The following is a 72,089-nucleotide window of genomic DNA, read 5'->3' as shown; positions in this document are numbered from 1 at the left end:
AGTGTGCAAAGCCATCATCAAGACAAAGGGTGGCTACTTTGAAGAATCTAAAATATATATATATAAATATTTTTTTCTTCACTATTATTCTACAATGTAGAAAATATTAAAAGAAAAATCCTTGAAAAAAAAAAATATATATATACATATACACACACACACACACACACATATACACAGGGGCAAGAAAGTATTTAGTCAGCCACCAATTGTGCAAGTTCTCCCACTTAAAAAGATGAGGCCTGTAATTTTCTCAAACCTTCTAGAATGAATGGGGCCATGTATCGTGAGATTTTGAGTGAAAACCTCCTTCCATCAGTAAGGGCATTGAAGATGAAACGTGGCTGGGTCTTTCAGCATGACAATGATCCCAAACACATCGCCCTGGCAACGAAGGAGTGGCTTCATAAGAAGCATTTCAAGGTCCTGGAGTGGCCTAGCCAGTCTCCAGATCTCAACTCCATTGAACATCTTTGGAGGGAGTTGAAAGTCCGTGTTGCCCAGCAACAGCCCCAAAACATCACTGTTCTAGAGGAGATCTGCATGGAGGAATGGGCCAAAATACCAGCAACAGTGTGTGAAAACCTTGAAGACTTACAGAAAACGTTTGACCTCTGTCATTGCCAACAAAAGGTATATAACAAAGTATTGAGATAAACTTTTGTTATTGACCAAATACAAATTTTCCACAATCATTTGCAAATAAATTCATAAAAAATCCTACAATGTGATTTTCTGGGAAAAAAAATCTAATTTTGTCTGTCATAGTTGAAGTGTACCTATGATGAAAATTACAGGCCTCATCTTTTTAAGTGGCAGAACGTGCACAATTGGTGGCTGACTAAATACTTTTTTTGCCCCACTGTACACACACACATACACTACATTACCAAAAGTATGTGAACACCTGCTCGTCGAACATCTCATTCCAAAATCATGGACATTAATGTAGTTGGTCCCCACTTGGCTGCTACAACAGCCTCCACCCTTCTGGTTTTACATAGTAAAGGAACATCCGGGACATACAAATAACTGATATACACTACATGATCAAAAGTTCAACAAGCAGGTGTCCACATACATCTCATTCCAAAATCATGGGAATTTGTATGGAGTTGGTCCCCACTTTGCTGCTACAACAGCCTCCACCCTTCTGGGAAGGCTTTCCACTCGATGTTGGAACACTGCGGCAGGGAAATTCTTCCATTCAGCCACAAGAGCATTAGTGAGGTCGGGCACTGATGTTGGGCGATTAGGCCTGGCTCGCAGTCGATGTTCCAATTTATCCCGAAGGTGTTCGATAGGGTTGAGGTCAGGGCTCTGTGCAGGCCAGTCGAGTTCTTCCACACCATTCTTGACAAACCATTTCTTTATGGACCTTGCTTTGTGCACTGGGGCATTGACGTGCTGAAACAGGAAATCCCTTGCTTGGAACTAGTTAGTCCCTGACTATTATACCTCCTCCACCAAACTTTATAGACATCCGCCAAACCCAGATTCATCCCTAGGACTGAAAGATGGGGAAGCGTGATGCATCACTCCAGAGAACGCGTTTCCACTGTTCCAGGGTCCAATAGCGGCCACCTTTTACACCCCTCCAGCCGACACTTGGGCGCAGCTGCTCGGACATGGAGACCCATTTCGTGAAGCTCCCAACTAGGCAGTTCTTGTGCTGATGTTGCATCCAGATACAGTCTGGAACTCAGTAGTGATTGCTGCAACCAACCGAGCTTCAGTACTTGGTGGTCCCGTTCTGTAACCGTGTTGCTCCTAGACATTTCCACTTCACAATAACAGAGATTACAGTTGACCAGGGTCAACTGTAGCAGGGCAGAAATTTTACAAATTTGACTTGTTGGAAAGGCGGCATCCTATGACGGTACCACGTTGAATGTCACTGACCTCTTCAGTAAGGCCCTTCTACTGCCAATGTTTGTCTATGGAGATTATGAAATAGCCAAATCCACTCATTTATCCACGTAGTTTTGTACAAATAGTGTATCAACACACACCGTGGGAGGGTTATGGGCCCAGCAAGTGCAATCTATAAGAGTGTCCGGTCTGTCTGCCATGGAGGGAAGAAAAAACAGTCAGCTTCACCTCCCCCACTCTCTCTCTCTCTTTCTCTCTCTCTCTCTCTCTAGTCTCCTCGGGCCCTCAATTACGTTTTACGGGGGCCCGGCGAGTGGCTGTGTGTGCCGAGGAAATGGAATGGGCATCGGCGGCAGGTACTCACGGGGCTCCCGGTGTGTGACTCTTTCTCTGTCAGGGGCCAATGGACAAGTGGGACAAAAACAAGGACTTTGGTTTTTTAAAATCGCTGGCACACAGGGACCCGCACTGCACAATGCCCCACGAATACGCCTACAGTACTTGTACAGTAGCTGTGAAACGGACATTCTATTATGCGTTCGTATTGTTCCACTAGGCTGTATGAGAGAATGGCTGGTGTGTCAGCTGTTGTCGTGTGCGGTCACAGTGCGAGTCCTCAGAAGAAGCGGTGTATTCAATTCATATAATAAACCTGGCATGCTCGTACTGTAGAGGTCAGAGTAATGCTGCCTCGTACTGTAGAGGTCAGAGTGACGCTGCCTCGTACTGTAGAGGTCAGAGTGACGCTGCCTCGTACTGTAGAGGTCAGAGTGACGCTGCCTCGTACTGTAGAGGTCAGAGTGATGCTGCCTCGTACTGTAGAGGTCAGAGTGATGCTGCCTCGTACTGTAGAGGCCAGAGTGATGCTGCCTCGTACTGTAGAGGCCAGAGAGATGCTGCCTCGTACTGTAGAGGTCAGAGAGATGCTGCCTCCATTGTCATTCAGGTCAGTGTTTGCATCCCGGAAGGAAATGAGCAGCGGCCTCCTCCACCATTCAGTAGATCTTGACATGTAGGTATGATGACTTCATAGACTTGATTACTGTAAGGCTGCTACTCTACTTCCTAAGTTAAAACACACGAGTTACACCAAGTGTCATTATTCCGTGCCATCGATGGAAGCATACACCCAAGCAAGGGCACTGCGTTCATCCACCTCTGGCCTGCTCGCCTCCCTACCACTGAGGAAGTACAGTTCCCGCTCAGCCCAGTCAAAACTGTTCGCTGCTCTGGCCCCCCAATGGTGGAACAAACTCCCTCACGACGCCAGGACAGCGGAGTCAATCACCACCTTCCGGAGACACCTGAAACCCCACCTCTTCAAGGAATACCTAGGATAGGATAAGTAATCCTTCTCACCCCCCCCCCCTTAATGATTTAGATGCACTATTGTAAAGTGGCTGTTCCACTGGATGTCAGAAGGTGAATTCACCAATTTGTAAGTCGCTCTGGATAAGAGCGTCTGCTAAATGACTTAAATGTAAATGTTATAGGCCGTCTCATAGTACAATGAAAAATGGTTGCTTTTCTTGACATGCTTGCCGATCTCAAAAGCAGAAGAGTAATGAATAGGAGACCACAGAATCATCCCTTCACCACGAAGACTGAACGACAGTCGACACGTCCCCTGTTCTCCCTTCAGGAAGACTTGTTGATAATGAGCATTGGAATAGCCCTCACAGTAGCCTCCCCCCTGGCTTAAAACATCTGGGATGATGACTGATGGGCAGCAGTCAGAGGAATGTATTTCTTCTCTATTTCCTAACAACCGATATTGCGAGAGAGGAGGAGAGGAAAGGGCTGTTTTGTTGATGCTGTCCTTGCGCCAGCGGTCTTCCACCACAGAATGTTTCTTCTCTGGGCTTGTTTTTTTTTGCGTGGGGGGGGGGTTGAGGGGAGGATTTTTCAGTCACACTGCGAAATGGAAAATGACATGCTTTCCCCCACGCGCGCCGCCTCATCGGCCTGATATGGATTAGTTAAGGATGTTATTCTAATCTTACCCTCTTTTCTTCATAGCCTCATTATGAAATGGAGGTGCCAAGACCTCAGAGAGAGTTACAGTACAGAGCACAGCTCGAGTGCTTTCTAAAAACACATGCTTCTTCCTCACTGAAGGCAATCGCTACATCCGAAGGCCGGGGCGCTACATCCGAAGGCCGGGGCGCTACATCCGAAGGCCGGGCGCTACATCCGAGGGCCGGGGCGCTACATCCGAAGGCCGGTCGCTACATCCCATGCCGGGCGCTACATCCGAAGGCCGGGGCGCTACATCCGAAGGCCGGGGCGCTACATCCGAAGGACGGGGCGCTACATCCGAAGGCCGGGCGCTACATCCGAAGGACGGGGCGCTACATCCGAAGGCCGGGCGCTACATCCGAAGGCCGGGCGCTACATCCGAAGGACGGGCGCTACATCCGAAGGACGGGGCGCTACATCCGAAGGCCGGGGCGCTACATCCGAAGGCCGGGGCGCTACATCCGAAGGCCGGGGCGCTACATCCGTAGGCCGGGTCGCTACATCCGTAGGCCGGGGCGCTACATCCGTAGGCCGGGTCGCTACATCCGTAGGCCGTGGCGCTACATCCGTAGGCCGGGGCGCTACATCCGTAGGCCGGGGCGCTACATCCGTAGGCCGGGGCGCTACATCCGTAGGCCGGGCGCTACATTCCCTAGGCCGGGCGCTACATCCGTAGGCCGGGCGCTACATCCGAAGGCCGGGCGCTACATCCGTAGGCCGGGCGCTACATCCGTAGGCCGGGCGCTACATCCGTAGGCCGGGCGCTACATCCGTAGGCCGGGCGCTACATCCGTAGGCCGGGGCGCTACATCCGTAGGCCGGGGCGCTACATCCGAAGGCCGGTCGCTACATCCGTAGGCTGGGGCGCTACATCCGAAGGCCGGTCGCTACATCCGTAGGCCGGGGCGCTACATCCGAAGGCCGGTCGCTACATCCGTAGGCTGGGGCGCTACATCCGAAGGCCGGTCGCTACATCCGTAGGCCGGGCGCTACATCCGTAGGCCGGGGCGCTACATCCGTAGGCCGGGGCGCTACATCCGAAGGCCGGGGCGCTACATCCGAAGGCCGGTCGCTACATCCGAAGGCCGGTCGCTACATCCGTAGGCCGGGGCGCTACATCCGAAGGCCGGTCGCTACATCCGTAGGCCGGGCGCTACATCCGTAGGCCGGGGCGCTACATCCGTAGGCCGGGCGCTACATCCGAAGGCCGGTCGCTACATCCGTAGGCCGGGGCGCTACATCCGTAGGCCGGTCGCTACATCCGAAGGCCGGTCGCTACATTCCATGCCGGTCGCTACATCCGTAGGCCGGGTCGCTACATCCATAGGCCGGGGCGCTACATCCGTAGGCCGGTCGCTTCAACCGAAGGCCGGTCGCTACATCCGAAGATCGGTCGCTACATTCCATGCCGGGCGCTACATTCCATTCCGGGCGCTACATCCGAAGGCCGGTCGCTACATTCCATGCCGGGCACTACATTCCATGCCGGGCGCTACATCCGAAGGCCGGTCGCTACATTCCATGCCGGGCACTACATCCGAAGACCGGGGAGCTACATCCGAAGGCCGGTCGCTACATTCCATGCAGGTCGCTACATCTGAAGGCGGGGCGCTACATCCGAAGGCCGGGGCGCTACATGCGAAGGCCGGGGCGCTACATTCCATGCGGGGCGCTACATTCCATGCCGGTCGCTACATCCGAAGGCGACCGCTACTTCTGACAGTAGGTGCAAACCAAAGTGGAGGTAATGGCTCCGCAACATATTACTCCAACTGTTGGCCAGTCGGATCCTTCATCACTTGGACTACGGAGGGCTATAGGACGGAGACAGTGCCACTGACTGGCATGAATACAGTATGTGCCTTGTGAATGTGAATTCTGTAGTTCTGTAAGGAACAAATTAATCATTTCAGTCAATAGAGCAAAAAGGTTGTTCCACAGAACTGTGACCATCCTATCCATCATTTTACTATGGCCTGCATGGTGTACACGTTTTAGCTCTATGATACGTTTTAAACTGTCACCTCTCATTTTGATTGGCCTAAAATTGACAACAACCATAGAGTGTGAACCCAAAGTATTAGGCAATTATCCTTTTTAAACCTGCATGAAAATGTCTAAACCTCCGTCGTTAATTACTTCAAAAAGGATGTTTCAGAAGGTGCTTGTTGAAAAATCACTGCAGAGAGGGCCCTTGTGAATGTATCGTTGAAGTATCTGTGATACTTTGCCATTAAAAAGGACCACTCAACGTCATCCACTTAAGGCCTTTTCATTTAATACGTTCAAGTGTTAAACTGGCAGATGAAAGACATTCGTATTAGGCCACATTTTTTAATGAACAGCAGTTTCGTGAGCGACTTTTTTTGTAGAGCTCTGGTCAACAGTAGTGCACTACAGTATATAGTGAATAGGTTCCATTAGACCCTCTGGGAATAGGGTTTCATCCTCTGCTTTTTTTAAATGTATTTATTTAACTAGGCAAGTTTGTTAAGAATTTTGTTCTTATTTACAATGATGGCCTACCGGGGAACAGTGGGTTAACTGCCTTGTTCAGGTGCAGAATGACAGGGATTCGATCCAGCAACCTTTCGGTTACTTGCCCAAAGCTCTAACCACTAGGCTCGCCTGCCGCCCTGCTACAAATGAAAATCCATTGATTTATTTTATCAATACAAATAGCCAATGCAACCGATTATGTATTCAAGCATGAACCCTTTCAACGAAAGGAATTACGTTTTGTTTAGCTCTTGAAACAACCACTTTATTTTTTTTATTATTGAATAACGGGCCCCTTGCTTTTGGGATTCCATGCCGAATTATCTCTTGTTCACCGGACAAAATAAGATTGTCAAGCTTTGTGGTAGCTGTATCCATGGGGTACGATTACATTTGCACTGAAACAGTGACACCTTTAAAAACAAATCAAATGTTACAAGTGTATTAATAACTTCAGGATGAACCTGAGTGAGGGAAAGCAATAAACCTAGGGAGTCAAGGAAATAGATTGGTCTGTCCATTCTTTCCCCATTGGATGAATTCATACAGATATAGTTTTGGACAAGGTGGTGGCTGGTATCATGTGTATTTTTATTTTTTTACCTTAATTTTACTAGGCAAGTCAGTTAAGAACAAATTCTTATTTTCAATGATGGCCTAGGAATGGTGGGGTAACTGCCTGTTCAGGGACAGAATGACAGATTTGTTAGCTTGATGATTTGAACTTACAACCTTTTGATTAGGGGCGGCAGGATAGCCTAGTGGTTTGAGCTTTGTACTAGTAACCGAAAGGTTGCAAGTTCAAATCCCTGAGCTGACAAGGTACAAATCTGTCGTTCTGCCCTTGAACAGGCAGTTAACCCACTGTTCCTGAAAATAAGAATTTGTTCTTAGTTGCCTAGTTTGTAAGTCGCTCTGGATAAGAGCGTCTGCTAAATAACTTAAATGTAATGATTACTAGTCCAACACTCTAACCACTAGGCTACCCTGCCGCCCCAGGGGCTGTGTAAAAATGTTTACATTTGATCCTTTTTCCTATATCCAAATAGGATACATAAATTCTATGGCAACTTCACCATGCTCAAAGGGATATTCAATGTCTGTTTAAAAATAAAAACAATTTTTAAACCATCTACCCATAGGTGCCCTCCTTTGCGAGGCATTGGAAGAACCTCACTGGTCTTAATGGTCGAATCTGGGTTTGAAATGTACTGCTTGACCGAGGTACCTTACAGATAACTGTACGTGTGGGGTACAGAGATGAGGTAGTCATTAAAACTAATGTTAAACACTTATTGTACACACAAAAGTCCATGCAACTTATGTGACTTGTTAAGGAGTAAAAATCTGCTTAACTTATTTAGGCTTACCATAATAAATAGGAGTTGAATACAGCTTTTTTCCCCCAGCTTTTCATTTTTAATTAATTAGTAGAAATTTCATAAACAAATTCCACTTTGACATTACGGGGTATTGTGTGTAAGCCAGTGAAAAAAGGGGCCATGGGATGGGACTACTTTCTGAAGGCACTGTAGTAACACCCACCCGTAGAGAAAAGAGGAGACGAAAATGGCTTCATTGTCGTTCGCCTGCCGAGCAGTGTTGTTGACAGGAAGATAGGTGCTATAAATGAGTGTAATAGAAAATCCGGCGTACCATATATCACGTCGACAGACAGCCGCATGTAAATGTGTTTACGGCGTCTTGCTGACAGCGGTGCCAGACCGAATTTACTGACATGTCCCATTCCACCCCCCCCCCGACTGTGATTTGAGCTAGGGGAGAGGGGGGGGGAGTAGGGATAAAAAGGGATGGGAGAGGAGCTAAGGGGAAGTAAGAGATGGGAGGACAGCTAGGGGAGGGGGGAGGAGGGTTAGTAAGGGTTGGGATGGGAGATAGGAGGGGTAGTAAAGGATGGGAGGAGTGCTAGGGGCAGGAGAGCTGGGGGAGGGGGGAGGAGGGTTAGTACGGGTTGGGAGGGGAGCTAGGGGAGTGGGAGAAGGGGTAGTAAGAGATGGGAGCTCGGAGGGGAGCAAGAGATGGGAGGAGCGCTAGGAGGAGGGGTAGTAGTAAGGGATGGGAGGAGAGCTAGGAGGAGGGATAGAAGGGATGGGAGGAGAGCTAGGAGGGATAGAAGGGATGAGAGGAGAGCTAGGAGGGATAGAAGGGATGAGAGGAGAGCTAGGAGGAGGGATAGAAGGGATGAGAGGAGAGCTAGGAGGAGGGATAGAAGGGATGAGAGGAGAGCTAGGAGGAGGGATAGAAGGGATGAGAGGAGAGCTAGGAGGAGGGATAGAAGGGATGGGAGGAGAGCTAGGAGGAGGGGTAGAAGGGATGGGAGGAGAGCTAGGAGGAGGGGTAGAAGGGATGGAAGGGGAGCTAGGAGGAGGGGTAGAAGGGATGGGAGGGGAGCTAGGAGGAGGGGTAGAAGGGATGGGAGGGGAGCTAGGAGGAGGGATAGAAGGGATGGGAGGAGAGCTAGGAGGGGGAGGGGTAGAAGGGATCGGAGTTAGGGGAGGGACAGACGGGATGGGAGGAGAGCTAGGAGGAGAGGTAGAAGGGATGGGAGGAGAGCTAGGAGGGATAGAAGGGATGAGAGGAGAGCTAGGAGGAGGGATAGAAGGGATGAGAGGAGAGCTAGGAGGAGGGATAGAAGGGATGAGAGGAGAGCTAGGAGGAGGGATAGAAGGGATGGGAGGAGAGCTAGGAGGAGGGATAGAAGGGATGGGAGGAGAGCTAGGAGGAGGGGTAGAAGGGATGGAAGGGGAGCTAGGAGGAGAGGTAGAAGGGATGGGAGGGGAGCTAGGAGGAGGGGTAGAAGGGATGGGAGGGGAGCTAGGAGGAGGGATAGAAGGGATGGGAGGAGAGCTAGGAGGAGAGGTAGAAGGGATGGAAGGGGAGCTAGGAGGAGAGGTAGAAGGGATGGGAGGGGAGCTAGGAGGAGGGGTAGAAGGGATGAGAGGAGAGCTAGGAGGAGGGGTAGAAGGGATGAGAGGGGAGCTAGGAGGGGGAGGGGTAGAAGGGATCGAGTTAGGGGAGGGACCGACGGGATGGGAGGAGAGCTAGAAGGGATGGGAGGGGAGTTAGGGGGAGGGATAGAAGGATAGGGATGGGAGCTAGGAGGAGAGCTAGGGGAGTGGGAGAAGGGGTAGTAAGAGATGGGAGCTAGGAGAGTGGGAGAAGGGGTAGTAAGAGATGGGAGCCAGGAGGAAGGATAGAAGGGATGGGAGGGGAGCTAGGAGGAGGGGTAGAAGGGATGGTAGGAGAGCTTGGAGGAGGGGTAGAAGGGAGGGAGGAGAGCTAGGAGGAGGGGTAGAAGGGATGGGAGGAGAGCTAGGAGGAGAGGTAGAAGGGATGGGAGGGAAGTTAGGGGGAGGGATAGAAAGGATGGGAGCTAGGAGGAGAGGTAGAAGGGATGGGAGGAGAGCTAGGGGAGTGGGAGAGTGGGTAGTAAGAGATGGGAGCCAGGAGGAAGGGTAGAAGGGATGGGAGGAGAGCTCGGGGAGTGGGAGAGTGGGTAGTAAGAGATGGGAGCCAGGAGGAAGGATAGAAGGGATGGGAGCTAGGAGGAGGGGTAGAAGGGATGGGAGGGGTTGACAATGGATAAAACATCTGTGACCCTTATCGTCCTCCATTATCACTGAATCTTAAATATGGCTATGAGGAGAGAGAGAACGACAGAGAACGACAGAGAACGAAAGAGAACGACAGAGAACGAGAGAGAGACACTAGTGAGGTCACCTTTGGGAACCACATGCCTCACCCATATGGGTGCCGTGATCTAGAGACAAGCTTTATGTTAGTATTATTTCTATCAAGGATATTTAAGTCATTAGATAGCCTAGCTGCATTTATAAACTTTAACGTGGGTAAACTATGTACTGTATTTCTAGTCCATTCTACATGACCCTGATGATTAATCAAAATGCTCCGGACCCACAGATACAGTACATGCACAGTCGAATACAACATTTGTCCCATGAAGATAGTGCCTTCAGAAAGTATTGATACCCCCTTAACTATTTCAGTATTTTGTTGTGTTATAGCCTGAATACAACATTAAAAGAGTACTTCATCACTCATCTACACACAGTACCTCATAATGACAGTGAAAACATGTTTTTAGAAATGTTTGCAAATGTATTGACAATGAAATACAGAATTATATAATATACATAAGTATTCACACCCCTGTACATTAGCCTGTATTTAACCCCCCCCCCCAAAAAAATAAAAATGCAATGCCAATTAGCTGCTAAAGTGGCTATCATAAAGAACTACAAATACCAATACCATCATGATCTGGACGAGACTGCCGAATCGAGGCAACGGTAAAAATCTCTGGATTAACTACAGCAGCTAACGTTACCTAAATGTAGTAATGAATACATTCTTTAAAAAAATGGACAAGTCTGTGAACTGTCTTGCGCAAGTTTTCAATTTACACAATATCTGTTAGCAAAGGTGTCAGCAAGAGATGACGTGTAGGAGCTTGCAGGGATTTGTAGTTTTGCATGATGTCTACTTTGACACTAGTCACCAAATTTTAGAATCTGAGAGGAAATAGAGCCAAATACATTGATAAAAACCTTGTCCTAGAGAGATTTCCACGGTTATCAAAACATCACTCCAGCGTAAAGCCTACACGAAACACAGCCCTTATTTTTAGTTTTTCTAAAATCCCCTATGGAAAAAAATGAATGGTGGAAAATACTGTTTAGAACCATTTCCTTGTTTAACAACTAGGTATTTATGGGGTTTATGACACGCCCACAGTGGGGCTCTATACTTTCTAGAGAAGCATCTTTGGCAGCGATTACAGCTGTGAGTCTTTCTGGTTAAGTCTAAGAGCTTTCCACACCTAGATTGTGCAACATTTTCCCATTATTATTTTCAAAAAATGTTCAAGCGCTGTCAAATGGGTTGATGAGCATTGCAAGACAACCATTATGTCTTGCCATAGATTTTTGCCATAGATTTTCAAGTAGATTCAAGTCAAAACAGTAACTCGGCCACTCAGGAACGTGCCGTTCACTGTCTTCTTGGTACGCAACTCTAGTGTCGATTTGGCCTCATTGTCCTGCTGAAAGGTGAATTCATATCCCACTGTCTGGTGGAAAGCAGACAACCAGGTTTTCCTCTTGGGTTTTGCCTGTTCTTAGGGCCATTCAGTCATTCAAAAATAAATGTTAAACAATATTGCACACAGAGTCCATGCAATTTGTGACTTAAGTACATTTTTACTCCTGAACTTATTTAAAGCCCTAACAAAAGGGGTTGAATACTTAATGACAAGACATTTCAGCATCTTATTTTAAATTAATTTACAAAAATGTCTCAAAACATTTCAACTTTGTCATTGGGTTTTGGAGTGTAATTTTTTTTTTTTTTAATTCAGGCTGTATCACAACAAAATGTGGGAAAAAGTCAAGGTGCGCGAAGTTTCTGAAGGCACATGTAGTAGAAAATAAATAAGATATTGAACGCAGTTTAGCCCAATGTACTTGGCTAGTTTTAAACCATGGCTTTCAATCCAAACGCAAAGTCATATTTTGGCCCCTGCTGCGTGCGCTGAAGAAGGGTCACAGAAAATAAATTGGCGAGCTCTTACATTTTTAAAACCCATTCTAGCCCTTACACTTACTCATCATGCACTTCTGTGGCTAGCAACACCATCTGAATGGCTACTCGCTGAAAGAAAATTACATTTAAAAAATCTCTTTATAGAGTACAGGTAGAGAAATCACTCTCTCAATATATTACCAAACGTCAAAAGGATATCAACTTAAAACTAACCCTGTGAGCTGCTGTTTAGCCTCTGTAGTGGTATTCGTAAAATCCTGTCACCGTGTAAATCAAGACATAGCTATCCTGTAGTACCTCAATCACGTTGTTTTCCGCCAGTTTGGTCATGGTAAGGAGAGTCTACAGCTGGGAACAACCGTCGCAGGCGCATTGGAATAAGGATACACACGGAGTAAGTCGAAGACGTCAGATATGATCACTTCTGTTGCCACAAGCGGACTTCAAATGGACCAGTGTGTTGAAGGATGCTCCCTAAAAGCACACACATTAGATCCCTTATCCTTTGCCAGCTATGCAGAAACACTAAGATGACTTCATGATTGAGCACAAGGTAAATAGTGGTTTGGCTCTTTCAACACCCCCACCCGACAGAACCTTTGCTTAAGGGGCAATCTGGGTTTCAGAACACAAAATAATTCACCCCAACTTGTTCTATTTTTCAAAGAATCAATGGCTATATTTAAACAAGTCCCCCCCCTTAAATCAAAATAACTGTTTACAAGAGCTGTTGTATCCCTGCATCCGTCCAATGCCACTTAAATGACAGACGGGCAGGGCGAGGTGTCTCCGCAGCGGGGAAGCGCACTTCAAAGCAGGTCATTTCATTGCAGAAGCGGTTGGCCCTCAAGTGGAGCGTGAGGTAAGGAAAATCAATGCTCTATATCAAGCTTTCCTACAGCCCTTTTTTGCCTGGCTCGGTGACAGCAGCAGTGCATTCTGGTGCCTGAACTGTACTTCAATTAACTGTTGGGGGCAGCTCGTAAAACAGTTGGACTTTTCTAGGACTGCGTTCCAAATGGAACCCCACTCCATGTATAGTCCACTACTTTTGACCATGACCCATAGGGTGCCGTCTCAGGATGATAAGTTGGTGGTTGAAGATATCCCTCTAGTGGTGTGGGGGCTTGTGATTTGGCACATTGGGTTGGGTTATATCCTGCCCGTTTGGCCCTGTCCGGGGGTATCATCGGATGGGGCCACAGTGTCTCCTGACCCCTCCTGTCTCAGCCTCCAGTATTTATGCTGCAGTAGTTTGTGTCGGGGGGCTAGGGTCAGTCTGTTATATCTGGAGTACTTCTCCTGTCTTATCCGGGGACCTGTGTGAATTTAAGTATGCTCTCTCTAATTCTCTTTCTTTCTCTCACTCGGAGGACCTGGGCCCTAGGACCATGCCGCAGGACTACCTGGCATGATGACCCCTGCTGTCCCCAGTCCACCTGGCCGTGCTGCTGCTCCAGTTTCAACTGTTCTGCCTGCGGCTATGGAACCCTGACCTGTTCACCGGACGTGCTACCTGTCCCAGACCTGCTGTTTTCAACTCTCTAGAGACAGCAGGAGCGGTAGAGATACTCTTAATGATCGGCTATAAAAAGCCAACTGACATTTACTCCTGAGGTGCTGACTTGTTGCACCCTCCACAACTACTGTGATTATTATTATTTGACCGTGCAGGGCATTTATGAACATTTGAACATCTTGGCCATGTTCTGTTATAATCTCCACCCGGCACAGCCAGAAGAGGACTGGCCACCCCTCAGTTTTTCCTAGCCACCATGCTTCTACACCTGCATTGCTTGCTGTTTGGGGTTTCAGGCTGGGTTTCTGTACAGCACTTTGAGATATCAGCTGATGTAAGAAGGGCTATATAAATAAAGTTGGGATGTTCACAGACATCCAAGTTGAAGTCAAAGCAGCCCTCGAATCAAAGCAGAGCAATGATTGGCATTCTTTAACATCCACCATTCACAGTGCAGACAAAATGACAAATCAACCGGAGCAACAGTGTTCACAAGATAAAACGTTCCACTATGGGAGATTACATTTCTAAAATTGTTGCAAATGTCCATCATGCACCTCTAGTCAGAGTGAAACTTAGTGGTTTTTAGTGATTACCTCACCACAATGACCACCAGTGAAAGAGACCTGTCATAACAGCGGAGCCTCGATAGGTGAATGACCTGAGAAACTTAAAGCTACAGTCTTGCCATTTGAAAAGCAACAAAATAAAAACGGTGTTCCCCACTTGTTTTGGTATACAGCTGGGTATTAGGGGGTAGTGGAAATGTGAACCCACACAAATTCAGACAACGCTCACAAGCATTAACATCTGCTAACCATGTGTATGTGTGACAAATAAAAATTTGATTTAGATGCAAGGATTGACAACTCATCACATCGGAGAGATCGTTTTAACCCTATTTTGAAACTACACAGTTTTAAAAAAAAATTTTGGGGGGGGGAGAAACAATGGATTTATAAAAGTTTATATTTTGGGTGATTTTGAAGACCGTTGTGTTCCGCTCATGATGCATGTATTCGTTTTTTCATCAAGAATCAATGGGAAAATAACACGAACAGACATGACCAACGGACAGCTTGCCAAATCCAAGACTGTCGCTCTAAACACAGCAAATGGGAGTGATCACCAATTACTTAAAAAAGTTGTCACAGGAACTATAGTAGCCAGGCGCAATAGGGGGGGGCTACAGTAACCTGCTGATACAGTGGGGGACCTACAGTAACCCGATACAGGGGAGGGGGGGACCTACAGTAACCTGCTACAGGGGGCGACCTACAGTAACCTGCTGATACAGTGGGGGACCTACAGTAACCCGCTACAGGGGTGGGGGACGACACACAGTAACCTGCTACGGGGGGGGGGGGGGACATACAGTAACCTGCTACAGGGGGGGGCGACCTACAGTAACCTGCTACAGGGGGGGACCTACAGTAACCTGCTACAGGGGGGGACATACAGTAACCTGCTACAGGGGGGGGCGACCTACAGTAACCTGACACGGGGAGACAAGTAAAGTGGACTGACCTGATGGAGTAGGGACAAGTAAAGTGGTCTGACCTGATGAAGTAGGGACATGTAAAGTGGACTGACCTGATGGAGTAGGGACAAGTAAAGTGGTCTGACCTGATGGAGTAGGGACAAGTAAAGTGGACTGACCTGATGGAGTAGGGACAAGTAAAGTGGTCTGACCTGATGAAGTAGGGACATGTAAAGTGGACTGACCTGATGGAGTAGGGACATGTCAAGTGGACTGACCTGATGGAGTAGGGACATGTCAAGTGGACTGACCTGGTGGAGTAGGGACATGTAAAGTGGACTGACCTGATGGAGTAGGGACAAGTAAAGTGGACTGACCTGATGGAGTAGGGACATGTGAGGTGGACTGACCTGGTGGAGTAGGGACATGTCAAGTGGACTGACCTGGGGGGGGGGGCAACAGTAACCTGCTGATACAGGGGGAGGGCCCTACAGTAACCTGGGGGGGGGCCCTACAGTAACCTGATACAGGGGGGGGCCCTACAGTAACCTGATACAGGGGGGCCCTACAGTAACCTGATACAGGGGGAGGGCCCTACAGTAACCTGATACAGGGGGGCCCTACAGTAACCTGATACAGGGGGGCCCTACAGTAACCTGATACAGGGGGGGGGGCCCTACAGTAACCTGCTGATACAGGGGGAGGGCCCTACAGTAACCTGATACAGGGGGGCCCTACAGTAACCTGATACAGGGGGAGGGCCCTACAGTAACCTGATACAGGGGGGCCCTACAGTAACCTGATACAGGGGGGGGCCCTACAGTAACCTGATACAGGGGGAGGGCCCTACAGTAACCTGATACAGGGGGAGGGCCCTACAGTAACCTGATACAGGGGGGCCCTACAGTAACCTGATACAGGGGGAGGGCCCTACAGTAACCTGATACAGGGGGGAGGGCCCTACAGTAACCTGATACAGGGGGGGGGGCAAAATAACCTGCTGATCCAGGGGGCGACCTACAGTGACCTGCTGATACGGGGGAGGAGACCTACAGTAACCCGCTGATACGGGGGGGACCTACCTACAGTAACCCGCTGATACGGGGGGGACCTACAGTAACCCGCTGATACGGGGGGGACCTACCTACAGTAACCCGCTGATACGGGGGGGACCTACCTACAGTAACCCGCTGATACGGGGGGGACCTACCTACAGTAACCCGCTGATACGGGGGGACCTACAGTAACCCGCTGATACGGGGGGGACCTACCTACAGTAACCCGCTGATACGGGGGGACCTACCTACAGTAACCCGCTGATACAGGGGGACCTACCTACAGTAACCCGCTGATACGGGGGGGACCTACAGTAACCCGCTGATACGGGGGGGACCGACCTACAGTAACCCGCTGATACGGGGGGGACCTACCTACAGTAACCCGCTGATACGGGGGGGACCTACCTACAGTAACCCGCTGATACGGGGGGGACCTACCTACAGTAACCCGCTGATACGGGGGGGACCTACAGTAACCCGCTGATACGGGGGGACCTACAGTAACCCGCTGATACAGGGGGGACCTACCTACAGTAACCCGCTGATACGGGGGGGACCTACCTACAGTAACCCGCTGATACGGGGGGGACCTACAGTAACCCGCTGATACGGGGGGGACCTACAGTAACCCGCTGATACGGGGGGGACCTACAGTAACCTGCTGATACAGGGGGTCCTACAGTAACCTGATACAGGGAGGGGACCACAGTAACCTGATACAGGGGGGCTACTACAGTAACCTGATACAGGGGGCTACTACAGTAACCTGATACAGGGGGGCACAGTAACCTGAAACAGTGGGGGGGACCACAGTAACCTGATACAGGGGGGCCCTACAGTAACCTGAAACAGTGGGGGGGACCACAGTAACCTGATACAGGGGGCCCTACAGTAACCTGATACAGGGGGGCTACTACAGTAACCTGATACAGGGGGGGGGGCACAGTAACCTGATACAGGGGGGGGGCACAGTAACCTGCTGATACAGGGGGGACCACAGTAGCCTGATATATGGGGGGGTCCTACAGTAACCTGCTGATACAGGGGGGCGACCTACAGTAACCTGCTGATACAGGGGGTGGGACCTACAGTAACCTGCTGATACAGGGGGGCGACCTACAGTAACCTGCTGATACAGGGGGGCGACCTACAGTAACCTGCTGATACAGGGGGGCGACCTACAGTAACCTGCTGATACAGGGGGGCGACCTACAGTAACCTGCTGATACAGGGGGCGTCCTACAGTAACCTGCTGATACAGGGGGCGACCTACAGTAACCTGCTGATACAGGGGGCGACCTACAGTAACCTGCTGATACAGGGGGCGACCTACAGTAACCTGCTGATACAGGGGGCGACCTACAGTAACCTGCTGATACAGGGGGCGACCTACAGTAACCTGCTGATACAGGGGGTCACAGTAACCTGCTGATACAGGGGCGGGACCTACAGTAAGCTGCTGATACAGGGGGGCGGGACCTACAGTAAGCTGCTGATACAGGGGGGCGACCTACAGTAACCTGCTGATACAGGGGGCGACCTACAGTAACCTGCTGATACAGGGGGGCGACCTACAGTAACCTGCTGATACAGGGGGCGACCTACAGTAACCTGCTGATAGAGGGGGATCCTACAGTAACCTGATACAGGGGGGGCCCTACAGTAACCTGATACAGGGGGGTCCTACAGTAACCTGATACAGGGGGCGACCTACAGTAACCTGCTGATACAGGGGGTCCTACAGTAACCTGATACAGGGGGATCCTACAATAACCTGATACAGGGGGCTACTACAGTAACCTGATACAGGGGGGCTACTACAGTAACCTGATACAGGGGGGGGGGCCTACAGTAACCTGATACAGGGGGCCTACATTAACCTGCTGATACAGGGGGACCTACAGTAACCTGATACAGGGGGTGGCACAGTAACCTGATACAGGGGGGGGCCCTACAGTAACCTGATTCAGGGGGCCTACATTAACCTGCTGATACAGGGGGACCTACAGTAACCTGCTGATACAGGGGGACCTACAGTAACCTGCTGATACAGAGGGGGACCTACAGTAACCTGCTGATACAGGGGGCGACCTACAGTAACCTGCTGATACAGGGGGGTCCTACAGTAACCTGCTGATACAGGGGGCGACCTACAGTAACCTGCTGATACAGGGGCGACCTACAGTAACCTGCTGATACAGGGGGCGACCTACAGTAACCTGCTGATACAGGGGGACCACAGTAACCTGATATATGGGGGGGGGGTCCTACAGTAACCTGATACAAGGGGGGGGGGGGTCCTACAGTAACCTGATACAAGGGGGGGGGGGTCCTACAGTAACCTGCTGATACAGGGGGGCGACCTACAGTAACCTGCTGATACAGGGGGGCGACCTACAGTAACCTGCTGATACAGGGGGGTGGGACCTACAGTAACCTGCTGATACAGGAGGGCGACCTACAGTAACCTGCTGATACAGGGGGGCGACCTACAGTAACCTGCTGATACAGGGGGACCTACAGCAACCTGCAGGGGGATACAGGGGGACCTACAGCAACCTGCTGATACAGGGGGGGGACCTACAGTAACCTGCTGATACATGGGGGCGACCCACAGTAACCTGCAGATACAGGGGGGGGACCTACAGTAACCTGCTGATACATGGGGGCGACCTACAGTAACTTGATACAGGGGGGGGGGCCTACAGCAACCTGCTGATACAGGGGGGGGGGGGGACCTACAGTAACATGGTCATTTCTCTGGTTGCCTGAACACGCACTTCCATATGGGGTATGGTCTGACGCCTGCAACCTTGTGATATGAGCCAGGGACACTTAGACTAGAAAGGACACTAAGACAGTCATCTTTAGAAATGTACCTACCACTTACCTACCACAAAAAAGTCAAATAAACATCCATATTATTAGCAAATAGAACCCCCAAAATACCTAAAACTAATGACCTCCAAGAAGGTTGAGTACATTTTGCTGTGGTCAGGGATCATTGAGTCGAACTATCTACCTTATATCTACCACGGGGGTCTTCCTACCTGCTCTGCCGTGTCTACTGTCTGGTGGCCAGGCACCAGCTGTTCCCTTTGGGGTAAAAGGCATTATAAAAACAGAATAATGAAGGGATGGAGATCAATCACAACCAACAATAAAGTCAAATCCACATGGACATGCTTTGCAACGCATTGCGTCGAGATGGTATTTTCCGCTAAATACACACAACAGTATGTGGACGCCCCTCCAGAATTAGTAGATTCGGGCCATTTCAGCTACACCTGCTACTGATAGGGGCACAAAAATTGAGCACACAACCATGCAATCTCCATTGGACAACATTGGTAGTAGAATGGCCTGTACTGAAGAGCTCAGTGACATTCCAACGTGGCACCATCATAGAACTCCCATCTTTCCAACAAGTCCGTTTGTCAAATTCCTGCCCTGGTCAACGGTAAAGTACTGTTATTGTACGGTAAAGTACTGTTATTGTACGGTAAAGTACTGTTATTGTACGGTAAAGTACTGTTATTGCGGATGAATGGCGCAACGGCTCATCCGCCAAAGAATTAGGCCACACGAGCTCACAGAACGGGGACAACCCAAAGTGCTTTAGCGTTTAATTTTGTTGTTGTCTTAACTCACTATAGGAGTTCCGAACTGCCTTGAAGCATCAACCCGAAACCAGAACTGTTCGTCGGGAGCTTCAATGAAATGGGTTTCCGTAGCCAAGCAGCCGCACGTACGCAAGCCTAAGATCCACCCCATGCTCAATGTCAAGCGTCGGCTGGAGTGGTGCATAGCTCGCCGCCATTGGGACTCGGGAGCAGCGGAAATGCATTTCTCTGGAGCGATGAATCACGCTTCACCATCTGGCAGTCTGACGGATGCATCAGAGTTCGTCAGATGTTAGGAGACACTACCTGCCCCAATGCAAAAGTGCCAACTGTAAAGTTTGGTAGAGGCTACGACCCTTAGTTCAAGTGAAGGGAAATCTTAACGCTACAGCATACTATGACATTCTAGATGATTCTGTGCTTCCAACTTTGTGGCAACAGTTGGGCAAGGCCCTAAGCCTGTTTCGGCATGACTTAGTGAGGTCCATACAGAAATGGTTTGTCGAGATCGGTGTGGAATAACTTGACTGGCCTGCACAGAGCCCTGACTTCAACCCCCTTCGTGGAGGAATTGGAATGCTGATTTTGAGCCAGTCGTAAATCGCCCCAACATCAATCCCTGTCCACAACAGCAATGTTCCAGCACCTAGTGGAAAACCTTCCCAGAAGAGTGGAGGATGTTATAGCTGCCAAGGGGAGGGACCAACGCCATATTAATGCCAGTGGTTTTGGAATGAGCAGGTGTCAACATATTGTTGGTCGTGTAGTGTAATATGAGACATGTGGGGGGGGTTGTGCTGAACACACAGGGTCCATCCACAGAGCTGCATTTCCCTTCAACGTATTTATTGATGTACTGAACATGAAAAAAAAATTACAAAGTATTCCAAACAAAGAAAATAACATGTACATCCTTTTAAATACTCAAGATATATTCTATCCCCACCCCCCCAAAAAAACGCTGTGGAACCAAGTAATACTGTACAACTTCAAATAAATAGTAATTCTCACATTTAGAATTTAAATAAAGTGGGGGTGGTGGGGGCTCATTTTGCCATGCCTAGATCGTCAGAGAGCCCCCTCGGGTCCGTTAAGGGATCCTCAATAAAGACCCGTGAGAGGCCAGGCATGAAAAAATGGGCGGGGCCCCCCCCTCCCCCACAGCAGCAATCTATAATCAAAACTGAACTTGTACAACCAACTAAAAAAAACTAAAAAACAAAAACAAATAAAAGTCTAAGAAAAGCAGTTGGTAAATATATAAATGTATATATATATATATATATATATATATATAAATAATGCACAGCACACTGCTCGATAAGGAGACACATGACTAGTAATGAGCTCAAGCTCAAGCTCAAGACAAAGCAGGATGCAGGTGCAGTACTCAGTGCATCTAAGGGCTTGATCAGCCTCTGTTTCGAGAGGAGCAAGAGGTTGTTCGGCAATCTGTTGCAAACCCTTTCTGATATGGTCATGGAACCGCTTCAAGTGAATAGAGCAATATATACACACACCTTTTACGATTTTTAAAGACAGGTTATTATGCATTACATATATATGAATGAAGGAAAGTAAATCAGAAAGCTAAAAAAACTGGTTTATATCCATTCTTTACCACATAAATATATATCTATAATGTTTATATATATATATATATATATATAAATAAAACAAACCAACTTAAATGTCTGTAGTTTTCTTAATAGCAGAAGCAAGACCACCTAAAGACCAAATCACCAACAAATCTGACACTGTAATGCTAGTCCATAGGACAACAAATCAAGTATTTTAACTGAATGTGAACTTTCAAAGTCAAACTGAAATCAAAATAAGGCAATATCTCCCCTGAAAAATCAATCACACTGTAGTTAATCAAATAAAATAAAAAAGCACTTTGCCAAAGTCCCCCCAAAAAAAGAACAAATATGCTAGCTAAATAGTCAACATAAAAAAGGACTTATTTACATTGCGCTAAAGTCCAGGAGTAATCTTCCCCATCGTTCATTCAAACTAGTTTCCTTAAATCAGCTGCCTTCGTCAGCTTGTCCTCTCCCTCCTTTCATACAAAGTAAGGTAAAACCTTTGTTTAATATAAAGACAAAATGGAGTAAATTATATAGTAAGTACACCACAAACCACCATGAGCTCTGTCTGAAGCGAATTCTTTAGGAAGAACTGATTTTTTTTTTTTAAATCCCCCAACCCCCTTTTACCTTGAAGATATTTCCAGTATAATTTTGCATGCACTTTTTTGCAAATAAACCTTCATATTTTTTTCTGTCTGAATTTCCAAATCAAAAGTGAATGAGAGTTGCTAGTCATAATAGCCAGGATGATAGGACAACCCCACTGATGATTATACAAATGAAACCATCACTGCCATTGATTCTAGAATCGAAACATAATACAAAGATCTCAAAAAAAGTATCTTTTACATCAGAAATCTCTCCAGAAATGTCAACCACTGCAAACTTCCTGTTAAGGTGTCATATGAAGATATTTCTCAAAGTATCCAAGTCAAAATATTTTTTCCAGGTCCAGTAAAAAGTTTCTCCAAATTTGTCTTTTTATAAAAATAGATGCTTTGTAAACCCACATCAAAGAGGTTCTTAGCTCTTTGGCAAGGTACTGCTTTAGGACATTTTTTGTGTGTTTTTCTCCATTAACTTTACAATAAGCAATATTACGCAGCCAACCAATAACTAACTAACTCATATTACAATAAACATAATACTAACTTTTTTTTTTTTTTTTAACGGAATAAATCAAAAATAAATACTTCGTTAACCACTAACCACTTAAGACGCAAAAAGCACCAAGGCAAATCAAGACACAGAAAAAAAATACAAAAAGAAAAATATCACTACACAAAGCCTTACAAAACTTCCTGTTTTTTTTTTTTTTTACAGCAGATGTGCAACAAAACAAAAACAAAACAAAAAAACAACCCTTTAGTAACATTTTTAAAAGGTCCAGCTTTAAAGACAGGCGTGAAAACCTGCAGTGTTTTCTCTGGTTTTACCACAAAGTATTTTAAGAAGTTTTAAAGCCTAGCAATGAAGGAAAAGAAAGAAACACACTTTTGCACGCTAAGTATAGTTTCCCTTCGTAACACTGATTTACAAAGATGTTTTTACTAATGTAGAAAGTTTTACGGTCGGTAGGTTTCCATTTTAGGTTTTTCCATTTTCTGTAGAGTTTTCTATAAACAATCCGAGATTAGGCTTTGTGCGTTTTGTTGGTTTTAAACGAGACTTGCAGAACTCTGTCCCCGAGGCGGTATCCGTTCAAGCTGGCGATGGCCATGGCTGCCTCGTCGTAGTTAGTCATGGTGACAAATCCGAACCCTTTGCACTTGTTTGTGTTAAAGTCCCGGATGACCTTGACGTTTGTGACGGCGCCAAACGGCCCAAACATCTGCCACAGAATGCTTTCGTCTGCATCCGGAGCCAGGTTATAGACGAAGATGCACCAGCCGGTGCCCGCGTGCCCTGGGATGTTGATGCCAGCCAGGCTGGTTACCCCATCGATGGCCATAGGGGAGAACCGGCTGTAAAAAAAAAACACAAAAAAACAAAGACAAGCACGGGTCAATAGAAAACCCAGACAGCAGACAAGCATCATTGAAGGTGGTGACAGTACTATTTGTCATGAAATACAGTACTGCATTTCAGTGACTTTTCATTGAACTCATTAAATAGCTTTTAGGTTTATATAAAACTGCACAAAAACTAAATGTTCACTTGACACAATACCTTGCAACTGCATGTTTATGACCACATTAAGGTTGAGCCAAAACATACCTCATTTAGGGATGACCATTTTGGTCAATTTTGCTGCCTACAAAACTGACCCTCATTAAACCAGTCAACAGTAAAATGAAGTGACCAACAGAAAATACTAAATCAGAGACCTGTATATAAATGGACACGATGCTTAATGTTTCCCGACCCAAGGAGGAAGGCAGGTGACAAGCTTAGGCCCAAAATAAGCCTATAGAAACGCAAATGAGCTTATTTCAGGACAGATTTTGGTGAGCATGAAATCTCTCGCTTCGCCCTCTCTGATACTATGCGTGTATACATGGACTGGACATTTTTTCCACAAACAGCTTAATAGAAACCAGCAACAATAGCAAGCCCATCGTTCTTAGTTAAAAGGCTATATAGCCTAGTATTAAGCATGTCCAAATGCAACTTAGAGGAAGACCACATTCTAAAAACAACACAACACGAGTAATTCCACTTGACATGAAAATCTCAGTTCGAAATATTAGAGGAATCTAATACCAACAACTACAATGGGTTGCTAATATGACCAGGATTGTGCCTTTGGCTTCTGGACAATGAAAGAACGTTGATCTGATAACCAATAGAACAGGAGAGAAATGCCAGTTAAATGGCATAATAAATCAAATAAAAAAAATTGCCTCCACATTTGTGGATGGACGTTCACTAGGCTACTTTGAAGCAAGGTACGACATGCCTTTATTTAAAAGTAAAGTAAAACATTGAGGTTTCAAAACAATTACACTGCCTCAAGCTCCCAGTGCTAAGCGGTCAAGCAGTGGGTGATGCGCTGAGAGTCAACGGTAGGCAGGCTATGGTTGCAACCCAATTCAGTCGAATGGGAGGCATGGTTTAATTACAAGTTGAGACTGAAAAATAATAAATAGCTCCTTTAAAGTTAACCCTCGATTGCATCTAGAAAGGGACTATTCCTCTACTATAACTAGTCTCTGTACGCTGTCTGACAGGTGGTAGACTATTCCTCTACTATAACTAGTCTCTGTACGCTGTCTGACAGGTGGTAGACTATTCCTCTATTATAACTAGTCTCTGTACGCTGTCTGACAGTTGGTAGACTATTCCTCTACTATAACTAGTCTCTGTACGCTGTCTGACAGTTGGTAGACTATTCCTCTACTATAACTAGTCTCTGTACGCTGTCTGACAGTTGGTAGACTATTCCTCTACTATAACTAGTCTCTGTATGCTGTCTGACAGTTGGTAGACTAGTCCTCTACTATAACTAGTCTCTGTACGCTGTCTGACAGTTGGTAGACTATTCCTCTACTATAACTAGTCTCTGTATGCTGTCTGACAGTTGGTAGACTATTCCTCTACTAAACTAAAAGAAAAGAAACATCCCCTTTTCAGGTCCCTGTCTATCAAAGATATTTGGATTTTTACGAATTAACTACACAGATCTTCATTGTAAAGTGTTTAAACACTGTTTCCCGTGCTTGTTCAATGAACCATAAACATTTAATGAACATGCACCTGTGGAACGGTCGTTAAGACACTAACAGTTTACAGACGGTAGGCAATTAAGATCACAGTTATGAACACTTAGGACACTGAAGGCCTTCCTACTGACTCTGAAAAACACCAACCAGAAAGATTCCCTGCTCATCTACGTGAACATGCCTTAGGCATGCTGCAAGGAGGCATGAGGACTGCAGATGTGGCCAGGGCAATAAATTGCCATGTCCGTACTGTGAGACACCCAAGATAGCACTACAGGGAGACAGGACAGACAGCTGATCGTCCTCGCAGTGACAGGCCATGTGTAACACCTGCACAGGATCAGTACATCTGAACATCACACCTGCAGGACAGGTACACGATGGCAACAACAACTGTCCAAGTTACACCAGGAACACACAATCCCTCCAGTGCTCAGCCTGTCCGCAATAGTCTGAGAGAGGCTGGACTGAGGGCTTGTAGGCCTGTTGTAAGGCAGGTCCTCACCAGACATCACAGGCAACGTCGCCAATGGGCACAAACCCACCGTCACTGGATCAGACAGGATTGGCAAAAGGTGCTCTTCACTGACAAGTCGTGGTTTTGACTCACCAGGGGTGATGGTCGGATTTGCGTTCATCGTCGAAGGAATGAGCGTTACACCGTGGCCTGTACTCTGAAGCAGGATCGATTTGGAGGTGGAGGGTCCGTCATGGTGTGTCACAGCATCATCGGACTGAGCTTGTTGTCATTGCAGGCAATCTCAACGCTGTGCGTTACAGGGAAGACATCCTCCTCCCTCATGTGGTACCCTTCCTGCAGGCTCATCCTGACATGACCCTCCAGCATGACAATGCCACCAGCCATGCTGCTCATTCTGTGTGTGATTTCCTGCAAGACAGGAATGTCAGTGTTCTGCCGTGGCCAGCGAAGAGCCCGGATCTCAATCCCATTGAGCACGTCTCAGACGTGTTGATCAGAGGGTGAGGACTAGGGCCATTCCCCCCAGAAATATCAGCAAACTTGCAGGTGCCTTGGTAGAAGAGTGGGGTAACATCTCACAGCAAGAACTGGCAAATCTGCTGCAGTCCATGAGGAGGAGATGCACTGCAGTACTTAATGCAGCTGGTGGCCACACCAGATACTGACTGTTACTTTTGACCCCCACTTTGTTCAGGGACACATTATTCCATTTCTGTTACATGTCTGTGGAACTTTTTGAGTTTCTCTCAGTTGTTGAATCTTATGTTCATACAAATATTTACGTTAAGTTTGCTGATAATAAACACAGTTGACAGTGAGAGGATATTTATTTTATTGCTGAGTTTATAACTAGGCTCTGTATGCAGTCTGACAGGTAATAATCCTCTCAAATTAGGCTCTGAATGCCATGCGCGTGATAGATAAAATGCATGACGATTAGCAAAAATACACACATCAATTTAACTTCACTAAATTATGCATTTTAACCCAAAAGCAAATGTATTTTCGGTGACCAACCGATTAAACCAGCATAACCCTACTTTCTCATTGCCACTTGACCACCTTACAGGGGGGGGGGGGGGGGGGGGGATACTTCCTAAATAGCACAGTGGAAGAATTTCCTGAAAAACCAGGAAGGAAATCCCAAAGACAATAATGAAGTCCCCTGAAATCTCAGCTCGTAGGTAATCGTTGTTTTGCAGTTTGACAGAGACAGAGACAGAGAGAGAGAGACAGAGAGAGAGAGAGAGAGAGAGAGAGAGAGAGAGAGAGAGAGAGAGAGAGAGAAAAAAAGCAAAGTGCACAGGAGAGCATGAATTATTTCAGCAGTTGTCAGATGAGATGAGCTGCTTCAGTTGTCCTCTCTGGGAACATGCATCATGACAGGTGTGCTCAGAGCATCACGGAACCAAGACACCAGCCCACGAGCAGTAAGAAATCACAAGTCTACCAGTGAAGGAAAGGAGAGCCTTCAGAAGGATTGAACTTCAATCAGACTTCTGGAAGAAAAGAGGGGAGGGGGTGAAATGAAGCGGAAACAAAATGCCAGATTGGAGTCAAGTTCCTGAGAGGCGGCTGACACTGCCGTCTCGGTTGTTTAAAAACGGGACACGATTGTCAATAATGGATCAAGGTAAGAGCGCGAGAGGTAGAGCGCGCGCCAGAGAGAAAGGAGGAGTGGGAGAGGCAGAAAGAATGCCTGGGCTTATAGGATCAGGTAGGCACTCACTGTCTGACATGTGACCCGTCGCTGCCACCTCTCCTGCCAGCGTGAATCACCCTCAGAACCCAGCAGCGTGTTCACCCCTGACAGGCTCTCCTTCACACACACAATGCGCGGATTGACCCGCAGTTCCCACGGTGATATCCGTGGGGCGGGTCGAATCGCGAAAAAAATAACTTAGAAAAACATCACCTTGTGCAATTTCTATCTATAGGCTACATTTAAGTTTATGTTTTCATTATTGAAGTCTATCTGGTATTGGTGAGTGAGTCTGAGCTTTAGAGAATAACTGTACATGGGGCCCAGTGACCTACACACCAAATACTTTTGGGAACGAGGAAGAAAAAGGTTGATGTTCATCCAGAGGCAAAAAAAAGGACAACGTCAACGTTTAATTCAATAAGAGAAAGCCTGTGGAATGGAGAGTTGAAAAGGAGGGAGGCTCAGAACAGTAATGTTTGGGAAGGATTTTAAGGGGTAAAAGAGGATGATGGAGGTGCCTATTTTTATGTGTGATGATTGTGAGGCGCTATACGAATTTAACAATCAAGATGGAGGACTTCAAATAGGCCTATGGCACCTTAAGGGAACTGTAGCCTACTGTTCAGATGGGTTAAAATGTAAACTGACATCTGGACACTGACTGAAGGTCTACAACCTCTCACATAGTCCTTATTAACTCCTGCGGAATTAAGCATTTCTTGCAGTAAAATGATACATGAACTGTACATTTTGACTCAGGAACAAGAGTGGATAAATATAACTTCTTCCTTTCAGCATCTTGACAGCATGCGAATGGGCAGTTAGGGACCGTCTGTAAAGTTGTTGTCTTTATCAGCGTCGTAAAAATCGTATAGTATTTCAAAGAAAACTCAAACTGTTTTTGCTTTGTCATTTTGGGGAATTGTGATGCCATTATGGGGTATTGTTTGTAGATTTAACATTTTACACCAAATGTTGACTCTGGAACAGGAGTGGGAGAAAAAGGTTTACTTCATTCAACATGTTGAATGTTTAGTTCATAAACATCTGTGTTGACGTGCAACATTTATCGGCATCAAAAAAGCTGATTGAAAAATACTAAAACACATAAAATATGTATCCAAGCCAAACTGAAATCTTATCAGAAACATGTTGGGTCATTTTCAAAAGCTTTCTATGACCTTACAACCGGTCAAACTGATGTCATTTTGGACATTTTGCACCAACATTTTTTATTTTTTTTTTTGCATTTCTCCCCGGTTCCTAAACGTCTTTGTTCCGCGAAAGACGCAGAGACCACAGAACTTTACAGATGTGAACTAGATTGAAGCATTCATTCTATCATTCTGGTGAGCAAGGGTTTATTTAGTCTTGCAGGGCAACATAATGACAAAAGAGAAGCTGCATGTATCTAAATTATAGTCAAGTTGACTAACAAATAGCTTTCCAAAAAAATACTGGAAGTTATACGCAGAAACATATCTAAATCAGGCCAGCAAAATCCTGCATCCCCCTGTCAAAATCATCCCGCCATCAGACTGTAGCCTACAGAACATGTTCTATATTAGAGGGTTAGGGGTCGGGTGCAGCCCTCGGATTGTCACATCTAGTCGGGTGGTTGAGGAACTAACAGCTGACCCACACTCCACTAACACATACACACAACAACCCTCCCCATCCCAAAGCCACAAAATGCCAGAATATTTGACCGACAACCTCAATTCTAGTCAGTATGGGGTTCAGGGAACAGCTGAAAACAGGTCATGGAAAATGATCTAGGCCTCACCTCGGATGGAAAAAACACCCAATGTGTCCCAAAGAATTTCCTAATGCAAAACTGCAACTGTAGTAATAAATGAATTACCTCTTGACTCCATATGCCATGTTTAGCAGATTGTCCAACCTGAAATGAAAGTGTAATTCAGTTGTAGCAGATACTACACAGTCTGCAGAACATTGATGAAGATCAACACATTATAAATAAAAAGAGATACCCAATGAGCATATGTTGTTTTCAGAGATCGTCTCTCATAATTGACTGGCTGACGCGAGCTAAGCAATTTAACTCGCTGGGAATCCCCAGGGAAATTACATCCAAATGGCCTTGTTTACATTGTGTGGTATAGATGCACTAATGTTGATGTAAAAAGGACAAGCGCATGCCATTATATGGTTTAACAAGAATAATGAAAATAAATACAAAGCCATTGTGCACTACAAAAGTGCAACACATTAAATAAAAAAAATAAAACATGTTTTAAAAAAGGGCAAAAAATGAGTCACTAGGGAAGTTAAGTATTGTTATAAGTCCCAGTGCAGTCAAATGTGATTTTCCTGTGTTTTATATACACAATTCCACACTATGAAGGCTGGAATAATACTATGGAAATTGTCATAATGCCATTTTAGTGTTTGAAAAGAACACCTGGATTCTCTGCCCGTTTTGGTGGGATGGAGTTTTGACCACCAATCACCATGCAGTAAATTAGCTAAATGACCAATAAGAGAGAGTTCCAAACCTCGACCAATAACAACAAAATGTTCTCTTTTGTCATCCCGACTCAGTCCTAGCTAAAGGCTTTTATATTATTTTTAATATCACTTTAATTGAAAACAAAAATTACAGTAAAGTCCTTAAATAATTCCCCAGAAGTGGTTTGATGGTGAGATTTTTTTATTTTATGGCTGCATTGTCCCTTAAAATAAATATTCAGCTTTCATGATAGTTAGAATACACTACATTTCTTATACCAAGACTGGCAAAAATGTGCATTGGGAAAGCTCAATGAGAAGTCCTTCAGCAGCAATAGGAAGGGTGGCAATACAAAACATAAGCTAATTCGGTTTTTTGGTTGCCTCTTTTCCTTGAGGTGGGTGTGTGTGTGTGTGGGGGGGGGTTCAAATAGTTAAGTGTTTTAATGACCAGAATACTAAAATCGCTCAGACCCACATTCAACAAGATTAGATATTTGCAACAAGGAGTAGTACAAAGTAAAAATGTGAATAGCGTAATTATTTTTTTAATAACTCTGGGATGTTTTAATAATAAGTGAAACAGAACGTTATAGCGTCATGTAGTCTAGAGTATTTCAATGGAAAGTGAGACGATTCAAATGAGGTTTTTAAAAATGTTTTCCCCCTGAGGAATAAATGGATTTCATGTCATTGTAGGTAGGCTATGACTTGGCTCTAACCATAAACGCAGTAGGTGGGTTTGTTTTTGGTATACCCCTTTACCTGACGCGTTGTGCCTGTGGTGGTAGGTGGGTTTGTTTTTGGTATACCCCTTTACCTGACGCGCTGTGCTTGCGGTGGTAGGTGGGTTTGTTTTTGGTATACCCCTTTACCTGACGCGCTGTGCCTGCGGTGGTAGGTGGGTTTGTTTTTGGTATACCCCTTTACCTGAAGTGCCTGCGGTGGTAGGTGGGTTTGTTTTTGGTATACCCCTTTACCTGACGCGCTGTGCCTGCGGTGGTAGGTGGGTTTGTTTTTGGTATACCCCTTTACCTGACGCGCTGTGCCTGCGGTGGTAGGTGGGTTTGTTTTTGGTATACCCCTTTTACCTGAAGCGCTGTGCCTGCTGTGCGAGGGGTCCGGGGTACCTTCGATTGGGCGACTGGTACAGCTGGGAGAGCAGAGCCTGGCTCGTCTTCTGGCTGGGGTTGTTGGCGAACTTCACGGTGATGGGCTCTGTGGCGCCCGGTGGCTTCTGGCCATTCAGGCCCTTGATGGCTTCTTCTGCTTCGATTCGCCGGTCAAACCGGATAAAACCCACTCCTCTGGAGACACCTGGGAAACACAAACATCCTGTTTAGACAGGTGGCAATATTGTGGCGCTCTCTGACTTGGTAAGCTACACGCCTTATTAGCAAGTAAGCCTAGCCTGAGCCAGAACTGTGGAAAAAGTGACACAGCTTGACGTACAAGTACACCGCCTGAACAGGACAGGAGTGAAGACGCTAGTTGCCAGGACCGTGAATAAGAAACACTGCTAGTTTATTGCAAGGCAATGTCAATATACTTGAAGAAAAAAAAATTAAAAGCTGTATGAAAAAATAATAATAATTGTAGTCGACCTGGGTCATCAAAACATCAAGCCTACAACTGCTATTAGAAAATGTAGTCATTTTTTCAAAAATCAGCACAACAAATCCCATAAGGCAACGATATGATTAGGTCAGTAAGCTAACTGATAGAACCCATCCGCAGACGAAGAAGCATGAAGATTCCTTCTACAAAACCCACTGTTGGCACAGATCCTTACACAAAAATAAAGTATAATTGTATTGGCAACCAATTACATTTGGAAGCCTTGCCCCTAACTCTTGACTGAATATTATACATTTCTACAGCAGAGCGGTTCTGTTTATTAGTATTTTATAAGGAGCGTACAGATTACATTTCCACATGGCAGTTTGGAAACGGAGGCGATCATAACATTTATATGATTTCAAGCCATGAAACGGGCATTACAGCTACACCTTCAGGGGCAGAGAGCGAGGGGAGGGCAGGGGCAGAGAGCGAGGCAGGGCAGAGAGCGAGGGGAGGGGCAGGGCAGAGAGCGAGGGGAGGGCAGGGCAGAGAGCGAGGGGAGGGCAGGGCAGGGCAGAGAGAGAGGGGAGGGGAGGGCAGGGCAGAGAGAGAGGGGAGAAGGAAGTTGTAGAGATAGAGGGAAGACGTACATACTATTAAATTACTACACTTCAATCTTTCTACTCTACAATCTATTTCATATTTTATCCAGCCATGTACATTTATGAAAGGCTGCAGCAGTACAATGGAATGTTGGGACACAGTGGTACCTCAGATTCATTCCTGAGGCCTGGCTGGGAGGGGGGGGTACTGGGACAAAACACAAACAGAGCGAGTGGGGGGCTTCCTACTCACCAGTCACTTGGTCCACCAGAATGCGTGAGGTAATGATTCGTCCGTACTGAGAGAAGAGCTGCTCTAGTTCTTTCTGAGTCATGGTTTTTGGTAAGCCACTGACGTACAAATTTGCATCTCTAATGGAGGCCGAGCTCGGACGAGCGTAGGACACCTAGAGCGGGAGCAATTACAAGAGACTGGCTAAGTGTCCTCTTCAATACACCAACCACAGACTGGTGTATTGAAGAGGACACTAACCAATGACAGTTCACAGTGAAGAATACCACTAGTGCCCTTACAGAAAACAGTGACGACAGCCTTGAGACACTACAAGCAGTGGAGAAACACATCTCTCTACTACCCCCCCCGTGTTTATGTCTAACGAGTGCAGGGACAATCAAAAGCATTGAATTCAATGATAAACATTCAGTGCTTTGAATAAATTGTTCTTTATTTGAACAAAAAAAAATATCTACATCTGACACAATTATGGGGAAATTTATATTCACAAGTCTCAATCTCCAAGACGGTTTCTGGAATGTTCCAAACCCAAGGGAACAGAACCAGGGTGGGAGTGACATCAAGTGTTTTCTGCACTGATGAAAAATTTCAGGTTCCAGGCCTAGTCTGGTTCCAGGCCTTTTTGTAAACAGTAGGCTTGTTTGATATAAAACGTACTGTAGGAGAATATTAATGTTAAGTGGGCTTTTTTGTGAGGTTGTATTAGGGATGGGCACGATTATTCAAATATCCAAAAGGGATGTAAGTATTTGATCACTTTGAGTTTATTTGTTAGACCCCATTTAACAAACAAAAAAAAAACAGATTAAATTGTATTATCCTTGTGACATCGTGTGTCACGCACATATTACACCACAATAGTGTATTGAAAGCAGGTGGTTCCCGAGTTGATTAAGCAATTAACATCCCATAATGCTTAGAGTCACTTATTAAAATGCTCTGTGGGCCATTATTTTGACTCCCATGGGTATGCCCCCATAGGATGACAAAGCCCCTATCCACAGGGCACGAGTGGTCTCTGAATGGTTTCCATGAGCATGAAAACCCTGGAAACCACATGACCATCTCAGTCACCAGACCTCAAACCAATTGAACATGTATGGGAGTTTCAGGAGCGACGCCTAAGACAGCGTTTTCCAACTTGGTTGTGTATGTTAGGGGTGAAGCCTCACACAGGGACCCTCTGGTCCAGAATCTAAAGGGGTGTAGGACCTAGGGGGAGGCAGGGAGAATCTGAAGGGGCGTAGGACCTAGGGGGGGAATCTGAAGGGGCGTAGGACCTGGGGGGGGCAGTGAGGATCTGAAGGGGCGTAGGACCTAGGGGGGAGGCAGGAGAATCTGAAGGGGCGTAGGACCTAGGGGGGACCTGGGGGGGCAGGGAGAATCTGAAGGGGCGTAGGACCTAGGGGGAATCTGAAGGGGCGTAGGACCTGGGGGGGGGGGGGGGCAGTGAGGATCTGAAGGGGCGTAGGACCTAGGGGGGAGGCAGGGAGAATCTGAAGGGGCGTAGGACCTAGGGGGATCTGGGGGCACCTGGGGGGAGAATCTGAAGGGGCGTAGGACCTAAGGTAGGACCTGTGGGGGGGGGGGGGGGGGGCAGTGAGGATCTGAAGGGGCGTAGGACCTAAGGGGGAATCTGAAGGGGCGTAGGACCTAAGGGGGGGGAATCTGAAGGGGCGTCTGAAGAATAGCGTTCCAGACAGTTGTAGAATATATGTCAAATTGCATTGCGGCTGTTCTGGTGGTCCAAACGCCCAATTAAAAAGCATGTTGGGGGTTTCCTTATTTATGGAGGTTACCTGTACCATGACGTTTGACATGCTTACTTTAATAAAAACAAGTTGACCATCATAGGGGGGGGGCAGCGATGCACTAACTTCAAAATAGCAATTATAGGCTCGCACTCATCCATCCAAGTTCTTCTGTACACAACCTGTAGGTGTGTTTCGCCTGAACACTGGGACCAAAACTAACTGCTCCGGGTTAGCCAGAAGAATGTGTGGTGTTTTTTAAAAACACATCCATGTAATAGAAAACACAAGGATACCAGATGGTCCACTAGAAAACAAGGATACCAGATGGTCCACTAGACATGAAAATCAATAGAAAACACAAGGATACCAGATAGTCCACGAGACATGAAGATCAATAGAATACACACCTCAAGTCACCTCATTATCTGAGGATACCAATCCCCTTCTACGCTGGGCACATACACAGAGTGAGAGTTTAAGCGTGGGGACAGTGTGGGTTGCTGCCTCGTGGCTGCCCACAGGTCTGTGTGATCTGGACAGTTTACCACAGCCCTATTTCATTAGGTGTCAAACCTGCTAAACGGTCCTCTACCAAAACCAGCTTCGCAATCTGGCCCGATGGATTTGATCAATAAAAGTCACTCACTCCAATTAAACTCCAAATAGGAACCCCCCCCCCCCCATCCCAACCTTCACACTGCATTTAATGCCAATACAAAGTACATTCTACTGGCTTACGTTTGTGTATTTCTGAAAGAGCAGCTGGAGGACTGTGTGATATATATGTATCTCTCTCACTTTCGGTGTATGTGGACAACCCTTCCAAATAGTGGATTCTGCTGTTTTCAGCCACACCCGTTACTGACCGATGTATAGAACCGAGCACAGCCACGCAATCTCCATAGACAAACACTGGCAGTAGAATGGGCCTTACTGAAGAGCTCAGTGACTTTCAATATGGCACCGTCATTAGGATGCCACCATTCCAACAAGTCAGTTTGTCAAATTTCTGCCCTGCTGGAGCTGCCCCGTTAACTGTTAGTGCTGTTATTGTGAAGTAAAAACTACCTCTGGAAGCAACATCAGCACAAGAACTGTTCGTCGGGAGCTTCATTTTACTTTTTAAAGGAGTCGGTTAAGAACAAATTATTTTTTATTTTTACAATGACGGCCCAGGAACAGTGGGTTAACTGCCTTGTTCAGGGGCAGAAGGACAGATGCAACCTTTGGGTTACTGGCCCAAAGCTCTCACCACTAGGCTACCTGACGCACCTTTCTTCATGAAATGGGTTTCCATGTCCGAGCAGCAGCACACAAGCCTAAGCTAACCATGTGCAATGCCAAGCATCGGCTGGAGTGGTGTGAAACTCGCCGCCATTGAACTCTGGAGCAGTGGAAACACATTCTCTGGAATGATAATCACGCCTCACCATCTGGCAGTCAGACAGACGAATCTGGTTTTTGGCAGAGGCCAGGAGAACGCTACCTGCCTAAATGCATAGTACCAACTGTACAGTGAAGGGAAATCTTAACGCTACAGCATACAATGACATTCTAGACAAGTCTGTGCTTTGTGGCAACAGTTTGGGGAAGGCCCTTTCCTGTTTCAGCATGACAATGCCCCAGTGCACAAGGAGGAAGTCCATACAGAAATGGTTTGTCAAGATCGGTGTGGAAGAACTTGACTGGCCTGCAGAGAGCCCTGACCTCAACCCCATCGAACATCTTTGGGATGAATTGGAACGCCGACTGCGAGCCAGGACTAAATCACCCCCAACCATCAGTGCCCAACCTCACTAATGCTCGTTGCTGAATAGAAGCAAGTCCCCGCAGCAAATGTTCCCAAAATCTATTGGAAAGCCTTCCCAGCAGAGTAGAGGCTGTTATTGCAGCAAAGGGGGGGGGGGGGACACTCCATATTAATGCCAGAGTTCTAATTTCAGAGTAGGGACAAGTATTCAAAATAATTTCACGATTCAAATAGTAAAACCATGGATATTGAGATAGCATCAACTTACAAAGCCATTCATTGAGGACTTTCTGCACAGCCTGGGCAACTCAGGAGAGAAGGTGCAGAGGGAGATGAGCAGGGGCTGGCGTGTGACATAGGAGAGATACAGTAGCCTGAGCCAGGCTAGATCAATACTTGTAGTTGCCATAGGTGGTCTATGAACTGACCTGTAAGAGGCCGTCTTTAGCGCTACGTTAGCTAGCCAGCTAGGCTAACTGGGGGAAGGTTTTGCTTTGCTACACTCCTCATCTACAACAACAACGCCATTCAGATGAAAACATGCTCCCTTGTTGGTTACTTGTTGTAGCCTACTCCTAATTTAGCTAACTTAACTCCGCTCATTTGTTTAGTTCTATTTTGCATCTGCGATCTCCCACTTCACGTTGCTACACATGGAACCTGCTACACATGGAACCTCTGACTAACGCGCGCAACTAGCCTAGTGGTTAGAGTGTTGGACGAGTAACCGGAAGGTTGCAAGGTCGAATCCCCGAGCTGACAAGGTAAAAAAATCTGTTGTTCAGAGCACTGTCATTGAAAATAAGAATTTGTTAAAGGACCTGCCTAGTTAAATAAAGGTTATTTACTTAATGTCCCTTTGTATATTTGAATAAATGTGCCCATTCCTATTTAAGAGGTTTAGAGACACAGAACATGTTTTCACAAGCAGCCATTTTCTCCCTCTCTTGGATCAGGCCAGTGTATGTACCGTGGAAAATCACATCCAATAAAAATCAGCCCCAGCGTTCACAGGTCCTGACGCACTGCATGAAGCAAATGAGTTTCTCCAGCACATCAATACCGGCTCTGCCACACGAATACCAATAAGAGAGCCACCTCCCTGTACCGGCATCATACACAGGCGCTCGGGCACACTACAGCAGCACATGCAACCATAGAAACAGCTCTGCTCTACATATTACAGGCTCCCTCTCCTTGCTTCACAATGACTCTACTTAATACCAAACAGAAAGTTAGAACATTTGGACAGCACACAATTACAGTGCAATGGTTCTTTTTTTGCAACTGGATACTAAGCGTATGGAAATGGCTTAGAATAACAGAATAGAGTTACATAATAGAACATTGTTATATTCTAAAGTAACATAATAGAACATTAGGATAACAGAATAGAACAATGAGAATTAAGTTACCAGGTTAAAATTCCATCATAGTGGACAATTGGATGAAGAATCCCATGTGATACTTGAGGGATCGGTGGGTGTTTGCTTACCTTAATGGTTTTGGTCTGTAGTCTCAGGCCATTTAATGTGTTAATGGCTTTCTCTGCATCTTTCGGGTCCACGTAATTCACAAATCCATAACCTAGGCTCTGCCCTGCAATCAGAAAACAAAACCAATTAGAATTACTAAAGTTAAACTGTGGGCAGATCAGGTCTGCCTTTTATTTAACTAGGCAAGTCAGTTAAGAACAAAATTGTAATTTACAATGACGGCCTATTGGGGAAAAGTGGGTTAAACTGCCTTGCTCAGAATGACAGATTTTTACCTTGTCAGCTAGGGGATTCGATCCAGCAACCTTTCGGCTACTGTGCTTAATGCTCTAACCACGAGGCTACCTGCCACCCCACCCACACACACCAATGCATAAAGACTGGAACTGTTGTACATCTATCTACTTTAAAGAGCCTATGATGAACTTGAAGCCTCAAAATGGTTCTGAGCTTAAAGTCCCACAACAACAAAAAAACTCCAGATTCCCGACTTTGAATACCACACATTTAGAAGGTGTTTGGAAGTGGAAAATGTCACAGAGTCTGTTGAACACAGAGGAAAACAAGTCCTGGAGGCCTCCCATTCTCATAACTTGACTTTACATACTGCACATCTTTGGCCTCATTTCTCTTCATGTTCTGTTTGAACTGGCTGGTGATTTAGAGTCTCCCATGGCCCAGTGGATTTAGCTGAAGCCGCATGCTGCTCGTGCTAGCTACCTCAGATGTTGGGAAAATCACGAGACGTCCCTCCCCCTACAACCCTGTACGTCCCTCCCCCTACAACCCTGTACGTCCCTCCCCCTACAACCCTGTACGTCCCTCCCCCTACAACCCTGTACGTCCCTCCCCCTACAACCCTGTACGTCCCTCCCCCTACAACCCTGTACGTCCCTCCCCCTACAACCCTGTACGTCCCTCCCCCTACAACCCTGTACGTCCCTCCCCCTACAACCCTGTACGTCCCTCCCCCTACAACCCTGTACGTCCCTCCCCCTACAACCCTGTACGTCCCTCCCCCTTCTAGCCTACAACCCTGTACCCTGGATATCTACAATAGAGGACATCCCATGTCTTTCAATAACAATGGATTCAACCACAGGATATTACAAAAAAAAAAAAAAAAATCCACATGCCAACTGGCAACATTTGAAACAGCTATTAAGGGCTAGGCTCAGAATCTTGGCCCATCTTGACAAAAGGTCGTGAAGTCACCAATTGCCGGAAGATTCCTCTGCTTCGAAGTGAGTCATCTGACACAGACGAGCGCCGAGGTTCAACGTGTTCCCCTCTATCATACATTTCCAAAATCTACAATAGATTTGACACCCACTCCTTATGGGCACATTGTCAATTCAATTTCCTCCACCCACTCCATTTAGTCTGCAATTCCACTGGTGGTCAAGTTCACAAGCAACTTCAAAATATATGAATAAATATAGATATTAATAAATTAAGATATGGAAACCTAAAATGGGATTAGATTGAAATATTGGGAGGGGGGGGCATTTTCATAATCCCATGGTAGCACCCACAAATGACCCTTTAAACTAAATGCACAAAATGTACACATGTAATGCTTCAATGTGGGATGCAGATTCAACAAAAGGGTGGCTCTCTACAGACCTCTTCAGTCTGTCATTTTACATGCTATAAAAAATTTTTTTTTTTTAAAAGACTCACTCCCATTCTGGCTCAATGTGGACCATCACCGTGAGTCAGTGCTTGCACGGGTTCCTCAACTGCTATAAAGAACAGTTGATAAACTCAAATTCACCTTGCATAACAATCGGGGAACGCTATAGCCAGGAGAAACACAGTGAGCCTTTGAAATGAGCTGGTGAGATGACATTTCCATTTGAGCCTGGAGGGCAAACAAATCCGGACTGGATTCTGCCATGTTGAGAAAACTACAGAGCTTCTTATGGATAGTGCTTTCCTCTGGATAATCCTTTTGTTCTGATTAGACAGATGTTTGAGGAGCCCGTGCTCTAATTGGTTCCCCAGACATTGCAGGCAATCCATTCAAAACAGGGAGATTGCACTAGAGGACATACAGGTTAATCTCTTAGGATGTCTGGTGATTACTCAACATCTTTGGAGGTAGCGAACACGAGACACTTCCTGTTGTTCACACTCGTCTGAAAAATAATAATAATTTAAATCCATACCCAACTTGCCAACAGATAAAAGCTTACCAACGCCGGCAATCACACCTAGTCCAAACCATCATAACACAGTCGTTAGCCACCTCATAGTTACATCGTTTAAAGATAGATTAACAATTCAGACGTATTCCAGACATTAATATTAATTGTTATATTAATATTATTAGCTCCACTAATAATCTTGTCTGTCAAAAGGCTGATCCGTTTGTTTAGAAGACGACCAAGAGAATAAAAGAAAAGGCTTCAATGTAAATATCGTCATTTAAGATTGTTCAATCCTAGTCCATTATTGAGAGCCGGGACCAATGGCAATATTGCAATTTGTTTCATGGCAACAAAAAAAATGTAAGAAAATGCTTCTGTATGTATAAAGTGTGTGATTATAGCTTGGATGACAATGTTTCCAACATTAGGGCCGATTTCCTAAAGAAGTTAAAACCACTTTGTGTTTTATTTCCATGCCGCAACAAGAATGAGTATTGCGTCGCTAGTATCATCCCGACCTCCTATCCATTATGCATTCATACAGTTTCCAATACGCATCTCTCATGGGAGAAAAGGCCTTAATCCAGACATCATCCCGCGTGACAGTCTAAATAGTATAGCCAGTTTACATGTAAATGCATCACTTTTTCAAAATGGAACAAGCAGAATATGGCACAAAGTACAGTGATTTCACAGGTTGTTAGCCTCGCTGCGTATTGTGTATAATTATGGAGAGTGGCTTTTTTTTTCCCTCCAGAGAGAAATGGGTATCCCTCATTAGAGACAGAGCACAGTGTAGTACCGGGCATGCAGGGACATGGATGCATTTAGCTCAAAACACAGAGCATTGTATTTTTAGACTTGAACACACCATTATGAGGTGGAGTCTACCAGGAGACCGTCTTTCTTTTGAAAGCTTCTCGGCTATATGTAAGCATGGTAAAATATTCAACACCATTCATATTTTAGAAGGGTGAGGGTTGTTCGTGTACAGGTAAGGGTTATTTAATGAAGACGGGCTACACCGGGAATAGATCAACATCATTGACAATCACCTACGGCTCTATTTCAATGTGACTAGTATTACTAGAGAAGTTGGTTGTGTAATTCTTAACCAAGTAGGTGCCTTATTCCTAAGGACGATTGACACGGGATTCCTTTTTCCAAACTACTCCATGTAAAAAAAAAAAACAATATATAACTATATTTTTTTTTACTTCTCTCATTCAATTGATTCATGAGCCGGAGACTTTATTCTAGGTATGAATATCGTCAACGACCTGTCTAGACAATATAAGGCTACAGTAATAACTCGTGCTACGCTTCCAAATGTATAGGTGTCCCCATAATATTTTGGAGGCAGTGTGATCATTATTTTAGTGAGCCACAGTAGACCCCCCCCCCCCCACCCTCCCGTCCCTGTGAGGTGCTGAACAGCTTGAGATGCGTTATTAGGAAGTGAACTTGCCATTTCCAAAAAGTTTACCTCAGTGGGGAAACCTGGGATTTTTAGTGCCATTTAATTAAAAACAGATGGATTTGGAGATGTTTACTTTCTGTTCATTGGCATAAAACACGCATATAAAAACACAAGTACTCGTTGTGAAACTTGATAAAATAACGTAGGTAATTCATATGAACTATATGCAAAGCACTTTTATCAAAATCAGTTGTTTTCTTGCTCAAACTGCAGCAGTACCTGTCAAAGGAACGTCTGGTAAAACAGGCCTGTTGCACGGGGCTAGTATTATCAGAGGACCTTGGAGTTTGCCAAAATAAATAAAAACTACTCGCCCGCCATATAAAAAAATAACCGACATACACACACAGGACTAAAATTTACAAACTTATGAATGTTTGCTCAAATATATGGAGCAAATTTATTGTGCTGAGCGAGAACTTGGAATGTTGTAAAAACTCTGCAACTTCCAGCGCTCATTTACTGTGAACACGGAGGCTGTACCAGCTTTTATGTTAGTAGCCTGTTTGGCCAACTGTTAAAACTACGGCTATATTAATAATGTAAGCCTACCATCAAAAACAAAAAATGGAGAAAAAGGCATGCCATTACATTTTACCAGCTGTTCTGTCAGTCAGCATACAGACTTTTGGCAAATACATTGAACACCACATTGGCTATGTACAGTCCCAAAACAAAAAAATATGCACCTGTTTATCCACTTGTCCTTCAGTGAATTAATGTTGTTTTTTTGTAAATTTTGCCCTTTTCTCCTCCCCAATTTCATGGTATCCAATTGTTAGTAGCTACTATCTTGTCTCATCGCTACAACTCCCGTACGGGCTCGGGAGAGACGAAGGTCAAAAGCCACGCGTCCTCTGAAACACAACCCAACCAAGCCGCACTGCTTCTTAACACAGAGCGCATCCAACCCGGATGCCAGCCGCACCAACGTGTCGGAGGAAACACCTGACGACCTGGTTGGCGTGCACTGCGCCCGGCCCGCCACAGGAGTCGCTAGTGCGCGATGAGACAAGGATATCCCTACCGGCCAAGCCCTCCCTAACCCGGACGACGCTAGGCCAATTGTGCGTCGCCCCACGGACCTCCTGGTCGCGGCCGGCTGCCACAGAGCCTGGGCTCGAACCCAGAGTCTCTGGTGGCACAGCTAGCGCTGCGGTGCAGTGTCCTAGACCACTGCGACACGCGGGAGGCGTGTGACTGAATGTTTGATGACGAATTATACTACCCTCTTCCTATTGGCTAATTCAAGCCCATTAAAACTACAACACCCCTTTAAGACAAAGAAACAAAAAGCTAGCTTTTCAAATACGTATAGAAACACACACATTTTGTGCTCTTGTAGGAAGCAATCGCACCCCAATAAAATAACTGGGCAAATAACTCACTAACTAGCAAAGAAAATGAACAAAATGTGACCTTCAGAGTCTACCAACGGTATAAGGCAACTCACTACACTAAGGCACAGTAAATGTTTCAGGTTCAAACGCAAATGAAAACGGATACAATTCTCACTATAGCTACAGACTCACTACCAAGTCCCTGTGTGAGAGTTATAACCAGCAGAGATGTCTAGGTAACCTTAATACACTGAGCAGTCACGATCCAGCAACGTCAGCCTCATCTGGGGTCTCAAACTCTTTCCATGGAAGGTCTAGTGTCTAATTGAAGGTAAAAACCAGCTAACGACCTAGACAACCAGGTGAGGGGAGTTCCTAACTAAATCATTGACCTTAATTCAAATCAATCAAGTACAAGGGAGGATCAAAAACAGGCAGACACTCTTCCCTCAGTGGAATGAATTTGACACGTGATCTACAGGCATGTCCGAGACGTCATGTCAATGTGTGCTTATGCTTTTTGCTTGAGCTCTGCAGCGTTTTCCACTTCCTTCACACAGCCACGGATCTAAAATGGTGATATTCAGATTTCCACCTAGAAAAGACATTCAAACAAATACAGGTGTATTGCAGTGAAAATGTCACCTCGGGTAAAAATTTCCGGACAAACAAAATCCTGTAAAATGTTTAGCCTAGGAAGTAGTCGGTTTCCATTAAAAACGGAAACTAATGTTTCATGTCCAGATACCCAAAGGGTTGCTCCCCTTTGGCATTGCTTGTGGCATAATGGATGAAAGGAGCAAGCCATCTTAAAAGAACAAGTTAAACCAGTGATATTTAACAATTCTTTAAAAAAAAAAAAAAAATCAGTCCTCTCTCGAGTAAGTCTATCTGGTTTGCTGCTGGGTAAGTTTCATAATGGCTTTCACTTAGAGATGCCATCTAATTATAACATTTTGCTCAGAGACTTATCGCCTCACTAAATATAATCTTTAAAAAGCAAGATCCATGCTTTAATTGGGGATAAAAAAGCACAACGTTCCATAATTCATGACACTGGAGAATAAAATGGCATCACGTTAGCGAAGGGGGGGGGGTGGGGGGGGGTGTATGCAATAGAGACAAATGCCCATGACATCATCCACCCATAAACCACCACATGGCTGTTGTCTCAACTGATATACACCCACCCCTCATTTTTTTTTTTTACGTTTACAACTTTAAAAGAAAACAATTGAGCATCTGTTAACAATTCAATGGCATCTGCCTTACCTGTTATTTTGTCTCGAACTAATTTACAGGACTCAATTTCGCCGATGCTCCCAAACAAACTCTTGAGCTCTTCTTGGGTCATGTTCTGAGGCAGGTAGTTTACTATCAAGTTAGTTTTACTGTCCTCCATGCTCCCCGACTCTACCGGAGAGGAGCAGTTGTTTGAGATTGTTGAGGGACCGTTGCTCGTGTTGTTGCAAGTGGGCCCATTGGACAGCTGTGTTTCCATGGCTGCAATTACCTGCTAAAAGAGACAGAAAAATACAAACACTACTTCAAAAACAATTACTTCTACATACATTCAAGGTTTTCATATCTTTTATTTGGAAATCCACATTTTTTGGATATTAACGAATTTGTAAATAAAAAACTTGGAATGAATTTTAAATTCTAAAATGCATTTACCTCTAGGGTAGGGGGCAGCATTAGGAATTTTGGATGAAAAGCATGCCCAAATTAAAACGGCCTGCTACTCAGGCCCAGAAGATATGATATGCATACAACTGGTAGATTTAGCTAAAAAACAACCTGAGGATTGAATATAAACATCGTTTGACATGTTTCTATGAACTTTACGGATACATTTTGGATTTTTTTGTCTGTCTGTTTTGACTGAGTTTGAGCCTGTGGATTACTGAAGAAAACACGCTAACAAAACAGAGGTTTTTGGATATAGACTTCATCGAACAAAAGGAAGATTTATTGAGTAAATGAATGTCTTCTGATTAACACCATATGAAGATCAAAGGCAAGGGATTAATTTTCTCTATTTCTGAGTTTTGTAACCCTTCTGCTTGGCTAGTTACTGTTTGTAATAATTTGTCAACCTGGGCTGTGTTCTGGGCTAGGTATGTTTTCGCCAAAAAGCATTTTATAAATATGACACTGGTTGGTTTAACAAGAAGTTAATCTTTAAACCTATGTTTTGTTTTCTGAATTTTTATAAATGAGCATTTCTGTAATTGAATTTGGCACGCTGCAACCTCACTGGATATTGGCCAGACGCTAGCGTCCCACATACTGGGGTTAACCTCTCTAGGGTATTTGAAAACTGTAAAATATCAATTTTGGTAAACTTCCACAAATAACCCTTAAAATACTCAAATAAAAACACTTGTATATTTAAATGCGCACATAAATAAAAAAAGGTATATTAAATACCAGATACTCAAATACACATGTATTTGAAGCCGGCTAATGTTAATAAATCCAACAGCTGACAAATTAGATAGTTAAAGGATGCTCTTCACATGGCATTCAAACTGAAGCCATATCACGCTTAAAGCCTCACTTTTGGGAAGAGTAAAGTTGGACCTGAACTGTAAAAATCAACAGAATACAATTAGATGAACATCCATTTATAAAAAGGCTATTGAACACTATGCTAGTTATCACAGAGTACTCAAGGTTATTACTATTAGGCATAAATAATTTAACCTGAAAACACATCCCTCCCAGATCTGTGTGTTACAGGCATAGGCTATTGTATCCCCATTACATAATTTGGTGGCTGCGGTTCCAGAATATGTGGAACTGAAGACAGATGATTTCTGTGCAGGATATACAAAAAAGAAAAATAGTAGGGGAGTGGATCAGAAATTTGATCACCATTTGCAACACATTTTCACAGAGTTGATATGGCTATTGATCATGGCCTGTGGAATGCTGTCCAACTCTTCAATGGCTGTGCGAAGTTGCTGGATATCGGCGGAAACTGGAACACGCTGTCGTACACATCGATCCAGAGCATCCCAAACATGCTCAATGTGTTACATTTAGCTCACTGAAGAACAGGGACATTGTCAGCTTCCAGGAAGTGTGTACAGATCCTTGCGACATGGGGGCCGTGCATCATCATGCTGAAACATGAGGTGGTGGTGGCAGATGAAGGTCATGACAATGTGCCTCAAGATCTCGTCACGGTACCTTTTTGCGCAAAACATTTGAGAGAAATAAGTTTTGTGCATCTGGAAAATTTCTGGGCTCTTAATTCAGCTCATGAAACCAACACTTTACATGTTGCATTTATATTTGTTCTCATCACACACACAAAAGTTTGGCGTCACTTAGAAATGTCCTTGTTTCTGAAAGAAATGCCCTTATGGTCCATTAAAATAACATCAAATTGATCAGAAATACAATGTAGACATTGTTCATGTTGTAAATGACTATTGTAGCTGGAAACGGCTGATTTTTTAAAATAGAATATCTACATAGGCACATTATCAGCAACCATCAATCCTGTGTTCCAATTGCATGTTGTGTTAGCTAATCCAAGTTTAACACTTCAAAAAGGCTAATTGAGAATTAGAAAACCCTTTTGCAATTATGCTAGCACAGCTGAAAACTGTTGTGCTAATTAAAGAAGCAATAACACTGGCCTTCTTCAGACTAGTTGAGTATCTGGAACATCAGCATTTGTGTGTTCAATTGCAGGCTCAAAATGGCCAGAAACAAAGAACTTTCTTCTGAAACTCAGTCTATTCTTGTTCTGAGAAATGAAAGCTATTCCATGTGAGAAATTGCCAAGAAACTAAAGAGCTCATACAATGCTGTGTACTACTCCCTTCACAAAATGGCGCTAACATGAGAGAGTGGGAGGTCCCGGTGCACAACTGAGCAAGAGGACAAGTGCATTAGTGTGTCTAGTTTGAGAAACATACGCCTCACAAGTCCTCAACTGGCAGCTTCATTAAATAGTACCCGCAAAAAAACAGTCTCAACGTCAAAAGTGAAGAGGCAGCTCCGGGATGCTGGCCTCAGTTATGCACCGGGGCCTCCCACTCTTTCTACTCAAGTTAGAGCCAGTTTGCGCTGTTCCATGGAGGGAGTAGTACACAGCGTTGTACGAGATCTTTAGTTTCCTCCAAAAACGAGGACATTGCTAAGTGAGACACCCTTTTTAACAGTAGTCATTTTTTGTATTTATTTCTGAACAGCTGAAAAAAAAAACCTGGTGGTGATTTGAATGAACAATATATATATAATTTTAGAGGTAGGCATAGGGTACATCATGTCGATCAAATGGGTTGAGGGTTCAGAAGGAGGGTGAGAACAAAACAAAGTGAAAAACTTTAGTGTGAAAAAACACGCGCAAAAAAAGTGATTTGGATCCTTAGTTCTAAGAAGTTTCCAGAAGGGCGAAAACTATGTGCCCTCTGCCTAGGGCCTATATAAATTTCACTAAGACTATAGCAGAGGTTATAGTCTCAGCAGCAATGTGTAATTTCCCTTCATGTAACAGGGATGGGACATTAAAAGGACCATGAAAAGTGCAATGTGTTACTGTAATCAAGTTAACTAATTATGGAACCAGGAAGTTGTGTTGGCCCTGGTCAAGACTTGTCAGAAATAAATAAATCCTTCAATTTTAACTAACCCATCCTTCAAATGGCATCTCAAATATGAGACAGAGGTGCATCGACTGCCTTTGAATCAGTGTAAAGTGGACACGTGTTAAGAGAAACCAAAATGGTTACTGCAGGCTGCGGTCCTTTCCTCTTAAGAGGCCAATATGAGAAACTCTTCATTGTAATGTCAAGTGGATATCAAGCTGGCAGAAAACAATGGTCAACTAAAGTGAGATTCTGCACTGTGGTAGGTTTGCACAATAGGTTGTTTGCAACTAAATGTTGACCAAATATCGCTATTGAGACGTCCAAACAAACTTGGGTGAACTGTTAGAATCGTAGCAATGATTGGAATAGTGTTTCCCAGGGGACCCTAGTGACATTTGAACACTGAGAATTCTCATCCCATTCCTGTCCAATTCAGAACATGCGGTAGCACAAACATGCAGATCTAGGTATACCACCACTGTATTAGAGCTAAAGTTTCCTAACCAGAATTGCATAAGACTAACTAGCATTGCTAAGACTAACTAGCATTTTGCAGATAGCAATTTGAAAATGAACAGTAATCTGCCGGAGAACTGGCACCTGTGTCTGCCTGATTGAGTGACAGGGAAAGGGGGATACCTAATCAATTGTACAACTGAATGCCTTCAAATGAAATTTGTCGTCCGCATTTTTGCCCAACCTCTGAATCAGAGAGAATGGCCTTACTGAAGAGCTCAGTGACTCAATGTCGCACCGTCATAGGATTCCACCTTCCCAACAAGTCAGTGTCAGGTTTCTGCCCTGCTAGAGCTGCCACAGTCTACCGTAAGTGTTGTTATTGTGAAGTGGAAACGTCTAGGACAGGGCTGCCCAACCCTCTTCCTGGAGATCTACAGTCCTGAGGGTTTTCAGTCAACCATAATTTAGAATATCTGATTTGGCTACTTAAGGTCTTGTTGAGCAGCTAAATTAGTAGAATCAAGGTGTGATAAATTAGGGTTGGACTGAAAACCCACAGGACAGTAGATCTCCAGGAAGGTGGTTGGGGAGCCCTGATCGAGGAGCAAAAACGGTTTTGCCGGGAAGTGGTAAGCCACACAAGTTCTCTGAATGGGACCGCAAAGTGCTGAAGCATGTAAAAACAGTCTGTACTTGGTTGCAACACCCACTACCGAGTCCCAAACTTCCTCTGGAAGCAACATTAGCACAAGGACTGTTCGTCGGGAGCTTAATGAAATGGGTTTCCATGGCCGAGCAACGGCACACAAGCCTAAGATCACCATGCTAAGCATTGGCTGGAGTGGTGTAAAACTTGCCGCCATTTAACTCTGGAGCAATGGAAATGCGTTCTCTGGAGTGATGAATCACACTGAACCATCTGACACTGACAAATCTGGGTTTGGCGGATGCCAGAAGAACTCTACCTGCCCCAATACATAGTGCCAAATGTAAAGTTTGTTGGAGGAGGAATAATGGTCTGGGCTTGTTTTTCCATGGTTCGGGCTAGGTCGCTTAGATCCAGTGAAGGGAAATCCTAACGACAGCATGAAAAGACGTTAGATTTTTCTGTGCTTCGAACTTTGTGGTAACAGTTAGGAAAGGCCTTTTCCTGTTTCAGCATGACAAAACCAGGTCCATACAGAAATTTATATTAACTAAAATGATTTTACCTTTAACTAGGCAAGTCAGTTAAGAACAAATTCTTATCTACAATGACGGCCTAACGGGGAACAGTGGGTTAACTGCTTTGTTCAGGGGCAGAACGACAGATTTTAATCTTGTCAGCTCGGGGATTCATTTACTGGCCCAACACTAACCACTACGCTACTTGCCGCCCCAAAAGTGACATACTATATGGTTTGTCGAGATCGGTGTGGAAGAACTTGACTGGCCTGCAGAGCCCTGACCTCAACCCCATGGAACACCACTGGGATGAATTGGAAAGCAGGCTGCGAGCCATGCCTAATCTCCCAACATCAGTGCCCGACCTCACTAATGCTTGTGGGTAAATGGAAGCAAGTCCCCGCAGCAGTGTTCCAACATCTAGTAGAAAGCCTTCCCAGAAGAGTGGAGGCTGTTACAGCAGCAATGTTCCAACATCTAGTGGAAAGCCTACTCAGAAGAGTGGAGGCTGTTATAGCTGCAATGTCCCAACATCTAGTGGAAAGCCTTCCCAGAGGAGTGGAGGCTGTTATAGCAGCAATGTCCCAACATCTAGTGGAAAGCCTTCCCAGAAGAGTGGAGGCTGTTATAGCAGCAATGTTCCAACATCTAGTGGAAAGCCTTCCCAGAAGAGTGGAGGCTGTTACAGCAGCAAAGTGGGAGGGGGGGGGACTAACTCCATATTAATGCTCATGATTTTGGAATGAGAGTTGTTCAACGAGCAAATGTACACATACTTTTGGTCATGTAGAGATGGATATATAGATACACGCACACCAAGAATAAACGTAACATGTAAAGTGTTGGTCCCATGTTTTATTAGCTGAAAGATACTATAAAATGTTCCATACACACAAAAATATTATTTCTCTCAAATGTTGTGCATAAATGTGTGTTTGCATCCTTGTTAGTGAGCAGTTCTCTTTTGCCAAGATAAACCATCCATCTGATAGGTGTGGCATATCAAGAAGCTGATTAAACAGCATGATCATTGCACTGGTGCACCCTGTGCTGGAGACAAAAGGTCACTAAAATGTGCAGTGGTCTCGCAACACAATTTCACAGATGTCTCAAGTTGAGAAAGTGGTACAATTGGCATGCGGACTGCAGGAACGTTCACCAGAGCTGTTGGATGATTATTTCATGTCCATAACCTCCAACGTTGTTTTTTTTGAGGATTTGGCAGAACGTACAACTAAAAGCGCACAACCACATTTAACCAAGCCAGCCCAGGACATCCACATCTGACTTCACCTGTGGGATCGTCTGATTGGCTGGGCCTGGTGTCCCAGTGGCTACACCCATGCACAGTTGTGAAATCCATAGATTAGGGCTTAATGACATTTAAAAATTGACCAATTTATGTATGTGAACTATAACTTGAAAATTGTTGCATTTATATTTTTTGTTCAGTATGTATGCATATGGAAAGCATTCAGACCCCTTGACTTTTTCAACATCGTTAGGTTACAGCCTTTTTTTAAAAACAGATTCAAAAGTTTTCCCCTCAATCTACACACAAACAATAATGACACAAACACAGGCTAAGATTTTTTTGCAAATTTCTATACATTTATTTTTATGAAATACTCAGTACTTTGTTGAAGCACCTTTGGCAACCTCGAGTCTTTGCGGGTATGATGCTACAAGCTTGGTACACCTGTATTTGGGGAGTTTCTCCCATTCTTCTCTGCAGATCCTCTCAAACTCTGCCAGGTTGGATGAGGAGCATCGCTGCGCAGCTATTTTTCAGGTCTCAGACGTTTGGTCGGGTTCAAGTCCGGACTCTGGCTGGGCCACTCAGGGACATTGAGACTACCCACTCCTGTGTTGTCTTGGCTGGGTGCTTAGGGTCATTCTGTACCACCGACGGGGCGAAGGTTCACAGCAGTTTTGCAAAGAACTCTGTAATTTGCACCGTTCATCTTTCCCTCTATCCTGACAAGTCTCCCAGTCCCTGCAGCTGAAAACCATCCCCACAGCATGATGCTGCCACCACGCTTCACGGTATGGATGGTTTTGGCCAGGTGATGTGCGGTGCCTGGTTTCTTCCAGATGTGACACTTGGCATTCAGGCCAATTAGTTCCAACTTGGTTTCATCAGACCAGAGAATCTTGTGTCCGACAGTACTTTAGGGATCCCGAGTGGCGCAGCGGTCTAAGGCACTGCATCTCAAGGCTAGAGGCATCACTACAGACAGCCTGGATTTGAAATAGGGTATCACAACCGGCCGTGATTGGGAGTCCCATAGGGTGGCGCGCAATTGGCCCAGCATCGTCCAGGTTAGGCAGGATGAGGCAGTCATTGTAAATAATAATTTGTTCTTATCTGACTTGCCCAGTATATATATTAAAGTGTTTTATTTAAGGTGCCTTTTGGCAAACTTCAAGCGGGCTGTCATGTGCTGTTTACTGAGGAGTGGCTTCCATTTGGTCACTACCATAAAGGCCTGATTAGTAGAGTGTTGCAGAAGGAAAACCATCTCTGCAAGGTTCTCCCATCTCCACAGAAGAACTGTCAGAGAGACTATAGTTTTTTGGTCAATTCCCTGACCAAGGCCCTACTTCCCTGATTGTGCAGTTTGGCCGGCCAGCTCTAGGAAGAGTCTCGGTGGTTCCAAAATTCCATTTAAGAATGGAGGGCACTGTGTTCTTGGGAACCTTCAAATGCTGCAGACATTTTTTGGTACCCTTCCCCAGATCTGTACTGCGACACAATCCTGTCTGAGCTCTACGGACAATTCCTTTAACCTCATTGCTTGGTTTTTGCGCTGACATGCACTGTCAACTGTGGGACCTTCCAAATCATGTCCAAAACAATTGAATTTACCACTGGTGGACTCCCTAGTTGTAGAAACATCAAGGATGATCAATGAAAACAGGATGCACCAGAGCTCAATTTCAAGTCTCATAGCAAAGGGTCTTAATACTTATGTAAATAAAAAGGTGTTTATTTTTCATAAAAATGTGCAAAAACTTTAAAAAACAGTTTTCGCTTTGTCATTATACATTTACATTTTACATTTAAGTCATTTAGCAGACGCTCTTATCCAGAGCGACTTACAAATTGGTGAATTCACCTTCTGACATCCAGTGGAACAGCCACTTTACAATAGTGCATCTAAGTCATTAAGGGGGGGGGGGGGTGAGAAGGATTACTTATCCTATCCTAGGTATTCCTTGAAGATAGTTTGTGGATGGAAGGGAAATTATTTAATCCATTTTAGAATAAGGTTGTAACGTAAGAATGCACTGTGTGTTATACATCCAGTTGAAGTCGGAAGTTTACATAAACAAGTTTTAAGAAAGTGTTTCAACCACGCCACAAAGTTCTGGTTAACAAACTAAGTTTCGGCAAGTTGGTTAGGACCTTACTTTGTGCATGACATAATTTATCCCAAAATTGTTAAGACAGATTATTTCACTGTATCACAATTCCAGTGGGTCAGAAGTTAATGAATTAAGTTGGCTGTGCCTTTAAACAGCTTGGGAACATTCCAGAAAATTATGTCATAGCTTTAGAAGCTTTTGATAGGCTAATTGACATCATTTGAGTCAATTGGAGGTGTCCCTGGATGTATTTCAAGGCCTACCTTTAAACGTAGTGCCTCTTTGCTTGACATCATGGGAAAAAATATATCAGCCAAGACCTCAGAAAAATAATTGTAGACCTCCACAAGTCTGGTTCATCCTTGGGAGCAATTTCCAAACTCCTGGAGGAACCACGTTCATCTGTACAAACAATAGTACGCAAGTATAAACACCATGGGACCACGCAGCTGTCATAACGCTCAGGAAAGAGACGCGTTTTGTCTCCTAGAGATGAACATACCTTGGTGTGAAAAGTGCAAATCAATCCCAGAATAACAGCAAAGGACCGTGTGAAGATGTAGGCCTTGAAATACATCCACAGGTACACCTTCAATTGACACAAATGATGTCAATTAGCCTATCAGAAGCCATGACATTTTCTGGAATTTTCCAATCTGTTTAAAAAGGCAGTCAACTCACTATATGTAAACTTCTGACCCACTGGAATTGTGATAATGAATTAAATTGGTCTGTAAACAATTGTTGGAAAAATGTCCTAACCAACTTGCCAAAACTATAGTTTGTTAACCAGAAATTTGTGGAGTGGTTGAAAAACGATTTTTAATGACTCCAACCTAAATTCTATGTTAACTTCCGTTTTCTGATAGAAATGGGGCATTATTTGACAAAAAATTGCAAGGGTGCCAATGTTTTTGGCCACGACCGTATATATAGTAATGATTTGTGTGTGTGTGGGGGGGGGGTAATTATAATTTTAAAAAGGGGGGCATATCACGATATTATTTTGGCCGAAATATCGCTACTTTGACTCCAAGGATTGATTCATTTTTTGCTAGGTTGCGTTTGCCAGCGCTAGTTGGCAGGAACTTCGCCAAAACTCAGGTATTTTTCATCCTGTAGCTTGTTCTCCATTTTTGAAAATAGTGAGCCATCTATTTCTCAGCATTTATTTCCATGACTGATCAAAATCACACATCTCTGCAGCAGACCTAGTGAGCAATATGTTTGGAACAGCAAATCGCAATATTGAATCAAAATACATAAAGAAATCACAAAATATATCCTATCGCCACCTAAGTATCGTGACGTCCCTGGCAATTCCCAGCCCTAACGGACCGTGAAAATCAGTAGGTCATCTCCATCATTCAAGTCAGTGTTGTGAATATTAAATAGTTGCTGGATTACAACCGTGAAAATACTGGGACTACAAAAACAAAAAAGTGCAAAGGGATAGAATGTCATACTTCTACAAAAGAAACTACATCTCCCTACAAGTATTTCAAATGCTATACTTCTTTAAGTGCATACATTCACAGTCATTATCAAAGTGACAGTTTTAGACCATACCAAATGGACAGACTACCACAAGTTTCTCGTAACCAAAGTGGAAAAGCAACCGTAAATTAGCTTAATTTTGAACACAAAAGACATTTCTGGCAAAATTGGTGAGAGCTAGTCAGTCCTTGGTATGGCCTGACACGATGAGCATTTTAAAAAATATATAAAAAAAAAAAAAAAATTGGCCCAAATGAATTGAAGATGAAGTGCAACCAACCCCAGTCCAAGGCTCTGTCGCCCACGAACCACTTCTAAGCAGAGAAGCCACGTCGCACAGTCTGACTGCCATGTTAGTTTGGAGTTGCCGTCTGCAAACATGGGACACAAGAAGCACTGCATGTTAGATTCAACGGAACAAAAGCAAGTCAGCGGGGGGGAGGGAAATCACTTCATTGTTGGGAGAGGGGAGGTCATAATAAGTAAGTCATCTTTAGGAAGGAGCAGAAATGAAAACGGGAGGAAATATCTGTAGGGAGTTAGAATCAAGAAAGAAAAAAATATAAATCAGGTCACGCAAAACAGGAACAACAAGCATGAGTAATGATAAATGTAATTAGTTGAATGGATGGGATGCGTCAAGAGTAAAAACCCATAGAGTTGCACAGTACAGCTTACATCTGAAGCTCGCCCGATATAGAGCCAATGCTTTTATTATGCTGACATTCACTAACCAATGATCAAGTAGCTCACAAAGCACCTCCCCCCCAATCTGATGTCATTCAAAATTACATTTTTGCTTTATCACATGACACTTTGGGCTACAGTCAGGTCTTTATAACCCTACGCCAGGTTATAACCACAGCAAGTCAGGTAAATCCAAGCCTTGCTACATCAAAATCACTAATAATCAAAGTGGATACGTTTGGCCACAGTCGAAATCTAAGGAAGGTCCAGTTCACCCACAACAAAGCATGACAGATCTCCCTCTGGAGACTATGGTATTAAAAGGAGATATATTTTTTTAAAGCTGTAGTCAAATGGAAACATCACCTAGTTAAAAAGAAAAAAAAATGCTGCTATAAATGTAACCAGAAAACAAAGCTAAGCATGACTTGGAGAAAGGAAACCTCTCAAAGCAGTGGAAGTGTTAACTCACTGCCCCCCCCCCCCCAAAAAAATAGAGGCAACCATTTCAAAGGGTGTTACAGTTCATAGAATAAAAAAATAAAAATAAACATTTTAATTGGCCAATTAAAAAATATTAATTAGGCCCCAATCTATGGGATGTCACATGACTGGGAATACAGATATGCATCGGTTGGTCAGATACCTTAAAAAAGGTAGGGGTCAGGTGGATCAGAAAACCAGCCAGTATCTAGTGTGACCATATCTCATGCAGCGTCACACTTCCGTCGCATAGAGTTGATCAGGCTGTTTATTGTGTCCTGTGGAATGTTGTCCCCCTCCTCAATGGCGGTGCAAGTTTTGGCTGGATATTGGAGGGAACTGGAAACCGCCGCCGTGGGCATTGATCCAGAACATCCAAAACATGCTCAATGGGTGGATGAGTATGCAAAAGCCATGGAATAACTGACTTTTTCAGCCCGGAATGTTGTACAGAGCAGTGCGACCTTGGCCTGTGCTTCACCATGCTGAAACATGAGGTGATGGCGGCAGAGTCAGGATCTCACGGTATCTTTGTGCTTTTCAAATTGCCATCGATAAAATGCAATTGTGTTCATTGTCTAGCTTATGTATGCCCCATAACCCCCACCATGGGGCATTTTTTCCCACAATGTCGACATCAGCAAACTGCTCGCCCACACGATGCCATACACGTGGTATGCGATTGTGAGGCCGGTTGAAGGTACTGCCAAATTCTCTAAAACGACATTGGAGGCGGCTTATGGTAGAGAAATGAACATTCAACGGTGGACATTGTTGTCGGCATGCCAATTGCACGCGCCCTCAAAACTTGAGACATCTGTGGCATTGCATTGTAACAAAACTGCACATTTTAGTGCCCTTTTATTGTCCCGAGAACAAGGTCCCCCCTGTGTATTGATGATGCCGTTTAAGCAGATTCTTGATATGCCACAGCTGTCAGGTGGACGGATTATCTTGGCAGCGATAAACAAATGTCACATTTTTTGGGGGGAGAAATAAGCTTCTCGTTTGTCTGGAACATTTCTGGGATCTTTTATTTCAGCTCATGAAACCAACCACATTACATGTTGCGTTTATATTTTTTGCTCAATGTACATGTATCAAGTGCTACTCAGTTTAGTGCAAACGTGCAATCAGCACACATGGGCTCTTATTGTGAAGCCACTACCTTTGTGACTGATAATACCAATGCAGAACCAAAAAAAATGTCAAAATCCTAATGTGTTACAGTGATGTCTGAGCCCTGATGACCGGCACGTTCTACTTTACAATGTCAATATGATGTTTGGGATAATGACAGGTCAATTCATGTATGCATTTCTTTAAATATGAACACAAGACTAAGCCCCTGTGTTGCATTTTAAAAATCTATATTTTATTGGTAGGAACAGGACTGTTTGATGTCACAACTGCAAAATGGTTCGATACAACGGGCAGTTTAATACACACGAGAATCTGCAGCCCACTCAAATACATGCACAAAAGTGCAATCCAGAAGCAATGTTGCCACTGGCAACAGACCGACATTGAACTATGAAAAGACAACTTGCTTTGAATTGTTTGAAACAAACACACTTTAATCAATGGTTTATAGTCTCCCCATGAATTCCAATAGTCACTTATGTTTACTTAGCCGGACAAAGCTGAAAAAGAATAGCAGTTTTACCTGTGATTCTTAGTGCTGTACATCATAACCCACATGACATACCTTAACATCTCAATTGAAACAAACCTTTCTGTATTTACCCATTGGCTACAAGTGTTGTTTTTTTTATTTTACCTTTATTTGACTAGGCAAGTCGATTAAGAACAAATTCTTATTTTCAATGACGGCCTAGGAACAGTGCGTTAACTGCCTGTTCAGGGGCAGAACGCCAGATTTGTACCTTGTCAGCTCGGGGATTTGAACTTGCAACCTTCCGGTTACTAGTCCAATGCTCTAACCACTAGGCTACCCTGCTGCCCTGAGGAAGATTACAAATTATTGAATTTTGATGAGACAAAACCAAGCTAGCGTGTTTTCTTGTTAGATAACTATAGTTGAGCAACAGGTTGAAGGCTAAGTTGTTAGACGGCAGCATTTCCAATGAATATTTAGGGTATTATCACAATGCATGTTTCCCCTAGATTTCTGTTTCAGGCAGTCAAAAAAAAGCCAAAGCCAGCAACCAGGACAGTCAACCTAAAACCAACAGAGTATGCCAAACTTCTACAGTGAGGCAACATCCAACAGGCTTTTAGGTAGTAATGTCCCCTCTACCAAGGTCAATGCTGTAACTAAACTAGGGCTCTACAGCTGACCGCACAGAATTACACAGCTCTTTACAACAGTAGTGGCAGTCACAAGGACACCATAATGAGATCAGTTAGGCTGAACATGGCGGGACTATAATTATTTCCAACATGGTGTGTACTCTGGCTTTCCTGCTCTTAGTCATGCTTGAACAGCCCTTCATCTGACTGGTGTGGCTTTTATCATGAAATGACAGCCCTTCAGATGATCAAAACAGTGGATTCATTTCATTTTCATCTCCAGACCAAATATCAATGTAGGGCCAACACTTCACCTCAAGGTTGATAACCCATTGAGTCATTAAATTTAAATAAAAAAATAAGTCAACCGTCAGAACTGGCTGGTTTACTGAAAACACTTTTGTAGTGTGTGTGGAACATCCCATCGAACGGCTCATTATAAAATCACGGGTATAAATATGGAGTTGGTCCCCCCTTTGCTGCTATAAACAGCCCCTGAAGAGTGGAGAAGGCTTTGCACTAGATTCTGGAACATTGCTGCAGGGACTTGCCTCGATTAGGCCTAGCCTGAGGTCGGCGGTCCAATTCTTCCCAAAGGTGTTCGTTGAGGTTTCGGTCAGGGCTCTGTGCAGGCCAGTCAAATTCTTCCACACCAAATCGACAAACCATTTCTGTACGGAACACACTTTGCGCACGGGGGGGCAATGTCATGCTGAAACAGGAAAGGGACTTAACAAAAACTGTTGCCACAAAGTTGGAAGCACAGAATTGTCTATAATGTCATTGTATGCATGCTGTTGCATTAAGGTTTCCCAGTCAATGGAACTTATGGGCTCGGCTCAAACCATTATTTATCTGCCACCAAACTTCACAGTTGCCACTATGCATTGGGGGCAGGTAGTGTTCTTCTTGCATCAGCCAAACTCAGATTCCACTGATCCAAAGTCCAATGGCAGCGAGCGTCACACCACTCCAGTCGACGCTTTGCATTGAGCATGGTGATCGTAGTCTTGTATGCGGCTGCTCAATGCCAATGCATGAAGCTCCAAACAAACATTTATTGTGCTGACGTTGTGTCCAGACGCAGTTTGGAACTCTGTAGTGAGTGTTCCAACAGAGGACAGAATTTTTACGCGCCAAACACTTAAGCGGTCCCATTCCGTGAGCTTGTGTGGCCTACCACTTTGCGGCTGAGCCGTTGTTGCTCCTACACGTTTCTACTTCACAATAACAGCACTTATGGTCGACCAAGGACGCTCTGGCAAAGGGGGGGGGGACATTTGGCAAACTGCCTTTTTGTAAAGGTGGCATCCTATGACGGTGCCACATTGAAAAAAAGTCTGAGCTCTTCACTAAGGCCATTCTACTGCTAATGTTTCTCTTCGGAGAGGGCATGGCTGTGTGCTTGACTTTATACACCTGTCACCAACGGGTGCGGCCGAAAGACAAACTTCACAAGAGCTCCATCTGTCACCTCCTAGGTTGACAGAAAACTGCCTTCACTCTTGCTGGAGCCTCTGCAGAGTCCAACAACAAACTCCTCCTACACATTTACTGGATTGGTTGAACAGTGCAGAAGAGAACCCCCCCCCCAATGGCTGGAGCGGAATCAAATACATCCACCACAGTTTCCATGTGCTTGATACCATTCCATTATTACGAGCCATTCTCCTCTCAGCAGCCTCCACTGAAACCTGGATGATTTGTTCAGAAATAAATCACATCAGTAAATTAAAAAAAATACATTAAGCTGAGAATACTATAAGAAAATCAGGTTGTAAAGTCAGGCACCGCTGCTACCCCCCCCGTCCTCAACATCTTAACAGGCACCGCTACACCCCCCCCACATCTTAACAGGCACCGTGTTCACAGCAATCTAGGATCAGATTAACCGATTAGATCAGCAGAACCTGATCCTAGTTCAGCACTTGTGTGAAACACTGAATACAGGACCCTGAAGTGAAAATAATGCAACAGGTTAAAGGTAAAACCCCATAATGCTTTCATCCCGGTCAACCTTTTACACAGGTCAGTGCAGATGAGAACAAGGGAATGGAGTCCATTTACATATCAACTCGCTCTCCCCTAATAGAACGTTAACATTACTTCCCAACAAATCCAACAACAACAACAACAAAAAAGCCTAGTCTCTCCAAATTGGCCCAAAACAGACAACGGTGCCACCAAACAAACAAAAAATGTTGAGGGAAGACTTGCTATGTCACCTCCCATTCTTAGCGTCACCTTTAATTAGAAGTACAAAGTATAAACATTGGCCATTGTCCCACTGGAGACAATGCTACAAGGCACGAATATTTCATTTAGATAAACACTTTGAAAATGGAACTTGGCAAGGCTCTGCCTCAAAATCTGTCCCAGTACAGGCTTTGTGCATGTGCAGCCAACCAGCAGCCTCATCCTGGCATTTGAGCATGGTGCATCTTGTCCCCCTGGAGGCCTTGCTGAGCAGTTCTTTAAAAAAATAATAATAATAAAATGCAGTTTTTGTGTTTGTGTCTTAAACCAGTGTGCTAGGCTAAACCCATCCACCTCCATTTTACCTCACTGAGCAGGCTCCCTTTAAAAAGACTAATTAAAATGCAGCATGCTTAGTTACTGGTTCTCTTGAATCCCACAACCCTTTTCACACAGGGGGGGGGGGGCTATGCACGTCATGAAAAGCAACAACACCTGGCAAAGACTGTAGAGAAAGCTTAATTTAAAAAGGAGTAAATGTATCAGTTTAAATAAAAGGTGAAAGGATGTCTACTTCTGACCCTCTTACAAGTCAATATTTCATGACCAGCTCCCTTTTAGAACCTACTGGCTCGGTCATATTTTTCATACAAAGTTAGTGTAGCAACTACTGAAATCTGGCTCCAGGCTACATGTCGTTTCAGTAAGTCGGATTACGTACCTCTACTCAAACCTGGTCTTGGAGGGCCAAGGGGGGGGGTGCAGGTTGTCTCATTGATTAGTGTCCAGGCTAATTAATAGGGTTCAGAAGACACTTTGCTGGGGTGTTTGTAAGTGGGAAAGACATTCTACTGAATGAATCATGCCAGTTAATCAATAGAGACAGTGGGGACAATGGCCTCCTGTGGATGCTGCAATCCCTCTGAACTCTCGATTAGCTCCAAACGGAGTACACCGCTTTCACGACAGCATTACAGTGAAAAGGTTCTTGCTAAAATACACTGAACAAAACTATAAAAACGTGACAATTTCAAAATACTTCACTGAGTTACAGTTCATAGAGAAGGAAAATCAGTCAATTGAAATAAATTCCTTAATCTCCTATGGATGTCACATGGCTAACACAGATATGCATCCGTTGGTCAAAGATGCCTTATTTAAAAAATAAAATAAAAATTAAGTAGGGGTGTGGATCAGAAAACCAGTCAGTATCTGGTGTGACCATTTGCCTCATGCAGCGCGACACATCTCCTTCGCATAGAGTTGATCAGGCCAGTTGATTGTGGAATGTTGTCTCGCTCCTCTTCAAACGCCAAATTGATGATATTGGAACACATTGATCCGGAGCATCCCAAACATGCGCAAATGGGTGACATACTTTGTGAGTCTGCAGGGCACAGAAGAACTGGGACATTTTCAACTTCCAGGAATTATGTACAGATCCTTGCGACATGGGGCCGAGCATCATCATGCTGAAACATGAGGTGATGGCGGCGGATGAATGGCACGACAGTGGGCCTCAGGATATCGTCAGGGTCTCTGTACATTCAAATTGCCATTGATAAAATGCAAATGTGTACCATTACCCCAGCATTGGGCAATCTATTCACAACATTGACATCAGCAAACCACTCTCCCACACGACACCATACACGTGCTCTTGCCAAAATTCTCTAAAACAATGTTGGAGGCGGCTTATTTTAGAGAAATGTCTATTAAATTCTCTGGAAACATTCCTGCAGTCAACATGCCACTTGTACGCTCCCTCAAAAAACATGAGACATCTGTGGCATTGTGTTGGTCTGACAAAACTGCACATTTTAGAGTGACCTTTTGTCCCCCAGCCTAAAGGTGCACTAATGCAATGACTGTTTAAAATCAGCTTCTTGATATGCCACACCTGTCAGGTGGATGCATTATCTTGGCAAAAGGAGAATTATAAATTGTGCGTATGGAAAATTTCTGGGATCTTTAATTTAATTTCAGCTCATGAAACATGGGACACATTACATGTCGAGCTTATATTTTTGTTTAGTACACACACACACACGTGTAGGTGGTGACTAATAACAGATATGCAGCTTTCATTTTTCCCCTAAGAATAGACTCATTGTGCACGTGATGCTTTCTTTTTTATGACAAAGAATTCTACCACTGCAGAATTACCAACTACAAAAGAACTGCTACTAACATGAGAATAATAAAAAACAATTTAAAGATTTATTACAGCCTGTAATTCAATGCAATAAAAGCATTTACAGAAATAACATTAGTTCCAACAAATACTTACAGGTTAAAGTTCATTAATAGAACTTTAACTAGAGCTGCAACCCAGTGTTTTCCATTATCGCCAGCCTTTACGTGGTCAGACTATATATTTTTTTCCGACTTCATATTAACTTTTCATTTAAAAATAGTCCGTCGAACGCTCTCAAGCTAGAATGAGCGATATGCATCTTCTCGCGATCTGTTGATAGGATAGGAGCCTGTCGAAGCAAGCAATGACAGGGAAACGCAGTCTCTCCTGCCTCCCGGGACAATTTGTGGGTGTTGTGGTTGGTTGCAGTAAAATGTCTTTACACGGAGGAGGGGGAAAAGCATGACGCTAGTGAATTTGCACATCCCATGTAATGCAAGTGGTACCGATGAATCTAAAACCACTTAGCCTAAATTGTTGACACATTTTATCTTGCACGTTTCATACAGCCAGCCACAGAGTTGTGGCGCAGTCCATTGATTGACAAGTGAACAGCAAGTGTTGACTTTTTTTTTTTTTTTTTTTTTTAAAGGTGTCCGATTGGATAGTCTTTCTCCTACGCCCCTTTTGCCATTCAAATCCTGCAATGTGGATGGATATATAATATTATAAACTGGGTGGTTCGAGCCTTGAATGTTGATTGGCTGACAGTCTTAAGCTCCTTAAATTTGCATATGCTACTGGTAGACCTAGACTTGTTGGCGATTACCTGCTAAAAAACCATATGTAAACATTTGAAGATGGCAAATCATCACTGCAGGAACAATAGGTAGTGGAGAGCCTCATTCCAAATAGGACCATTACGGCCCTCACGGAATCCAGGCATTGAAACGGGATTAAAAAAATATTCTAAGTATTTCTCTTAGTAGGGAACCAACTAAATGGATTGAAAATTAACTAAATTTGCCCAAGTGTATCATAAAACATGAACAGAATGCATCCATGATTCATACTTCCTGCAACTTTCTCAAGAGGCAATGAGAAACGTCGCCGTTTGCGACGCGCTCGTCTCCCTCTGTGTAGCCGTTAGCGATGACGCTAGTGAAAACAGGCTAACCTTCTCAAAATGTTAACGACAAAGTAGCCTACGCTTACCTGTCAGAATGACGATGATTATTTTAACTCAATCTAGTGGGTACTTGCTTTGTAAACTCGACCATTAAAATGTGCGCTACAAAACACATCGCTATACAATAACTGCCTCTCGCTAAGTGTGAATTAAGAATGTTAACTACACCCATAAATCTACATTCATCATATTTCTCCCCAGACCTTCAACATGGTCTCCTGGTTTGAACATTGTGGACAAAAATATATAAAGCCCAAGATGGAATCATACAAAAACTGATTTTAATAGAGCCCTACCTAATGATAATTTATTACATTTGGGCTACATGAAACCATAAATATATAATAAGACCAGGGCTCTAAATAAATAAAAACGTGGCACTGATAGTCCCAACAAAGTAAGGAACACCAAAGTAAGATTTATTTTTATTGATTGAGATAAATACAATTCATATCGGCCCAATAAAGGCTACTTTTGTAGCGTGTGGTGGGCTAGAAACTAATATGTAACCCTGTAAATACATATTTATTATAAAAGAGCCATAATGTTCATACCAATACCCATCGTTGAGATTTCATTTGTGGAATATTAGGTTGCTACATTGTGTAAAAGGGTCCTGTGTGGCTCAGTCGGTAGAGCATGGCGCTTGCAACGCCAAGCGTCGTGGGTTCGATTCCCGCTGGGGCCACCCATATGTAAAAAAGTAGTGGCCCCAGCCGACTTGTAAGTCGCTTTGGACAAAAGCGTCTGCTAAATGGGATATATTATTTATTATTAAAAGCACAAGCATTTCCTGTTGAGACGCCATTACATGGAAAATTGTACACCGTCTCTTTAAGAACATCCAAGTTCTCGCTGTGCCCCCAAATGTATGGATATACTGTTAAGGTTACCAGGTTTAGCTAGTTAGCCAACGAGATAACACGATTGACCAAAGAGGAATCAAATGTAAAAAATGTTTTTAAAAAACAGTCCCAGTCTATGTAAAAAAACAGTCCCAGTGAGCCGCTATAGGAAGTTAAAAAAATGTTGCGCTCTGTAATATTAGGTCAGATCTGTTGACCTGGTTGAACGAGAAGGAAACCGTCTTCACTGTAGTAATGGAGCGACCAAGACGCTAGCGACTCTGCATTTGCTCGTCTCGGGCACTCAACACTACAATCATTATATGGGAGACTTTTTTTTTTCCATAGTCCCATAGCCCAAAATAAAATAAAAACTCCTGGTCACAAAGCAAAATATCTAGTTGCATATGCGACCAAATTGGTGGCACTTTAGATCACTGCTTAAGACTGAAGACCCTTTCAATTTAAACATTAATTAAATTTTTCAAGATAAAAAGGTGGGCCATTTTTTATTAATAGATAACATGAACAGTGACAATTTAATTTGATTGATTTTCTGATTTCCGTGACCAAGTTACCTGCTGCTCGCTGGACAAAATGCTATGCCAGGCTATCGATAAACTTACAGCCAAAGCTAGACAAGCATTTGTGTAAAGCCTATTTTGAAAATCTGAGATGACAGGGTGATTAACAAAAGGCTTAAGCTGCGTCTCAATATATTTAATTTGTGATTTTCATGAATAGGAATATTTTTTTCTATCCTTTGCTTTATGCTAATTAGTGTCAGATGATGACAACAGTCCCATTCACGGGATGGGGTGTCACTAGAGGTTAATAGATAACATGAACAGTGACAATTCATATCTTGCAGGTAAAAACTGTAAATAGGACTAATCAGGTAGACAGGTTTAATGTTCTCTTAGAAAATAGTTCTGATCATATATGCCTAGAGCCCGAGACGATACCCAAAACTACTAAATACATTGAATTCATACATTTAAAACTGTACATGGTGTCTTTCTACACGGTCACAAATTGTTTCTATATGGGACGTACACGTGATAAAGTTCTCCATTTCGCTGTGTATTTCGGATGGAGGAAAACATTTAAAATATCTAACCCTGGAGGGGGGGGGGCAAGCACTCATGGATCGGGGACGCCTGGCTGGCTACTCTATGTACTTGTGGAAAACCCTGGTAGCGTATGGGCCAGATAATTCCACTACACTAGGCAGTTCAGAGTAAAGAGCGGAGCATGCTGTGTGTTCAGATTGTGAAAAACAGAGTAGCCTAATCACGTTTCTCTGGTGAGTGCTTTGCAATGGCCACTGACTAACAAGTTAGTGTACAAATGCATTGTACAGAGTTGAAGATATTAGCAGTAGGTTTTGCACTATTAGTTTCCACTGTTAACGTAAGTCTACTTGGGTATGTGAGTTAGGGATAGTTCAGGATTTTGGCAGCGAGACCTTTTATTTACTTCCTCAGTCAGATGAACTCATGGGTAACATTTTTCATGTGTCTGTGTGCAGTTTGAAGGAAGCTGCTAACTGGCGTTAGCGCAATTGCTAACTAGCGAAAACACCTAATGTCCTTCATACTGGACGCAGATACATAAAACCTTTATGTACGAGATCAGACTCTGGGGAGAAGTAGATAAAAGGGCCTCATTTGCCTGGACTAAGCAGGTTCAACGGCGTTCCATGTTCTAGGTATACAATATTTCTGAAAGAACGTTTCTGAATCAATGCTGATGCGAAACAAACATCTGCTAACTAGATCGTCAGCCACCCACTTCAAAGTGACGGCAAAACCAGCCCCTCAGTGTTTCTCAGCTAAATGACACTATTGATCTCTTAGGACTGCAGTTAGCACTTCATGGAAGGAGCATGCAGATGCACAGGCCGTACTAGACTACGGGAGAATCATAGTTTTGTGTTGATAAGGTCAGGGTGTTCCAAAGGGCCCTTTTCAGTGTGTGTGTGTGTGTGTGTGTGTGTGTGTCCTGTAACATTAATGCATAGCACTTCATCACTTACAATGAGCCCTGACATTTCTTTTGTTCACATCACAGGAGTAGCTACTCTACCACCACAAATTGGCTAAGACAACCAAGCCCCCCCACACACACACACACACACGACTCTTGCTATTACAGCACTGCAATAGTTACGGAAATGGCACCTTTTGAGAGACAGGACAAAAAAAAATACGACACACACGTAAAGTGTTGGTCCCATGTTTCATGAGCTGAAATAAAATTCTAGAAATGCTACATACGAACAAAAAAAGCATATTTCTCTCAAAATGCACAAATGTGTTTCCATCCCTGTTCAAGAACATTTCTCCTTTGCCAAGATAATCCTGACAGGTTTGGCATATCAAAAGCTGATTAGACATGATTACAGGTGCACCCTGTGTTGGGGACAATAAAAGGCCACTAAAATGTGCAGTTGTCATAACGCCACAGATGTCTTAAGTTGAGGGGGCATACAACTGGCATGCTGACAGCAGGAATGTCCACCAGAGCTGTTGCCAGAGTTTAGAATGTTAATTTCTCTACCATAAACCGCGACCAATGTCTTAGAGAATTTGGCAGTACCGAGTATATCAGTCTGTAATAAAGCCCTTTTAATAAGAACCTCTACTTAATAAGCTAAATAATTTTTACAAGCAAGTAATAACGTAAGACCAAGGAGTTCTACTTGAGTGTGTGATGGGGAAAAAAAATAAGGCTATAGCTACCCGCTTTGACCACTGCATTAAAAGGCAGAGAAGTTTAGTCATGGCTAATAATGATATGTCGAAACGGCATCTGCTTCATTTGGAGGGGGGGGGGGGGTCCACCACATGCCTTAAGTTGAGGGAGGTCTACCATGACGCAGATACAGGTCCAAGGACACTGCGGCTGCTGGCCTTGGGTAATGACCTGCACACACTGTGGGGAGGGACACCTTGTGGCCAACATATAGCACGAGGGCGTGAGCCCCACATACCATCGACACCTCAGGACTCAACCTTCCTTCACTGCAGAGAGAAGGAAGGAGATAGAGCTGGGACCTTTTTTTGCACCTTTTTTGGTTTTGACCAGTGGTGATTGTAACACACGTCCTTTAAAAAAAAAAAAGCACATTTTGAAATTGTTCACGTAAAAATGGGCAATTTTTGAAGAGGAACTTGTTAAGAATTTTCGGGAGTAACATTTTTCAGCTGGAACCACCCACTGTAAACTAACCCATTTCTCTTGACAGGGCTGCACACTGACATGGCCTTTGGAAGTTCACTCACTCTCATGCGCTTTAAGCGTTCTGTCAGCAGTCTTTTATTTAGAAAAGGCTAAAATGTCTGGGCTCAAAAAAAAAAAAACAGCAAGACAACCACTCGTATCCCCTCTTATGTCCCTCACAGTATCTGTTGAAATCATGGAAGGAACATGAGATATGAGGAAGGGAATTGCCCAAACAGCATCTTAGGCCGATGAATAACAGCAATTCTTGGAAACTTTTAGAGACTTGCAGGAAAGATTCAAAAGAGAAACTAGCTCAATTTATGTTCCCCGAACATCAACTTAAAAATAGCAAGCAAATTCTAGTTTCTATTTACCAACTACCACCTTACCAATTATTTTAAACCTACTTTTTTTTTTTTTAACCTTGTCCTAAGCCAGCATTTCCACAAACTCAGTCTTTAGGACCCCAAGGGGGTGCACATTTTGTATTTTGCACCAAACCTACACAGCCGATCCAAATTATCAAAGCTTGATGATTAGTTGATTACAGGAATCAGCTGTTAAGTGCTCGGCCAAAACAAAAAACATGCAACCCTTGGAGTCTGAGGACCGAGTTTGGGAATCACTGGCTTAGTGTGGCAATATTGTTCAGGGAGAAGAGATGAGACTTGAGCTAGCTACAAGAGGGAAGCACTGAACCACGCCCTCCCACCACCCCTCCCTACAAGACCAGAGAGGACACATGAGTCAGCAGCCTCCTAGTAAATATTCACTGGCCACGTTTCCAGTTGCTGCCTTGATGATTCGTAATCTATTCATGACCTTCTGACTGATTACTCACTGCAGACTGCCTACTCACTGGAAAACAAAACGCCTGAGACAATGCTGAAGCATCTCGACAGACACTGCTTGTTCAAGTACCCAAGGTCAGATAACAACCGTGAGCACTAGGGATGCCAACTGAGTGTTTCGCTGGTCGAACTATAAGAAGACCAATAAGTAACAGAATCTAACAGAAAATGATAAACCACTAGATGAAAAGTTGTTTCCCCATGTGTCTGTACAATACTTTCATGAGAGCTGTGGACAAATGGTTTAACAAGACGAGTGAACTAATGTATAAATACAGTAATAACACGTTTTAGATTTTAAGAAGTTTAGACATTGAACCCAGTTAGTTTCATGTGCTATTTCTATTCAAGCATATTCTGATTGGAGGCCATTTAAGATTAATTATAAACTGGGTGGTTCAAGCCCTGAATGCTGATTGGCTGACAGCCGTGGTATAACAAAACCGTATAACACGGGTATGACAATTAATGTATTTGTAACGCTCAGAATTACATTGGTAACCCGTTTATAATAACGGTAAGGCGTTGCGTCATGCCATGGTATATTGGCCATATACCACACACCCTCGTGCCTTATCGTTGTATTAAAGCATCCATGTGAGGCGTCAACCTGGAACACAGGCCTTACAATAACATGAGGATGGGCTGCATAATGTTATATTTTAATACCATAGCTAGCTATAAAAGATTGCAAGTTCGAACCAACCAGAACCAGCAATTACCTCAATAGCTGGAATATACCTCAAAAGGTGTGCGCTTCACGGAGAGGAATGCCACACTGCATGCAGGGAGACGAGAGCTGCCATTACAATTAGTTCATCTTTGCCACCTGCGTTAATTGCTCGAGTAACAAATGCGCTGACCTCGCGCTGCATTACCAATCAATTGTCTCCTACATCGCGTGCTATGGGTGAATATGCACCCGTGATTTGTTATCTCGAGTCTGTGCATATAAACTAGATACAAGTACTAATATTACATGTATTGACTGTGTGACAAGCCAACTCGTGGGTACACATCTTGACATGAACCGCATGCCGGTATAACGTTACTGCATAGCCAGCAATTGACCCGTGGCTAATTAAAAACACGCTGCCTGTTTCAAATGGCCCTCAACGAAGCAGTAGAAAGTCAACTATTTCAACCCAGGTTCCTCAGCCGACTGGTCACTAACATTATAGCACTGCGTTGCCTATCAAATAAGTTAACCAGGTAACTAAACCCGTGACTGAAATGTGGTTAACTCGACTAACCGTAAGCGGGTTAACTAGTGTGGCCACGTCGTTAATATATTGTCTACGGCAGCTAACGTGACCTATTCAGTTAGCTGGCATATATTGGTTCACTTTCTAAATGTTAGTCGGCTACAATTGACTAGCTACCTGGACCAGTACAAAACATTGACTAACAACAACAAAAAAGGGCAAAAACATCATGCATGTGCAAATTGTTACCGGCTGACGTTAGAAAGTGAACCAATATATACTGTGGATAGCCACGCTGAGATGTCCCTGCAAAAGGTTGGCTCACGACCACCAAACTAGCTAGCAAGCTTTAGCATTTGAAAGAGCATGCCATTTTCTTTAGTTGTTTTTACGGTTTGGCTTCTTCGTTGGATACAGTAAAATATTATTTACAGTTCTTACCTTGGGTAATAAACACAGTTTTACAACAATTTGTATAATTGACGAAAGTCCATGCAACTAATGACCGGTCCTTCTCCAAAGTTTGCAAGGTCGAGAATGGTTGGACAGTGGCGGGAACGTAACCATCCTAAATAAAGCGACAAGATAGGCAGCCAATAGCAGAGTTATCTTACTTGGATTTGTAGGAATTGGAATATTCCACTTGTCAACCAGCCCAAATAGAAGGGAGGCACATTTTAATTTGCATCAGGTGCACAGACCATGGGTCATCCAGGTCAAGGTTCCAGACAGTAAAAGAAAAACTAGCAAAACATGTTTGTTTTTTATATTCATTAATCAAAATGAAGACCCTGTAGCCTAGTGCAATGCATTGTTTATTTTTTGCCCTCATGTTTTGTGGTTGTTCTTTTTACAATTTGAAGTTCCTTCTGTTTGACTAATTGAAGGGTCAATCTGCAGTAGCAAACAAAGCCCATTCCCGCCACTGTTTTGGTTAACAGCTGAGGAATTCTTAGACAGATCAATGGATACAAACACTGACCCTCCATGAAATTCAAATTATAGTTTAAACCATGTTGAGGTTATAGTGTTTGTTTACAAACAATAGTAAACAAATGTATTCTGGGTTCTGATGGGGTACCACAGTTGATCTAAGGGGAATGTATAAATATGAAATAATCTATGGCTATATAATTAATTTAAAAGTTAAAATTGATGTATCAATCTCAGATTGCCCATTTAAAGCAGGGTGCAGGTGAAAGGATTGGGGTACTTTTAATGATGCTTTTAAAATGGATAGAGACCTTGAAAGTCCCACCACTGCATCTCTGATTTACAGCCTTTTTTAAGACATCACAGGAAGACGGTGGCACCTTAATTGTGGAGGACCGCTTCGTTGTAATGGCTGGAGTAGAATAATATGAAATACACCAAAACACATGGGTTCCATGTGTTTGATGCCATTCCATTCTCTCCGTTCCAACCATTATGAGTGAACCTCCGCTCAGCAGCCTCCTTTGGTAGACATCCACCTGAATGTGGGTCTTCGTGGTGCATAGGCTAGTCTCAGGTAGTCTGGGTTTAAATGCAAATCACACGTGAATTCGCAAGCAAAATGTTTCACACCTTACACCTACATCATCGATTCTTCAATTAATTCCAGGGCCTGTTTAAAATAGCCAATCCAAATCGCATTGTCAAACGAGTGAGTGCATACATTACATGTGTTTAGTTGTATTTATCAATTAGTGTATTTTGAGATTAATGCACCAAGTATTAAATCGATGAAGCAGGCAAGGCTACCACCAATCCATAGTTGACCCCCCCCCCCAAAAAAACCCCAACTATGCCACTTTTGTCGTGCAGTTTAGACCATAACCTATCCTCGTTACGTAGGATAGGGTCTGGGATTGCGACCCTAATCATGTAAACTGGTAATAAGCTAAATAACCATCCATGTGCAAAGACCGGCTTACTTATCAGTAAATGTGTCACTCCCATTGTATAGAAAAGAAGACTACAGAATATATAACCAGTTTAACCAATACCATTGAAGACAACGCGCTGCCTATAGCCTATCAAATGCATATTGTAGTATTCACACTCGTGGCTTGGTTACCAATAAGACATGCGAAACCCAAAGATTCGCGTTCACCTGACACACAATGCAGCTTGACATGGGTAGCAAAGAATCTAGGCGCAGATGGATTGATCTAATCGAGATATTCATATTTATGCATCGCAATTCTACACAATTAATCTCAGGAAAAAAAATAGACCACAACAAAAATGTAACTGGAACATTTGGCTATGGTTCTCATGCGATTAGAGTGCAGGCTACAATATTAAACAATAGCCTACAATCATATTGTTATAAAACTTGGAAGTCACAAAATATCGATTTCACATAGGCTAATAATGAATAAATGTCTTACCGTTTCTACAAATGAAAGTTACGGACGTCCTTAGCCAAACAATCTCTTTAAAAATAGAGAATGAAGAAGACACTTGCAAATAGGCTATAAAAAGATGAATTCGGCCTTTCTCTTAGTTCAAACTTGGAAACAGAAATCAACACATAAACAAGATAAAATGATTAAATTAAATATTTATTTAACCAAAATACAGAAATGAGTCCCTTTCAGCCAATGGATTAAATAAAATCAAAATAACTGAAGAAATAAAATGAATCAAATAATTAAAAAAGCTGGCTTCTGCCTGTCTTGCTCTTTACAGGTTCACCACACAAATACGCGACATCACTAAGTGAAAACCAATGTAAGGAGGAGGTTGTCTTTAAAAGGAAGATAGTCCTGTCAGCAAATATATAGGGCCGTATCACAGCAACGCTATACCTCTCCGCTCTCGTTGTTTCATCCATTCAACCTACACACACGAGCACGCATGCACGCGGAAGTATACCCGGAGTAGCTCCGTTCACCGTGATGCATCGAGGTGCCTGAATGTAATTGGCTATAACGCGTCCTCGTCGGGCTTCTCATTGGTTCTATTTGATGCCATTCAAAAATATCATGTTTTTTTTCCTTAATATGGAATTTGATGTCTAACAATACTGACTTGCCACATAATATCTGGCACGCAGGAATGACAAAATGTCTTGCTTGATAATTCATTTGTCGTGGATTGAACAGAAAAATACGCTTTAGAATCTTGCCGTTTTATAGGTTACAGTAAGATCCTTTACCTATTGAAAGAGTCGATCATGTTAGAACACATTTCCAACACGTGGGAACGTATTTTCAATTGAATGAAGTAGGCTATAATCTAAAGCCCCTCTCAACTTTTCGTTATTCGTTGAGGCATCTAAACTGCCAACTTGAAAAGCTGTGAAGTAAAGTCAATATAGCCTAGTCTACTCCGTGTGCCATACGTCTACGATATTAAAATGCTATATCCTACAGATCTTTACTGCACATTATAAAAGCCAATATGTTGCACCAACGCAAAATAGTGTGTAGAATAAGAGGCATTGCTGTCGTATTTCCATGCACACCGCACGAAGAAATCCTGAAATCGTCATTCAGCCCCACAGCTTTCAGCACCAAGGACAGCGAACCACAGTTCTGACAGAGAACACGAGGTTTTCCTATGCGCTTTGTACTTCCTAAGCGGGTGTAGACATTTCGCCTACTGCTTTCCCCACAGCGTTTTAGCTATGTTATTCATAACAGGGTGTACGTAAGCATTACCCCAGAACAAGTAGAAGTCACGTTTTCAAAAGATCTACATGTTGAATAGTGGATAGACCTACATTGTGCATCATCGAAGATGGTATGGATAACTATACTGTGTGTGGAAACCTACATAACCTATAATAGGTTATTGCCCCCAAACAACAGGTCCAAGACCTGTTTTGTTGTTTATCTGTGCAATGGTTAAAGGGCAGGGATAAGGGCGTGAAACATGATCCTAGATCAGCTATGAAATGCCGAATATATAGGACTACTAAGTCTTTTAGTGATGGGCAATTCCAACACAGAATGATAATGACTCAGATTT

The 72,089-nt window shown here is 44.0% G+C and overlaps 1 protein-coding gene across 2 annotated transcripts; it reads right to left on the bottom strand.

Moving 5' to 3' along the window:
• Positions 1-21,339: 21,339 nt before the first annotated feature.
• Positions 21,340-70,973, bottom strand: elavl2 (ELAV like neuron-specific RNA binding protein 2). 2 transcript variants are annotated; one of them, XM_064940799.1, is made up of 8 exons: positions 70,505-70,973; positions 53,336-53,426; positions 43,229-43,472; positions 36,983-37,086; positions 31,981-32,134; positions 30,657-30,882; positions 28,958-28,996; positions 21,340-23,209 (listed from the first exon to the last, which is right to left on the bottom strand). In XM_064940799.1, exons 2-8 carry the CDS (start codon positions 53,405-53,407, stop codon positions 22,879-22,881), a joined length of 1,170 nt encoding a protein of 389 aa, XP_064796871.1. In that variant the 5' UTR covers positions 53,408-53,426; positions 70,505-70,973; the 3' UTR covers positions 21,340-22,878. The 2 variants fall into 2 exon arrangements, with proteins under 2 accessions (XP_064796871.1, XP_064796872.1); XM_064940800.1 differs by having other exon boundaries at positions 30,696-30,882.
• Positions 70,974-72,089: the final 1,116 nt, after the last annotated feature.

The sequence above is a fragment of the Oncorhynchus masou genome, chromosome 27, assembly GCF_036934945.1.
Source record: "Oncorhynchus masou masou isolate Uvic2021 chromosome 27, UVic_Omas_1.1, whole genome shotgun sequence".
In the NCBI taxonomy this organism is placed as follows: Eukaryota; Metazoa; Chordata; class Actinopteri; order Salmoniformes; family Salmonidae; genus Oncorhynchus; species Oncorhynchus masou.
This window is presented reverse-complemented; position numbering and strand designations above follow the sequence as displayed.

Excerpts from the sequence above, each read along its gene's own strand:
- elavl2 (XM_064940799.1), bottom strand. The coding sequence starts at position 53,407 with ATGGCAGTCAGACTGTGCGACGTGGCTTCTCTGCTTAGAAGTGGTTCG. Across the intron at positions 37,087-43,228 it reads AGTTCGAGACAAAATAACAG|GGCAGAGCCTAGGTTATGGA; the intron begins GTAAGGCAGATG and ends TTCTGATTGCAG. Across the intron at positions 32,135-36,982 it reads TACAGACCAAAACCATTAAG|GTGTCCTACGCTCGTCCGAG; the intron begins GTAAGCAAACAC and ends CTCCCGCTCTAG.